At 53.4% G+C, this 69,059-nt stretch overlaps 3 protein-coding genes and 2 long non-coding RNA genes across 8 annotated transcripts; 2 read left to right on the top strand and 3 right to left on the bottom strand.

The window, feature by feature from the left end:
- Positions 1-3,550: 3,550 nt before the first annotated feature.
- On the top strand, positions 3,551-18,470 carry RTN4RL2 (reticulon 4 receptor like 2). The gene is made up of 3 exons (XM_066361540.1): positions 3,551-3,808; positions 9,409-9,890; positions 17,156-18,470. The coding sequence occupies exons 1-3, from the start codon at positions 3,778-3,780 to the stop codon at positions 17,903-17,905; spliced, it is 1,263 nt and encodes a 420-aa protein (XP_066217637.1). The 5' UTR covers positions 3,551-3,777; the 3' UTR covers positions 17,906-18,470.
- LOC136390065 (uncharacterized) lies at positions 16,650-17,305 on the bottom strand. Its single transcript, XR_010748580.1, has 2 exons — positions 17,174-17,305; positions 16,650-16,947 (listed from the first exon to the last, which is right to left on the bottom strand). It is a non-coding gene; the product is annotated as an uncharacterized lncRNA (long non-coding RNA).
- Positions 18,471-24,832: 6,362 nt separating the features above from the next.
- On the bottom strand, positions 24,833-47,207 carry SLC43A1 (solute carrier family 43 member 1). Of its 4 annotated transcripts, none has more exons than XM_066361539.1 (15): positions 46,915-47,207; positions 45,416-45,582; positions 38,666-38,843; positions 38,495-38,550; positions 38,287-38,363; positions 35,823-35,915; positions 34,028-34,161; positions 32,852-33,027; positions 31,564-31,710; positions 31,437-31,472; positions 31,071-31,209; positions 28,967-29,108; positions 28,624-28,697; positions 26,664-26,787; positions 24,833-25,566 (listed from the first exon to the last, which is right to left on the bottom strand). In XM_066361539.1, exons 2-15 carry the CDS (start codon positions 45,567-45,569, stop codon positions 25,414-25,416), a joined length of 1,683 nt encoding a protein of 560 aa, XP_066217636.1. In that variant the 5' UTR covers positions 45,570-45,582; positions 46,915-47,207; the 3' UTR covers positions 24,833-25,413. The 4 variants fall into 4 exon arrangements, with proteins under 4 accessions (XP_066217636.1, XP_066217632.1, XP_066217634.1 ...); XM_066361535.1 differs by lacking the exon at positions 46,915-47,207 and adding an exon at positions 46,253-46,349; XM_066361537.1 differs by lacking the exon at positions 46,915-47,207 and adding an exon at positions 46,128-46,148.
- LOC136390076 (uncharacterized) lies at positions 46,622-56,931 on the top strand. The gene is made up of 4 exons (XR_010748585.1): positions 46,622-46,811; positions 48,323-48,389; positions 52,096-52,270; positions 55,700-56,931. It is a non-coding gene; the product is annotated as an uncharacterized lncRNA (long non-coding RNA).
- A 1,981-nt stretch (positions 56,932-58,912) lies between these two features.
- Positions 58,913-61,217, bottom strand: TIMM10 (translocase of inner mitochondrial membrane 10). The gene is made up of 3 exons (XM_066360433.1): positions 61,081-61,217; positions 60,536-60,642; positions 58,913-59,335 (listed from the first exon to the last, which is right to left on the bottom strand). The coding sequence occupies exons 2-3, from the start codon at positions 60,604-60,606 to the stop codon at positions 59,134-59,136; spliced, it is 273 nt and encodes a 90-aa protein (XP_066216530.1). The 5' UTR covers positions 60,607-60,642; positions 61,081-61,217; the 3' UTR covers positions 58,913-59,133.
- Between the last annotated feature and the right edge of the window lie 7,842 nt (positions 61,218-69,059).

Genomic DNA, 69,059 nt, shown 5'->3' with positions numbered 1-69,059 from the left:
TAGAAACTAGTGTTGCCTGCCTCCCATTTTCTAAATGCGAAAATTGGGCCCCAGAAAAGTTAAACACTTTGGTCAAGGTCATCAAAAGCCTGTGCTCTTGACCATTGAGCCACCCCACCTTGTGCACTAACTGCCAAGTGTCCTACGCAGTGAGGTCGCCAAATAGGTGGAGAAAAGGACCCGAGTTCTGTGGACTCACTAGAGGGGCCTCGGTGTCACACTGACAGTAGAGGTGTTGTTAATAAGTGGAAACTCACGGTAAGCTGAGACTCTTCCAGTTTGTGCTAATATCCTGCTTCTTCTATATGACTTCTTTTCTACTGTTCTTCACATAGCAGATCCTCCCATTTTCAGGAAAAATCTATCCATCAGTCATTTCTTGGAGATCCTTGGCTTCCCATGGGGCTGCAGGTCCATCTCTATCCACCAGAGGGCAGGCCAGCCCTGTGGCCAAGTCCTAAGGACCCAGTGCTCCCCAGGGCCTGGCCAAGTGACCAGCCAGGGATGGATCTAGACGCCCCATGGTGCAGCCCTCCGTTACACTTTGCCATCGGCTTACTCCCTCAGACCTCAAAACATCTAACTGCAGAAGTTCTACTCATGTTCAAACATGATGTCTGGATGGTTCTACAGTGATCAAGATCTTCCGAATCAAAACTGAAAAGTAACGAGAACAGTCACCATCACAGACACTGGTCACAACTTCATTTTACTAAGCGCTTCCTCCTACCTTGAATAATTGTAGGTTTGTCAAAGCTTTATGAGTGAGTGGCATATTCATACTGTAAAAATGAGGGAACTGAGGCACCAGGAAGCGGGGTCTGGTCTTCAGCCTCCAGGAAGAGCTGTTTCCAATTCCCTGCCTGTCTGGAGGTGGGGGCGGGGTGGGAGCCTGCAAAAGTGGGTAAGGACAGGAACAAGGGGTCAGAATGTTCTACCGGGAAGACCTAATGCATTGTGGTACTTCGTGTAGACAGATCAACCAGCCAGCCAGCCACCCATCACCAATGCACTGAGCACCTGCTGGGGACACAAAGGCAGGTGAGAGGAATCTCCTGCCCTCAAAAAGCCGGCAGTCTAGTGCGGGGAAAGTGGTGAGTCAGCAGATAACCAACGCTGGCACATGGGACATGATCAGAAGGGTTCCAAAAGTCAGGAGCATACCCAAGTCGGGGGTGTCCCCTGAGGCCCCCAGGCCTGAAGGAGAGGCCTAGAGCCAAAGACTATTGGCATGTGCAGCCCCTTCCCTGAAGCTCACCCCAGCTTGGGGGCTCCCCTCCCAGCTTCGGGTGCCCACCCCTCTCAGAAGAGCGCCTGCCCGGGAGCCGATGACAGCACACCTGAGTCAGCCCGCCGCCCACCCGCCCCTCAGCGTCTGTCTACGCATCTTGTGATATTTCGCTCCCCGGGAGCCAGCCCCACGGAGCTCCGGAGGCAGCTCGGCAAACAAACCCAGCGACAGATTGTGCCGCGGCTCATTCCGGGGAAGGACGCCAAATCCCACCCTGCTACCCCCAACACTCCCTCCCCGCCGCCCCCTCCAGGCCCGCCTCCCAGGCGCGGGCCCTCCGCAGGGTGGGTCCCGGGAAACGCAGGGTCTTGTTCCTTCTAGAGAGGAGAGGTGGACCGGGGCCCTAGAGACGCCCTTGTGCTCCTACTCGACCAGATCAAGAGGGGGTGGGAGAGGAAGTTAGGCGCGGAGAGGGCCTGGAAGCCCGGGAAGAGCAGAGGATGGAGCCAGTAGGGGGCGACCGAGCGTTAAGGTGCAAGTGGACCAGGCCTGCTAAGGAACTGGGGTAGGAAGGGAGATAGAGGCCGAGAAAGACACACCAGAGACACAGAGGGGCAGGGAGCCCCAAGGACCCGAGGGAAGAGACAGAGACAGTTATAAACAATGAGAGAGACAGAAAGAGACAGATGCCTAAAGGGAGGAAATGACAGAGAAGGAGACAAGGAGGGAACAGAGAGCCAGAGATCATAAAATATGAATAAGAGTGTGGGGGGGGGGGGGGGAGAAAATGAGAAAAATCGAATGAGAACGAGGGAAGAATGAGACTGTGGATGGAACACAGAATGAATGGGAAAATGAGACCAGCATTTATACAGCGCCGAGTGTATGCTGGGCGCTGCGTGGGACTTGGGCACAGACTGGAAAGGAGGAGCCAGAGCGAGGTGGAGGGCTTAGGGGTTCCTTTTCTTTGAGCGGGGAAGGACCGCCAGGTTTCCGCGCTCCCGCGGACCCGGCCGGGCTGGGCTGCGCGCAGATGGCTCTGGAACCTGCCGTGCGCGCCGCTCCGGCAGCCCCGGCCCGGCCCGCGCCGCTTGGCCACGTTCTTCGAAGCGACTCCCCCAAGGTCTCCGCGCCTATCCCGCACCCGGATGGCCTCCGAGCGCTGGATGGCAGGCCCGCTGGGCCGGGTCAAGGTCAAGATGAGCCGCATCGCCACCTTTGTTAGGAAACTGTTAGGTGACCGGCCGGCTGGTATCTCCCGGAACGCAGCCACGAAGGGCGCCAGGGGCCCCATGAGATCAGAACGCACCTCTCTAAGGAAGTAGAGCAGTTTGCGTGAAGCCAACGTTCTCCTCCCCACCCTGAGCCCTCTTCTTTACCCCGGCGAGAGATGAGATATCCCCTTCAGGACACATAACACATACACATAAAAATGCACACACTCACACGCGCATCCAAACTCGGACCCGCTAGCAAATTCATCAAGAGGCATACACACCTGGACAGGTGTACCCTAGCCACCCATCCCAAGTCCTCGCCGCCGAACTCGAGCACAGCCTTACATTTCCCACCAGCGCAGACACGCACGCGGGCAGGCACTCAGCAGCTCACCCGTTGGCACACTCACGTGCTCCCCGCTTCCCTGGGCCCACATAAAAGGCAGTGTGCAAGCATTCAGAGTCACACCTGCACAATCGTCCTTAAGCGTGCGCGCACGCTCCTGTGCACTCGATCTTGCATACACGAACTTTTGACTGCACTGTTCTCCTATAGTCGCACTCTCTCAGGGCTTGGGGTCCAGGAAAGGAGGGAAAGTGGAGCCTTGGAGCGCTCCCCAGGGAGAGACATGTTAGCGGTCTGGACCTTGGCACGAGGGACGCCGCAAGAAGACGGAGGTGACCCGTGAACGCATCTTCTCGGGGGAAATTGGGAGGGGAAACTGGACAGGTCCCGGGGTTCCCATTCACCACTGCACCCCCTCCGTAAGGGATTTCCCTAGAAGCGTGGCGCCGCCAAGGCGATCGAACACAGTCCTCTGAGTTCACCAAGGAGGGGAGGGGTCCGGGATGGAGGGGGCTGGAGAGCCGCTCCTGCCTCCTAGTGGCCAGGAAAGGGTTAAGTCGGCAAGCTAGGGATCGAGGGAGGAGCCAGCGAGTGCGGGAAGGAGTGGGGGTGGTTGGGAAGAGCATCCTCGCTGTCCCCACTCTCCCTCCGCTCGGCTCGCAGCCGGGGCGCACGGACTCCCAGACTGACGGGCTCGCGCGCCGCCTGCGCTGCTGGGGGGCGCCGGCCCCGGGCGTCGACCGCCGGCTCCAGCCCTCCCCGCCCCGTCGCGCCCCGCCCCGTCCCGTCGGGGCCGATGGCTCCTCCCGAGGCCCGCAGCCCGGGGGGCGCAGGGTAGAGCGCCGCGGCCGGCCTCGCCGCCCGGGGACTCCCGGGCCCTGCAGGAGCCCCGCGGAGTCCCCGCCGTCCGTCTGGCGGGCTCGGGGAGCGAGTGGGAGCGCCCCCCGCCGCGCGCCGCCCCCTCCCCCGAGCGTGAAGACAAGATGCTGCCCGGGCTCCGGCGTTTGCTGCAAGGTAGGAACCCCAGGCGGGCGGAGGGCGGAGGGCACGCCGAGGAGGGGCGCGGGCGCCCCCGCCCCCGGGTCCGAGGGTGGGGCAGCTGCCGGAGGCGGGGGTGGCCCCGCGAGGGGACAGGCTCGGCCCGGGGACCCCGCCCCGCCCCCAGGGCCGCCGGGCCGGGCGGAGGAGCGCACCGACTCGGAGCCTGCGGGGACGTGTGGGGAGCTCGTGACCGTGAGGGGACGCAGGGGCCGGGCGGGCCGGGCCCGGAGGGGGCAGGGAGGCTCGGGTTCCGCTGTCCCGGCTCCACCTGCTCCTGGGGACGCGGAGGACTCGGGCCGGCTGGAGAAGCGCCGACTCAGCAACTCCTCGTGCCGGTGCCTCAGCACTTTCCAGTCACCTGAGAGGGCGAGGGCTGTGGGCAGGGGGCTGTCTGGGAGGGAGGGGCAGAGGGAAATCCAAATGCCGCCCCCCCCCCCGGAACAGATGGAGGGCGCCGGGAAGGGGAGACTTGCGCGGGTTGAGTGACAGCCGAGGGTGTGAGCCAGGGGCTGGGGGCGGGGCGGGGCAGGGGTCGGAGGGAGGAGGGCGGGAGGGGGCACGCAGAGCGAGAAAGTGCGAGGGGAGGAGTGAGTTCGGGGGCAGGAAGAAGAGGAGGAAGAATGAAGGTTAGACGGGAAGAGCGTGCCGGGAAGTGGGACCCGGGTGAGGGCCCAGGAAGAGGGAAGGAGCAGGGAGACCCGATTAGGGGAGCGGTGAGGACAAGCCTGAGAATCGGCGGGTGGGGGTCGTGGGAAAGACCCTGGGACCCTGGGACCCTGGAAGGAAAGGGGAACGGGAAGATCAGAAACCGAAGGCCGGGGGTGGTGGGTAGAGAGGGAGCCTCAGGAACGGGGAAGAGGGTCAGGGTGAGCGTTAGCGTTGGGGATAGGAGCCTTGGGTCGGAGAGGGGCTGGCAGTTGGTGCCAGGGTGGGACGAGGGCTGGAAAGGAAGGCAGGGAGGAGGAAAGGAAAGGGATGGAGGAGAGGGATGGGGTGGGGGTGGAGGGGTGTTGCCAGGGATGAGACAAAGAGGCTTCTGGTAACCACTTCCACGTGGGAAGCCCTCCGTTCCCAAAGCGCCTGCCTGCCTGCCATATCCCTTCTCTCAGGGAGTGGTCGGTGGGCCAGAGCCGGGGCTCAGAGCTCAGGACTTTGCAGGGGTGGCTGTGAGGGAGAGAGGGGAGGACATTCAAGTGGACCGGCAGCCTCGGAGGGTGGGCACCCTGGCTGGCTCCTTGCTGCCATATATATCTGGGGGCCTCACGTCGGATCCTGTCACCGCCGCTGCCACCACCACGGCGACTGCTTATTTTGGGATGTTACATTCTGGCAGAGTGAGAAGCTGCTTGCAGCAGTCCAAACCACCAGCACGGGCACCGGCACCGCGTCGCTGCCTCCCCAGCCCCTTGTGTCTTGCCTCCTGGCTCCCACCTCTCAGCCCCTGCCCCCTCAGCATCTGCCCGCAGGCCCTCGGCCCTCCCCAGCCTTTTGGGTGTAGAGCTGTGGTTTCTCATCTGGGAGCCTCCTTCAGAGCCAGAGGTCTGGGCCCTCTCTCCAGGGAACACCTCTCCTGGGGCCTCCTGCCCTGTGGGTTGGCACCCTGGCTCCTGCCCTCTGCTCTGGGTCCATCCACCTCCTCTTCAACGGGGTCCTTTCACTGGGGCCTCTGAACCCAAGTGTGGCTGGGGGGGGGGGGCTTTGTTTCTGAGCCTTGGTAGTCCAGGGTGATAGCTCAGAGTCCTTGACAGTTGTCCCTCAATCAATGGATTCTTTTTGGCTCTGAACACCTCAGCCTTCCGGGATCAATACCATGTTCTAGCCTGTCTCTGTCCCTCCCCTGGTCAGTTCTGGCCGTATCTTCTGGACACTGGTCATCTCTGCTTGACTCCCAATAGCCTTCCCTCTAGAGTAGCCCCAATCTGGAGCCCAGGAGAGGAAAGTTGCAGAGAGAGCCTTGATTCCTTCTTTGCCTTGACCCTGAACAGCCAAACAGACCCAGTGTCATGGCTGGCCCAGCCCTGTGCACTTGGGTGCAACTTCTGTCTTCCCTTCACCTCGAGGACAGCGTCTCGCACTCTGGGGCAATTTCCTTGGGGTGATGTGAGGTCTCCCAAAGAAAAACCAAAAGTGCCTTTGGACATGCACTTGTCCATTCTGGGTCCCACCTGTCCTGACTGCATGACCTGAGGCAACTCTTTTCATGTCTCCCACCTCTCCTCTGCAAGCTGGGGGCCATAATATTGCTCTCACGGGGGTTAGGTTGTATTCTATGTCTATAAAGACATGTACAAACACAGTACCTGGCACACATAGGTGCTTAATAACAGATGGTTTCTGCCCCATCCCTACTCTCCACTCCCTTGCAACTCCAGCCCTTACCTGCTGACCTGAGGAAAGAGGATAGAGTTCGCGGAGAGGGTGGGGACACTGTTAGAAAGGGCTTTCCTGGGAGATGACATGAAGCTTCGAGAAAGGCACTGAAGGCAGACTGTCAGAGACTCAGGCCAGCAGACCAGGGCTGCTCACTCAGAAAGTGAGCCTTCAGTGGTGTTTCCCGGGCAGTGAGGGGCTTGCTCGGAGGGCCGCTGAGGTGCCCCCTCCAGCTCTGACACCCTGCACGTCTCGCCCCAGTCTCTGCCAGGGATTCACAAAACGAGGGCTGGGAGTGGGTCTGTGGTCCTGGACAGAGAGGAGGCCTGGAGGGAGGCAGCGATGTGAAGAGCCAGCCAGGAGAGGCAGGGGCGGAGGTGGGCCGTGGTGAGAAGGAGAAGGGCACACTCTGGGCAGGGACCGGAGGGGGAGGGACAGAAAGGCACAGCTGCGGGGGGGCGCTGCCTCAGCCCAGGAGCACTCCAGCCGGCCTGGGGGAAGAGAGACCCAGTGCCCCTACCTTCCCCTCCTCCTCGCCTCCAGTGAGAGCTGCAGCCTGAATTATGGATGAGGCTCCTTGGGTTACAGCTGCTTTGCATGGCGGCGAGGGCCAGAAATGGCAACAGAGTCACTGTTACGCAGCAGCTGTCATGGAGGGGCCCCGCTCAACGCCCCTCCTTGAAGAGCCTGCCAGGACCACGCCTCAGGCTTGGGGAGATGGGCCATGATGGGGGATATATGGGAACAAGAGGGAGGGGTGTGGGGCAAGAATGAGGAGCCCCTTCTGTGGGGAAGTAGGAGCCAGAGGGTGGTGGGTAGAGGGATGCTGGCTCCTGCAGGGCTGTGGAGCTCAGCCTCCAGGCCGGAAGAGACCCTGCTCCCTGGCGCAAGAGCGCCCCCAACTGCGGCGTGCCCTGGGATGGCAACCTTCCCTCTGTCTCTCCTGGGGTGCCAGGCAGCCCTAGGGCCTGGGGGAAGAGCGCTGGGCCTCCCTAGGGCCGGTGGCTTGTGGATAAGAGGTAGGATTAAGGGATCAGAGAAGGATTTGGCTTTCTCTGGTGTCAAGTCCTTGGGGAAGCGAGCTCAGAGGGTGACTCTGCCAGGAAGGGAAGTGCCCTGGCCAGGCATCGAGAGATTCCTTTCTGGTCCTTTCCCTGCCAACTACTCTGCTGTGTGACCTTGGACAAGTCACTTGCCTTCTCTGAACCCCAGTGATGACCTCCATAGAATAAGAGCTTGGATCAGAGGAACCTGGAGAGCCTTTCCAGTTCTGAAATCTCCTGCTCTCAGCCTCAGACCTCAGCCCTGCTGAAAGCCACCCAAGGTTCCCTACCCGCTCCCCCCCTACCCCTGCCAGGTTCGGATGAGGGCTGAGAGACATGCTCCTCCACCCCACGTGGCTCTGAGAAACTCGGGAGAAAGTGATCGTGAAACGCCACACGGGGGAGGGGTGAGAAAGGCCGAGAAGCGCGGAGGTGGTGTGAACGAATGGCACAGCAGCGCTGTGTCACTGCGTATTACATCACACCAGCCCACACACGCACGGGGCGGCATTCACACACACGCTGGGCCAGCCAGCACACACTCTCACACGCTCACCCTGCACGGTGGCCACGGGGCGGGAGGGGCTGCTCGTGCTGGGGGCTCAAGAACCCAAACTGAGGAGCAGGAGCACCACACACATCAGGCCTGGGGTCCCCCACCCTCGCCTGTGTGTTCCCCCATGGGAGGAGCACAGAGCGTCCACAGCGTCTACACCGTATTGGGGCCCATGGGTGTCACACGAACACCAGGGCTCAGCAGCAATTCTTGTGGTGTGCATTCAGCTCAGACATAGGCAACACACACAGCACTCACGGGGGACCACGCATCGCATCACAAACAGTCACGGACCCCTCAATTTCTCCTGGGTCCCTGAACCCCAGGGAGTCCTGGAGATGGTCCTTGGGCCCGAGGTTCGGTCTTCCACCCCTCAGCCTCTGTCGGCCCAGCGCGCTGCTTGGGAAGAAGGTGCTCTGTGGATGTGTGCCCAGGGAATGGTTGCCTGGCTCTTGGGGTGCAACTCCCCTCCTCCCCAGGCAAACGTGCCAGCAGAAAATCCCAGGAGTCATATGGAAGTCGAGATAGAGAGTAGAGGTCAAGTTAGTTCTGACCCGACCTCTACCAGCTACACTGAGGGCCAGAAAGCCAGGGCACAGGGATGGATGACCTCCCCTCCCCAGTACAGAAATACAGGGGCTTAGGCACACCCTCTAGCCCCCTGCCCTTGAGTCTCCCTAGAACTGCTTCTCCATCTGCATTGTAAGAAGGATGAACCTTCAAAAGCTACTTTGAAAACAAAAACTTTTAAGTGACTTTAAAAGAAAAGAGCCCGGGGTGTGAAATGCAGATTCCCTGGCTCTCGCCCAGGAATTCTGGTTCTGCGCCGGCAAGGCCTAGGAAGCTGCATTCTTCCCCAACCTCCGGCTGATTCTGTTGCAGGTGGCTGGTGGCCCCAGTTAGAGACCCATTGCCCCCTGGACCCTAAGGCCTTTCCTAGTGCAGAGACTCGGGTTCTTCCAAGGTGAAAGCCACAAGAAGGTGGGGGCTGTCTCCACCACGGGGCTCAGCGAGGCTGGGCCCCCAGGGCAGCCAGAGGGCCATTCTGCACTGACCTTAAATTCACAAAAGATCTCAATTTAGTCTCAGCCAGTCTCAAATGGGGGCGATTTTGCTCTCCAGAGGACATTTGGTAATGTCTGGAGACATTTTGGTTGTCATAATCAGGGGGAAGGTGTTACTGGCATCTAGTGGGTAGAGGACAAGGATGCTGCTAAACACCCTAAATAGGACATCATAGAGGGCTGTCCCCCCCCCCCCCAACAAAGAGCAGTCACTGGACTCTCAAAACTCCAAGTCTCGATGCCAAGGTAGAGAAGCCTGGCAGTTAACATGGTCAAACCGCTGCAGTGGAAATGAATGAAAATGATGACCACTCCAACACAGCACAGTGCTTTCCACAGTGTCCTCTGGGCATTTCTTTATCATCTTTTCAATATACCAGAGGTCTCAAAGAGTAGAAGCGGCCAGGGCTGCTTGCGCTCGGAGCCCTCGCACCCACCAGCGTCAGACTCCTCCTGGCCCTTAGGGGTGGGCAGGCAGGCCCCTGGCGGCAGTCCTGCCCTGGCAGCCTTCCCAGAAGGCCTGTCCCACTCTCCCCGCAGGTCCCGCCTCCGCCTGCCTCCTGCTGCTGCTCCTGGCCCTGCCCCCAGCGGCCCCCAGCTGCCCTATGCTCTGTACCTGCTACTCGTCCCCGCCCACCGTGAGCTGCCAGGCCAACAACTTCTCCTCGGTGCCGCTGTCCTTGCCGCCCAGCACCCAGCGACTCTTCCTCCAGAACAACCTCATCCGCACGCTGCGGCCCGGCACCTTCGGGCCCAACCTGCTCACTCTGTGGCTCTTCTCCAACAACCTCTCCACCATCTACCCGGGCACCTTCCGCCACCTGCAGGCCCTGGAGGAGCTGGACCTCGGGGACAACCGGCACCTGCGCTCTCTGGAGCCCGACACCTTCCAGGGCCTGGAGCGGCTGCAGTCGCTGCACCTGTACCGCTGCCAGCTCAGCAGCCTGCCCGGCAACATCTTCCGCGGCCTGGTCAGCCTGCAGTACCTCTACCTCCAGGAGAACAGCCTGCTCCACCTCCAGGTGAGCCGCCCGCCCCGCAGCGTGCGCGCCCCCGCCGCCTCCGCGCCTCTGTCCCTGTGTGTGCCCTTCCTCTCTCCCCAGGACACCCTTCTTGCCTCAGCTTCTCAGCACCTCTGTGCATGTCGGACCCTTTTCCAAGTGTGCCCCTCTCACTTTCTCCAGGGCCTTTCTCCATTTGGTCTCCTCGGTGATCCTCGGTTGGTCTGTCTGTGCACGGCTATTTGGTTCCCTTGCTGTCTCTCTCTCTCTCTCTCTCTCTCTCTCTCTCTCTCTCTTTCTCTCCCCCCCCCCAACCCCTTCCTGGATGCCCCTCTCTGCTCTCTCACTAGCCTTCCTCCCCCGTCTGTCTGAGTCTTCTGACTGTCTCCCTTCACACGCCCACTGCACACGCACCCCCATGTCTGTCTAGGTGATGTCTGTATTTCCGTGCTCTCTCCGTGCCCCCTTGTTTGCCCGCTGGGGGGACGGGGGCTCTGCCTTTGCCCAGGCAGCCAGGCCTGAAGCCTGCATGGCTGCTTTCTCTCCAGCCCCCGCCCCCTCCCACAGCCTCGTGTCCCTCAGAAGGTTCCACCTCCCTCCAACCCACTGGGTCATGGGACAAGGGGAAACCCTAGCCTTTCCGATTCCCATCCCCAAACCTGTTGTCTCACTGAAAGGGAAGAAGGAGGAGAAAAAGGGTAAAGGGCCGTTCAGTGGGTGGAAGATAGATGCTCTGAACACGGAAGGAATAACAGTAATTGCTATTTATTGTTATTGTTATTGATCTAAATAGTGTTTATTGTTGTTGTGAAGCTAACTGTTTGACAGTCAAAGCCTCCTGGTCTATTTCCCCAGGAAGCAATAACACACCGTCCAAACCACTCCGGGAGGAAACCCTCCTGGGCTCCACAGCCCTTGTCTGGATGGGCGAGAATATCCAAATTCTCCCTTCTCCTCACGCAGACCTGGGACGCACATCCTCATCCCACCCGGATGGGAGCCTGACTGGCCACCAGTGTCCTGATCTGAACATCAGGTCAGGGCCGATGCTGATAAAGATAATAACAATGGCAAGAATCATTTAACAGACGTGTATTGTGCACCCACTATGTGCAAGGTGCTGTGAATACAGCAGTTAACACAACCCCCGTCTTCGCAGAGATAGCATTCTAGGTGCAGGAGAGAGACAGAGGTAGAAATATGGTAGCCCCCTCTCTTGTCTGGGGGAGAGACGGTCCCAGAACCCCAGAGGATCCCTGAAACTGCCAACAGGACCGAACTTTATATGTACTTTTTGCCTAAGGTTAATTTTTAAAGTAGGCACAAGAAGAGATTAACAATAACTAATAATAAAGTAGAACAATGATGACAATCTACTATAATAGAAGTCACATAAATGGCCTTGGGGCCATAATTAAGTAAAATAAGGGTGACCTAAACACAAGCACTGTGGTACCACAACGCTTGCGCTGATAAGCAAGGCGGCAACGAGGTGACTAACAGGCAGGAAGCGTGTGCAGCATGGAGACGTGGACCAAGGGATGACTCACGGCTAGGTGGGATGGCTTGGGATTTGACCACGCTAATTAGAACAGCATGCAATTTAAAACATGAATTGTTTATTTCTGAAATTTTCTATTTAATATTTTGGGGCCATGGTTGACCATGGGTAACTGAAGTCATGAAAAGCAAAACCGTGACTCAGGGGTTCAGGGGTACTGCTATCCATGGTATTCTGGAAAAATATGCTGTGGTTATTATGATTGCATCCATAATGATAATAACACCCACTACCACTTACAAGACGTGCTATGTATTGGGTGCTGGGCTAAGGATTTTATGGGTGTCAACTCTGGCATTTACAAGTGTGTGACATTTTTTAATCCCCCCGAGCCTCAGTTTTTCTATCTGTAAAATGGCATAGCACCAGCACCCATCTCCTAGGGATTTCATAAATTTAAGTGCATGAATAATTTGTAGAGCACTTAGAATAGTGTTTGGCATACGATAAGCTCTAGATAAATGCTTGTTAAAATACTATTTAAAAGAGAGACAAGCCTCACTTAACATTGATCTCAGTGAAATGGCCCATCTTGGACCTCATTCATTCTGGAGATTTGGGTCAACTTGGAGGATGATACAGGGGCCACAGGTGGGTCCCAGGACACTCCCTCCCTTGTGCTCAGCCATCTCATCTCATTTCTACAGCCTTGTCAGGAGAGGCCTGCACCTCCTCACAGATGAGTCAGCTGAGGCCGAGGGTCCCATGGCTTTGTAGATGGGGGTCTCCACACAGGAAGTCTCTCGAACCGTTGCCCTCATGGGGGTTCGTGCATTCTCACCAGCACGTTTAACCTCACAACTGTCTGGCGGTAGGAACAGTTAGGGGCAGTCAGGACATGGAACGAAGTTCCTGAGGCGACCCAGCCAGGCAGAGCTGGTGGTACATGAGCCTGCGTGGGCTGATGACATTTCAGGCATTTTCATCACTCGGAGAGTGGAACTCTCCGCTCGGGCCTGTCTGGGCAGAGGGCGGTGGTTCCCTGCAGCGCAGCCGCGCAGCATGGGCTTGATTTTGAAGGCACTCACTTTGGAGTCTACCAGACCAAGGTTCAAATCCTGGCTCCTATAGGACTTTAGATAAATTACTAAACCTCTTTCAATCCCCACTTCCTCATCTATAAAATGGCCATCATAATAGATTCGTTCAGCACAGGGCCACATTCAGGGACCACCCCTGAAACCCTGACCTCCTTCTCAATAGTTACTCGTGGTTCACAGTGAGAACTCTGGGGTCAGAGTGTGAGTCCCTGCTCCCCTATTTTCTGACTTATTTAGCTGTAGGCCTGATGCCTCTCCTCTCTGAACCTCCGTCTCCTCATCGTTAATGAGGAAATAATAAAAAGAATACCTTCCACAAAGAATGGCTATAAAGAGTAAACTGGTTTGTGTATACACAGGGTGAGGCAAAAGCCGGTTTACAGTGGGGCGTACATGAAACAGAGTTGTTCTTGTATTATTATTTATTAATGACTGCATTATTTTCCACGTGAACAACTGTAGACCTACTTTGCCCGACCCTGTACAGCACATGGTTCAGTGCAGATTAATCACGTCATTAGAACCTGATCCTACAGTGACTCCCAGGCCAGGACCTGGAGACAGGAAAGGCCTGTGCAAAGGGGATCTTGAGTGGTTTTAGGGATCTCCTGAAGTGGGAAGGGTGTGTTCTGCACGCCCCCGACCCTTGGCCTGAATGTCACCGGCAGCGGCAGCGTGGGAAGGAGGCATCTTCACACCTGGTCCTTTAGAGAGGAGGAAGGCTGTGAGCTGCCTGAGGGAACTAGGCTGGGAGATGCCACGGGCAGGGGAGGAAATGTGCTGGGGTGACGTCTAGGGAGTGCAGGTGTGACCCAGGCTAGGGCTGGCCCTGCCTGGAGCGGGGAGCACTGGAGGAGGCAAGAGGCCCACAGCGTTTAAGAATAAAGGAGGTGGAAACGGCAATGGAGTGGACTAGAGGTAACAGACTGTCTTCTGTATGCCAGGCACTGAGCCAGGTGGGTTCACTGATCAGCGGACATGTATTGAGCACCTACTACATGTCAGGCAGTGTTCTGGGTGCCAGAGACCCGGGAGTGAACAAGACAGTGTCTCTGCTCTCCTGGAGTGTACCTCCTACTTGAATGGAACCAGGTGACAAGGACACCATTCTCTTTTCATCGTTATGGCAGCCTGCATGGGGTACAAAGAGCAGTCTTGGTAGTCAGGCATATTTGAGTTTGAACGTGGCTTTGGGCAAGTTACTTAACCACATTAAGCCTGAATGGCCCCATCTGTAACATGGGGAAAATGACCTGTACCTCAGGGGTCCACAGGATGAAAGGAGATGGCACTTAAAGAGCCATAGCTCAGCACTAGGTCTGGTTCGGAGTAAGCATCATTTCTCCCATTTAACAGCTAAGGACACAGAGGCTGTGACACAGTCCAGGGTCACCCAACTAGTAAAGGGCACAGCCTAGAACGGGCCCATGTCTGTCTGACTCAGAGCCCTGTCTACTGAGTCCACATCCACATTCTACTACATATTAGCTGTTGAACCTTAGGCAAGTCTCTTGCCTTCTCTGAACCTCCCTTTCCTACTCTCCGAAAGGGGGAATAACAACATTATCTGCTTCATAGGGTCGTGACAGTCAGGTTACTCACATGGGACATGCATAGCACAGAGCGTGGCCCACGGTTTAAAGCTCAGTAAGTCAGCTGCTTGCTGATGCTGACACAGACCGTGACAATGACACCAGATGCAGACCGTGACAATGACACCAGACGCAGACCGTGACAATGACACCAGACGCAGACCGTGACAATGACACCAGACGCAGACCGTGACAATGACACCAGCCGTAGATGGGTGAGCCCTCTGAGTGGGGGGCCCTGGCACAGCGTAGCCGCTCAGTACAGCTTTGCTGAATGAATGAGGTACATTCTAGGACTCACTCACTCACTCATAAATATCAGATGAGGATGGATCTTAATGATCAACTCTCTCAAATCCCTTGTTTCACAGAGAAAAAGCTGAGACTCAGAGAGGTAACTGGAGCTGCCCAAGGTCACACAGCTCAGCCACTGGTGCCAAAGACTGGAGCACGGGAGGTGGGAAGGAGACAAGGTTAAGAACAGGATGCTGTCCGGAGGGGGGGGGGCAGAGGCAGGGATGCTGCGTTGAGATTCCATATGGACGCAGAGAGCTGTGAACTGGCTGGGGGAGGTGAGGGAAATGTGGTTTTGGAAATGGAAGAAGATGACTTTAGCAGAGCTCTCAGCCCAAAGGGAGGGGGTGATAGGGAGGGGGGTGGGGGAGGGCGAGGCTGTGAAAGTCAAGAGCTTATTAATGCACAGAGAATGGTTTTAAACGGTGGAGAGAGGAGGACCGGATTTGAGAGCTGCAGCGGAAGTGGCAGCGGGATTTGGCAACAGCTTGGATGGGGGGAGGGGAAACGGACCCCGCCCAGGCTGAGGCTCAAAGAGGAAAGGGGCAGGACTTTGGCTGAGGGAGAAAAGAAAAGGAGAGGAGGTTGAAATCAAGGAACTTTGTAGCCCCAAAATACTGGGGCTGTGGGCCAAAAGCACCTGAATTCCCTAAGGGCTCTGAACCGTCGTTCTTCCCTCCCTAACCTCCCCGGGCCCCAAGCTCCTTCACCAGTGCCCTCTCTCATACCCCGCCAACGCTGGTGGTCTCACCAGGTGTCTCTGGTGGGTCCCACTCTTACTGGCACTCCATAAAAAAGAGCAACCCTAACTGGGCGTCTCAGTGGAAGGGACTCAGCCCACTCCTTGGGTGAGCAGGAAAGAGGGAAGGGGTTCCAGGCCAAGCTGGGCCAGCCCAAGGCCACAGCAGCTCAGGGAGCCTGCCGGCTACCTGAGCTGAGAATGGGGAGCGGCGAAGGGGGTGGAGAATCCTGGTGTCAGAGGCAGCTGAGAAGGTTGAGGGGGACGGATCTCAATGTGGCCAAGAGGAGGGTTCTTGGCAGACTCAGTTCCTGTAGCAGAGAGGGCGGAAGCCAGATGGGAGGGGGCGAGAACACGCAGGAGCACAGGAAGGTGGAGGCTGTGGGTGTGGGCTGGGAGTCAGTGCCCTCCCCCAACCTGAGGGCCTTCGACCTACCGGGCTCCTGGGTGGAGTGGGGGATCATCGCCCCAGACAGGGAAGGGTAGACGAGCCACAGCCAGGAAACAGGCCCCCAGGGTGCACTGGCTTGAGCATAGAGGATGCTTGTGTCCCTGAGAATCAGACTTCCTGGGTTTCCTGACCACAGTGATGTCCTGCATCCCCAAGCGAGGACCTCGGTCCTGGTGCTCTGGTCGCCTCTCTGGCAAGCCCTCCATCTCTCTGGGTCTCAGTGCTCTTCTCTGTAAAAAGTGGGCTGGACTGGTAAACCCTGGAGCTGATCACCAGCGACACCCTAGTGAGCTGGTTGAAATGCAGAATCCAGCCCCTGCCCCTCCCATCGTGGAGCTCCCCACACCCCCTACACACCCCCATACATTCTGAACCACAATCCAAGACCCTTCCAACACAAACATGGCCTGATTTGGGCACACACACACACCCAGCCCCAGACAAGTGGGACTACCCCTCTAAGGGTGGCAGTGGTGCAGGACATCAGGCGACAGCCTTCCTTCCCTCCCCTGCTACCTTTGGATGGGGGAGAGCTGGCACCTGGTCCCCTTGATATCGTAGCCTAGTAGCAGAGCTGTTGGGCCCCAGGGAGTTCCTCTGTTAGAGGCAAAGGGTGTCAGTTATCTAAATGAGCCCCTATGGTCATAATAACCATTATTTCTCAGTGGTGGTCTGTATGCCTACCAGGTATTGTACCCTTAGAGCATGATCTTATCTAACCTTCCCTGGGCAGGGGCGGGGGTGGGGCAGTCTCCACGTTAAACAGACTGAGGAAACGGAGGCTCCAGGAGGCTCAATAACTTGCCCCATGTAAGCAGCTGGGAAGAGGACAAGCAGGATTGGCACCAGGGGCTGTGACTCCTGAGCCTGTGGGCATCATCACTGGGCGGCATACCAGCGTGCCAGGCACTGTGCCCAGCACTTCACCCTCACTCTTTATGTGGATCAGCTTTTTTAATCCTCAGAACAAACCCAGGAGGAGGTACACGTTCATCTCCATTTTATAGATGAGGCAACAGGTTTAGAGAGATTACTGGCTCGGCCAAGTTAACAGTAATGGCGAACTCGGACGCCATACGGAAACCTTGTTTTAAGCACCTTGATACATGTTGCTTCACTTAATCTCCAATCTTACAGATGAAGACACTGAGGCATAGAGGTCCTGTGACTTGCTCAAGGTGGCGCAGTCAGTTAATGAGAGAAAACTGAAGTCAGGATGTCAGGCTCCTCTGTCTGTATACTTAGCCAGAGCTTCTCATCCTCCTAGTGTGGTCCTCTGACCAGGAAAGTCACCATCACCGCTGGGCAACTTGTGAAGACAGGCAGATTCTTTGGCCACACCTGCTAAATCACAAACTCTTGAGTGCAGTGCTTCGGGATCCGCGGGGATTCTGATGCACCCTAAAGTTTAAGAAACACTGGCCACAACTAGATCACTTGTTCCACATTAACCCCTAACTAGGTTAGGGGAGGCAGCATTCAAACCCGGGGCTCTGAAGGGAACGGTTCAGTTCTCCCCACGCGCTCCCTCCATTCCCCTCCTCCAGGCCCCGCGGGAGACATCCCGACCTGTCTCAGGCCCACTCTCTTCTCCACCCCTACCCCCCAGGATGACCTGTTCGCGGACCTGGCCAACTTGAGCCACCTCTTCCTGCACGGGAACCGCCTGCGGCTGCTGACGGAGCACGTCTTCCGCGGCCTGGGCGGCCTGGACCGGCTGCTGCTGCACGGGAACCGGCTGCAGGGCGTGCACCGCGCGGCCTTCCGCGGCCTGAGCCGCCTCACCATCCTCTACCTGTTCAACAACAGCCTGGCCTCGCTGCCCGGCGAGGCGCTGGCCGACCTACCGGCGCTCGAGTTCCTGCGGCTCAACGCCAACCCCTGGGCGTGCGACTGCCGCGCACGGCCGCTCTGGGCCTGGTTCCAGCGCGCGCGGGTGTCCAGCTCCGACGTGCCCTGCGCCACCCCCCCGGAGCGCCAGGGCCGGGACCTGCGCGCGCTGCGCGAGGCCGACTTCCAGGCCTGCCCGCCGGCTGCGCCCACACGGCCCGGCAGCCGCGCCCGCGGCAACAGCTCCTCCAACCACCTGTACGGGGTGGCCGAGGCCGGGGCGCCCCCGGCCGACCCCTCCACCCTCTACCGAGACCTGCCCGCCGAAGACCCGCGGGAGCGCCAGGGCGGGGACGCGCCCACCGAGGACGACTACTGGGGGGGGTACGGGGGCGAGGACCAGAGGGGGGAGCAGACGTGCCCCGGCGCAGCCTGCCAGGCGCCCCCGGACTCCAGCGGCCCCGCGCTCTCGGCCGGGCTCCCCACGCGTCTGCTTGGCCTCCTGCTCCTGGCGCCCCACCTCCTCTGACTGCGGCGCTGAGACTGCAGGGGTGGGGTGGCCCCCGGCCCCCAGCTGCGGCTCTGGCCCAATCCCCGCCCCTGGCCTTGCTGCCTCCCTTTCCACTCCCTGCTCCTCTCTCAGCTGGGACCAGGCCACCTCTCCCTGCCTCCTGGGATGCTGGTTTAAGGCAGCCCCAAGAGGCTGTGTCCGGTGGTTTCGACAGATTATCCCCAACTCTAGCCATTAACTCGTTCCCAGCCCAAGGCTGGGGCGGGGCATCCCAGGTAGGCTCCGACCCCTTCTCCCAGGGCCCACCGTGGACTCAGAGGAGCTTTTGTCTGCAAAGAATCTTCCACCAGCAGAACCTTGGGAAGGAAGCGCCGGGAAGGGAGCCCACCCCCGAGCCCTGCAGAGGGATGCCTCGGTCAGGCCAGGCTGACCCTGGGCCCCTGCTTCTCTTCGCCCCCCTCAGCCTCCTGACCCTGGAGGAATACTTTTCTCCTCAGTCTACCCTGGACACTTTATAGGGGGCCTGGAAAGAACTTTCCTCTCCACAGTGGCCCCTGTGTGGTGAAGATCAACGGAAGTTGTTTGGGAAAAAAAAAATTTATTAAAAAATTCTATTATTTTATCTTCTTCTGTATAAGCTTTGTTGGCTCAAGACCCCAAAGGTGGGAGGGGGGGGGGCTTAGAGCCATCAGGACGTCAAGGCCGGGAGGGTGAGAGAAAGGGGAGCAGATTCTACCACCTCAGGCCTTCTAGCTCCTCCTAGGTTAAGAAGCTGCAGCCTGAGGGACATCAGTGTGACCCTGGGGTCCCAGGCAGGCCGAGGTGGCTGGTGACAGCCCCTCGCCTCCTCATCTGTCCAGGAGAAGCAGCAGCTACAGCCCGCCCTGAGTTGTCTGGTCCCAGCCTGGCTGACCCCCCCCCCCCCCATCCCACCTTCCTCTGCAGGGAGGAGCCACATAACCATCCATGGTCACAGTCAGCCCAAACCGGGCTTTGGGCAAATCAGAAAAAAGGCAGCTCTTCCTCAGGGGAACCCAGTCCCACACCAGAGCAACCACTCAGCAAGCAGAGCCTAAGGCTGGATGTCGGTTCCCGCTTGTCCTCTCCGCTGAGTGCCCTGTGTAGCGCACAGCCTGCACCGTGTACACTGCAACCCTGTAGACCAGCGGGCTCTTGCCCTTGGCTCCTGTGAGGTAGAATCAGGGATGGACCAGGCCAGAGAACCTGTTCTTCAAGTTAGAGGAGAGCCCAAGGGGCTTAGAGAGAATCCATGTTGGGGTGCCTTGCTAGCTTGAAGTATAATCAGAAACTTCATCTCTTCTATGTATGGGGGACAGGCCAGGGACGGGGCTGAGCCTGGGCTAAGGAAGACCTGGGATGGAGGTTAGAGGTGAGTCTCAGACAGAAGCAATTGGGGAGATGTTTGATGGCTTCAATTTAGGGTTAAGATTTTAACTTAGGCCTGACCAGGTGGTGGTGCAGTGGATAGAGCATCGGACTGGGATGTGGAGGACCCAGGTTCGAGACCCTGAGGTCGCCAGCTTGAGCGTGGACTCATCTGGTTTGAGCAAAGCTCACCAGCTTGGACCCAAGGTTGCTGGCTCGAGCAAGGGGTCAGTCACTTGGTCTGCTGTAGCCCCTGGTCAAGGCACATACGAGAAAGCAATCAATGAACAACTAAGGTGCCACTACGAAGAATTGATGGTTCTCATCTCTCTCCCTTCCTGTCTGTCTGTCTCTATCTGTCCGTCTCTCTGACTGTCTCTATCTCTGACACACACACACACACACACACACACACACACACACACACACACACACACAAGATTTTAACCTGGGAGGTGGGAATAAAGAGAGAGAAGACCTGGACGCCAGGGTTCATGGAGGAGGGGCGCTGAGATTCTGTGACTTTGGCCAGACGAGTCAGAAGGATGGTGAGAAGAGGAGACAGAATGGGAAGGCATCAACACATAAGGCCTGAGGCAGGTGGACTTTGGGAAGCGTACGGGGTGGGTGTGGGGATAATGAAAGCAGCCAGCTAGTCAGAAAGCATGGGGTCTCCAAGGCTGGGGTCTCACAGGGGCCTGTGTCAGGTTGGCTTTGCAGGTTGGCTAATGGGAGGGACTAGGGGGCGGGCCAGGCAAGAGCTCTGATGGAGGAGGGGCTGCTAGGGCCTGGGCAGGGGGAGGAAGGATGCTGGTAAATCAGCAGCAGGCTGTCCAGGTCACAGAATTATCGTTGTGAAATATTCATGGGCCCTCGGTCCAGATGCTATTTCAGAACAGCGAAAGCAAGAGGAGTATTGTGAGTCTCAGGAAGAAGCCTACCGCGATGGCTCTTCCCCCACCCCATGCCCACCCCCCAGCCCAGACAGACCCACAGACGCCCGTCACGTGCACACCCACACGTGCACGCTCTCACACACACATTCCCACAAAGCGGAGCCACAGAGCACATGCAGGCATGCCAACACCCACGGGATCCACAAATGGGCAGATGCACCCCCAATACTGACATCCACAAATGGGCAGATGCACCCCCAGTACTGACATCCACACGCAGCCGCTCTAACAGGACCCCACACAGAGACCACCCACAGAGAGCTCACACACACAGACCTCCAGCCTCTCCAAACCGCCCAGATTCACCACCTTCAGCCACACATCCTGGCACAGGAGGGACTTTCTAGGCCATCCAGGCCAATGCTCTGATGGGGAAACCGAGGCCCAGAGAGGGGAAGGGACTTGTCCAAGACTCCCCCACCCCACCCATGAAAGAAACAAAACTCGTTCATCTCCCACATTCTGTGGGTGTACCCCACATTCTGCATCCTCCTGCCTGCCTGATACCCTGCCTAAATGTGGTCAACCCCTCCCTTCTCTCATGTCCTGCATCTACTCACGTACGGGGCCCCTCTCCAGCCCCAATCCAACCCTTCCCTTCCATTCCTGCTGCCACCTCCCTGTTCCATCTCTTCATTACCTCATGCCTAGAATGCAGGAGAAAATAGCACTAACCTCCTCGCCAGCTCTCCTACACTCAGTCTCTGTCTCCCTGCCACCCAGCCTGCCCAGAGCGGCCAGATTCAGGCTCTCCAAAATCTGCATTTTGTCACGATGTCACTCAGGAACCTACGATGACTTCCTGTTGCCGACAGGTTAAAGATAAAACACCTTAGCAAAGCATCAAGAATCTGGTACCAATGGCCTTTTAATTTTTTCTCTCATGGCCATGTCTCAAATCTCCACTTCAACTGGAATGAGTACATCATGCTAGCCATCCGTTATGTACTCGAAACCTATAACTTACCTTGAACTCTCCTTAAAGTTCCTCAATCTCCCCGAAACTAGGAACCCTCTCCCACTCTCCTCAGATAACAGACACCAAAGCCTTTCCCCCAAACTGCGCCTCCCTAACCTTATCACTAGGGATTCTCTTGCTGTCCTTCAAAGCTGCAGGTAGAGGCTCAGGCTCAGGCTGCCTCCAAGCAGATGGCTGCCTCCCACTGGCCACCTTGGGAATCACAACCAGGCTTCAGTCATCCTAAACTGAGAGTGAGCATCTATCTATCTGGGGAGATGAATAAAGGGACGCCAGATGACAAGGTTTGTATAAGCCCTTAAGCCTCTAAGGTTCTTACACTGGGCATGGGAGGACGGTTCTCCGCGCTGCTTTCTGAGCTGCTGGCTCGTGACTTTTGCTCCCTAATCCATGAGAGAACCCTTCTCCTATAGAACGTAAAGACTTGGGGCTCCCAGGACACTGCTGAAGGGAAATTTTCCCATCAGGCTCTGCGAGGTCACAAGGCCAGGGACAGTCCAGGTGGCAGGCCCAAGGTCCAGCGGGGGTCAAGTTTCAACATGAATTTTTCACGCTTCCAGCCAGACCTGTCAGATGTTCCGAAACCTGAGCATCTCCTTTCATCTCTGTATTTGATGCCCTTCCTTATCCATTGCCCCTAGGGGAGGGGCAGAGAGGGCAGGCTTGGGACAGCTACCCACTGGCGTCTGGAGAAATGCTTCTCGGGAAGCAGGAGGGTGAATGGCCTAGTTACTCTCCCACTGACTGTGTGATCTTGGGCAAATTACTTAACCTCTCTGAACATCTCCCTTGTGTTTTCTTTTTCTTTTCTTTTTTTTAAATGTGTAACCTGGGGCAATAGTTCCTGTATAAATTGAGTTGCTGTATTAAGTAAGTGTCTAACCCCCGGGAAGGTGACCTACCTGTTTGCTGTTGTTATCTTCCCCTCCTGCCTCCCTCCTTCCATTTTCTTCCAACCCTAAGGGTGCTTCTGCTCTTCCTTTTTGGAGGTGGGGACTTTGGTTGGCTCTGCCATTCTTGCTAAGATTCAAACTGCCCACTCCAAGATCCTTGGGCTTTGCTAGAAACGGTGTATGGGGAGAAGGAAGGGAAGCAGCAGAGTGAGGTAAGGCTGAAGAGGACAGAGAGGAAGGTGGACAAGTGGAGGCCGAGGGGGGCAGGAAGCAGGCAGTAGACAGACAGGGTAGGACCCTGCTCAGAGAAACAGGAGCAGGTGCATTCTCTCTCTCCCCCCGCCCCCTCTCCTCCCTTCCTTGCTTCCCTCCTTCTGGCGCCTTCTCCACTCCTGGTCCTATGGTAGCAGAAGCAGAGATGGCCACACTGAGCAGAGGTGAAGTGGGGAGCTTGGAGGAAGGACTGGGACTGGGAGGCTGTGGACACGACTGTGCCCAGCCTTTGCAGCCCACCAGCTCCCTGCCCCCCTGTTCCTAAACCTGAGAGCCTTTTCCATCTAACTTAGGTGGGAGCTGCTAAATGGGAATTCCTGAGCTCTTCAGACCTGCTGAATCTGATCTCTAAGGGGCCCTGGAACCTGCATTTTTACAAGTGGGGTAGTACAAAGCACCCTAAAGGCTGAGAAACATCTCTTAAATGTGGACTGTCTATGGGGTGGGGGGTAGACAGGAGAAAGCAAAAGAAGAAATGTTAGATTTCCCTTTCACACACACACACACACACACACACACACACACGCAGACTTGATGGAAGTTACAGACAATCCTCTCTCCGCGTGGAGAGGGTGATAGCTGAGACGGGGAACAGACACGGAGATAGATAGGGGATGGGTGACACCCAGAGTAAGCAGCCACATAAGAAATGGACTCGCAGGGTGCACCCCCCACCCCCCTCGACGATCTGAGACACTGAACTCCTGGCCCGGGAAGAGCTCCCCACTGCGTTTCTGGGGCGGAGTGTCAGGGAGGAACCCTCCCAGCCCCGAGGACTGGCGGTCCTCCCCGGAGCTTCAGCGCACGGATAAATGGATACACACCTGGCTCGGGTCCAGCACCCATCTGACCTCCCTCCCGCTAACCCCAACCCCGGTCCCAGCTCATCTGCATAAAGTTCCAATTAACACTTTTTCCTACAGCTATTTACGATCTCTGAACACGCTCCAAGCTCAGGCGCCCGCTCCCCGCCGCCCCCTCGCCCCCCGGAGTGCGCCCGGGTATTAACCCACGAGACTCGCGCCGCTCCCCGCGGCCCTGACCCCGCCGGTTTGGCCAGCGCCGGGGGTGGGGAGTGGGGGGACTCAGGGGGTCCGGGGCGCGCTCCGGGCCAGCGACGGTGCGGCGGGGTCTGTCGCAGGCCAGGGGCCAAGGCTCTCCGGGAAAAAGACCGGCGCAGCCCTCCTCCCTCTTTCTGGGAAGAGACGGGGAGGGGGGCTTCTCCCGGGAGACTCGGGGCGTCGAAATCCTTGGTTCCTCATCCGCAAGCCCCCGCACCCCTCCTCCTCCCGCCACGTACCCTCTCCCCTCCCCAGCCATCTGTTCCGCTCCGCAGCGTAGCGACAAACGCGGCTCCAGCTCGCTTCCGCCCCTGCCCAGCCCCCTCCCCAAGCGCCCCACCCCGTTTGGGAGCGTGAGAAGACGCCCTTCCCCAGGGGGCCGAGGTTTCTGCCTGCATCGCCCACCCGGTCCGAAGCCCCAGCCCGGCAGGAACCGGCGCTGCGACCCCCTCGCGTTCCGAGGGTCGGGGGGGCTGGAGGTACCGCTTGAAAGGGTGGGGTCGGATAGGGCGTGAGGAGATCGCAACAGAGGGCAGAGCACACCAGGGGTGGGGGTGGGGGTGGCTGGAGATGAAACCCGGGGAAGCAGACCCGTGGGCAGGGTGTGCGTGTGCAGGGTTGCGTGCGGGGGAGGGGGGTGGTTCCTTCCTGGCTCGCCACCCCCTTTCACCCGTCCCCACCCTCCCCTACGGTGTCCCAGCTGCAGCCACGCAGCGCCGCCTGCTGGGCACACCGCGTACCCCGTGCACACGCGGGATTTCCTTGGCCCACCCTTACCGGGAATCCGGTAGGATTCCACTGCCATTCATCACTCCTGATCAACCTCCACCAGACTTCAGAGAGTCATGGCCCGGGACAGAAAGTGTAGCGAGACCCGGGCAGGCCCTCTGGGAACCCGCCCAATCCGTTGGTGGGTGCTGTCCAATTCTGACTTGGTATTTTACAAAAAGGGCAGTGTTGACATCTAGGAGACGGCTCAGAAATGCTATGTGACTTTGCCAAGTCTCCAGATCCCGCTGGACATGTTTTTTCATCTGTAAAATGGGTGGGTGAGTCTTTTTCATTAACAGTGTAAACAGAGTTCAAGACAAAGGGAGGGCTTATCTGTAATACTGTCTTATAGGTTCTAACATCTTGGGGTTCTCCAGAGTTTTTTGAGGTGTGGGCAAAGGTGGGTAAAGACTTAGAGGCCACTCTCGGGCCTGACAGCGTAGCCTAAGAAGTGGGGCCGGGAGCAGGGGGCAGACTTTAAGGACAGGGCATGGCTGGGAACAGGGAGGTGGACCAGCCAGCCAGCAGTGGGCAGGCTGGCACTTCAGGTGTCCTACTTAATGCCCAGCTGAACCTGGTGAGGAAGACGGTTGGGGTATGGGAAGACACAGACACATACCAGCCAGTCTCTCACTTCTCTTTTTATTTCCTCTGAGATCTGCAAGAAGCACCAGGGAGGGAACCCGCCCTCCGGGCGCTGGAAGGGGCTTTCCCCCCACACCCCATCCAGGACACAGCCAGCACCGCAGGCCCCTTTCCTCTAAGGGAAAGTGGCTTCAAACACACACATACACACACGCTCGCACATGCACGTGTCCACACACGCGTGCACGTGCTGGGTATTGCACAGCTGGAACCTTAGGGGTAGCCTGTTTGCTGATCCCACAAGCCCCCAGGAGACACCCGGAGGATGGAGGCCCGCCCTGCATCCTGGTCTCCTCCAGTCCGGGAGGAAGAGGCCCCATCCTGCTAGCACAGAGGCTGTCTTCAGTCGAGGGCGCATTGCTTTGGGGGATTTTTTAAGGGATTTTTTTTTTTCCTTTTAGCAAGTCCCTACAAAAATAGAACTTCTCTTGGTATTTATAAATCCACGGCCCCTGGCTCTGTGTGTATGTTACAGGTAGAAAAGCCACATGAGGCATTCCCTTTAGTTGCTCAGGCCTTGGCTGCCTGTCCCCTAGGTCCTTTGGCCTCAGAGTGCAGAGTTCTACGCAGTGGCTTCGGAGCCGCGCAGCGCCTTGAGCGGGGCCGCCCCGTCGGCGTGGGCGGTGAGCTCCCTCTGGAGCTGGGCTCGGTAGTAGAAGAGGTAGGAAGGTAGCAGGAACCCCAGGAGTGAGCAGAGCAGGAGGCCCAGGTTCACCTTGGGAGAGACAGAGTCCGGTAAGTTCCGATTCTCCCTCATCTTCCTCAGGAACTCATCACAACCTCCCACAAGGAGTAGAAGACAGCCAGCCAGTTTGCTCCAGGTCATGGACCAGAGTGAGAAATACAACTAGAACTTACTACACCCCATCACTGTTCCAACAGTATCTCATTTAACGTTGAGCGGGCTTCTAAAGTGGCAGAGCCTGGTGTGAACCCCGGCCAATGCCAGTGCCCACACGACCTGATGATGCCCTTTGGGTAGATCTGAGGAAGGGCAGCACCTGGCCAGGCTGCTCCTGAAATGGGACCTCCTGGGCTCTGAGGACACTAGCGGTGGGATGACTAGGGCAGTGGGAGGTGCTGGGGCACAGCCTGGAGGGCGGAAACCTCAGGAGGCCCCGCCCAGCAGCCTCACGGCCTCATGCAGGCTGGGTGGGACTCGGGCAAACAGTATGGGCTTGCGTTACTCTGGGCGTTGCTTTGGGACTCGGGGCAAGTCATCCGGACTCTTAAGTGCCTCCTTTTCAGCGCCTTTGTGGCAAAGACTAAGCGATCAGTCTGTGAGTGGTAGCTGTCACTTCACCGTTCTTATGGGGGACAGGTTTATGGGAAGGAGCAGCGCACAGGGCAGAGACCAGCTTCCAGAGACGGATGGCAGTTCAATGCATGGAAAAGCCTCTCCAACAGTCCCAGTGGCTGCTGCCTTGTGCAGGAGTGACTGCAGTCACTGAGGGGGCCTGGGGAGACCCCTTTGTCAGGGCTGCTGCAGGGGATCCCTGCACTGGGGGAAACTGGATCGGAGCAGGACTGGGCCATTTCTCACATTCCCGGGGAGCTCTTTAAAAACAGACTCCTGGGCCCAGGCCAAGAGCCACTGATTCAGTAGGCTGGGGAACGTGTGTTCTTAACACTCTGCAAGGGGTTCTGATGGGCAGCCAGCTCGGGAACCCCCAGACTAGAGACTTCCAAGGCACCTCCTGGCTGAGATGAGCAGAGGGAGGGATTCGACCGCATACAAGCCTCCCTGCCCCAACTGCTGGGCTGCACCCAGGAAGGGAGCTCCTGCACCCCCAGGTCACCCCCAGCTCTTACCCAGAAGGGGTCTCCTTTCAAGGGGCCCACCATGGCCATGAAGAGCAGCTGCTGGAGCAGGGCAAACACGGCACTGATGAGAGACTGCAGGCCTATCAGCTTCCCAAAGTGGTTGGACGGGAACCTGTCAAGGAGAGGGGGCCAAGGATGAAGGGGGCGTGGCCCTCGCCTGCCCAGCACCCCTCGGTCCCCTTCCCCAGACACCACTCTCCGCTAGCCAGGCAGGGCAGAGCTTCAGAGCTCAGGCTCTTTGCACGGGCTCTTTGATTCCTGGCTTGGAGGGTGTACGCTGGGACTTCAGGGCCACCACACCAGCTCTGACATCTGCTGTCCATGTGACAACAGCAAGGAACTCAACCTCTCTGAGCCTCACTTCCTCCAGTAAAAACAGGGCTAGCCCTCACATCACTGAGCTGTCCCTTTATTCTTTTGACAAATATTTATTGAGCTTCTACTGCAGGGGTCGGGAACCTTTTTGGCTGAGAGAGCCATGAACGCCACGTATTTTAAAATGTAATTCCGTGAGAGCCATACAACGACCCGTGTATGTTACACATTATCCAATAAAAATTTGATGTTGTCCCGGAGGACAGCTGTGATTGGCTCCAGCCACCCGCAACCATGAACATGAGCGGTAGGAAATGAATGGATTGTAATACCGGAAAATGTTTTATATTTTTAACGTTATTATTATTTTTTTTTATTAAAGATTTGTCTGCGAGCCAGCTGCAGCCATCAAAAGAGCCACATCTGGCTCACCAGCTATAGGTTCCTGACCCCTGTTCTACTGTATGCCAGGTTAAGTCCCACTGCGTGGAGATTCAGCCATGAACCAAACCAACCAAGATTCCTGCCCTCGTGGGGGTGGCATTCTGGCGGGGTGGAGGGTAGTCACCCAGTGAGCAAGGGAAAGGCAGAGTGTGTCAGCCTGCGATCAGTGCCACGGGGGTGGCCGGGGGAGCTGTCACTGAGAAGAGGACAGCCAGGTAAAGACCCGGAGAAGGTGAGCCAAGCTGGGAGCCTCGGAGGAAGAACGTGCCGGGGAGAGGGGGCAGGTATGGGGTTCTCTGAGAGAGGACGGGAAGCCACGGAGTGCCATGAGAAGACTTATGTCCTGACAGGTGTCTCTCCAGCTTGGGTTAAAAATAGCCCAGAGGAAGGCACGGGAGGGCAGCCAGGGCCGGCGGCAGCGGCGGGGATCGTCAGAAGGGCTGGATGTGGAGCAGGCAGGGCTGTGGCTGGATCGGATGAGGGGTGTGAGGAAGGGAAGATTCCAGAGTGAGCCCACAGTCTGAGCCAGTGAAGGAAACGGAGCTGAGGTGCCTGCAGGGAGGTGTCGGTCGGGGAGTGCAGGTCAGGCGTCCCGCCGTGTGCCCCCCACCCTCCGCAATAACGGCTAGGATTTTGTCACCGCTGTGGTAACATCCTATATGACCACGTCGCAGCCACAAGGCAGAGTCACTCGGCAGTGCCTGGCAGTGGCAATCAGAAGAGAAAGAAGGGGGACTGGGGGCCGTTCAACACGAAGCAGGAAAATTATAAGGCAGGCAAGGCTGTGGTCTGAAACTTTCTACAGAGCTGACACGGGGAGAGAGGCCACCTGGGGCAGGGGGCATTCTAGAGAACAGACATAGGACCCAAGTGTCATAAAAGCAAGTGTGTCAGCTTCTAAGAGAGACTTTCTGACAGTGGACTTGTCCTGCAGTGGGGAATGCTGTCTGAGGACGTGGGCTCCCCGTCATTACAGGGGCTCGGAGGGCAGCGGACCGGACAATGTCCCAGATCCCCACCAACTCTTTCCATCTTTCCACCCCCCCGTCCTTGTCCTCGGGCATGTCAGCGTTCCAGGGAAGCTGGGGGGGTGCAGTAAGGGGTGTCTAGGGCCCTTTCGTCTCTGCCCTGGGCTCCTCTGGTTATGGGGGGAAAGCGCAGGAAGGCAGTCCAGCCTGGCCTGACTCACACAGCAGCGTAGAGGCCACCACAGGCCGAGTGGAAGAAGCCTCGAACCATGGTGTGCAGGACAAAGGTCACAAACTGCAACCAAAAAGGAGAGGGAAGAGGTTAGGAGCGGGATGCAGGCAGGATGGAGGATGGGCGGTGGGAAGAGGGGGAAGCGGAGCCCCTGAGCCCCGCCTCCACGGGCCAACCCTGTTTACACCCCAACCTGGGAAACCCAGAAGCCAGACCCAGAGGACATCAGGCACCACAGTTCCTGGAAGGCAGGCACCAGAGGAGCCGTCTGGAAGGAATGGCTCCTTCGGAGGAGTCCTGAGAGGCAGGGAGGGGGAGAGTGAGGTAGGCACCTGCAGGTGCAAGCTGTTGATGAGGCAGGTTATGCCAAAAGCCACAAGCAGAAAGTTGGTCAGGGTAAAGGCGCTGATGGCATTGGTGAGCGACTGGATCTTGCGGTAGCGCGGTCTGGCGGACTTGGTGGCAACCCCGTCCCTGAGGAAAACATAGCGTCTCTGGTCACTGCCGCTGTCTCTACCTCCCCCGAAGCCCCCTGGTGCTTAGCCTGGCCCCGCCCCTTCCGCTGTGCCTTTGCCACGGGGAAGCAGAGAAAGGAGAGCTGCATTTCTCCAAGTGTGGCTCCCCCACCAACTGCGCCAGCGTCAATCACCAGGGGACTTCCTAAATATGCAGATTCCAGAGCCTCTGCCCCGACCTCACACTCTCAAGAGTGGGGCCCAGGAATCTGCATGTAGACAGGGATCCCAAGTATTTCACATGCACACTGAAGTCTGAGGCTCAAGGATGGGAAGGGACGTGGAGAATGGGGAGCTCTCACATCGTCTCTCCTCAGGAAAGTATCTCTGCCCACCAGCCTGGACATGACTGTCCAGCAAGCCCCTCTCTGCGGCAGGGCCAGGGCTCCAGGGCTGGCCCAGGGCCGAGGTCAGTGGGCTGAGACAAGGCAGGCCTGCATCAGTCCCAGACAATGCCCTCTGTCCCTGCTAAAGGACCCTGGCCACTGGGGACGGGGGGGGGGGGTTGCTAGGGTCAGGGTACCACTGGTGGGGAGGGAAGCCACTGGATTGCTCCTTAAATACCTTCTCTCCTCACCTCCCTCTTCCAGCCTCACAGGACAAACAGGAGCTATCAGCTTAACACAAGGGGCCTAGCAGTCCGAAGACCTCAGTTCAAGACCCAATGGTGGTCTCCAGCCAACAAGATGGTCCCAATGACCCCTGCCACCTGGTTGTCACCCCCTGTGGAGTCCCCTCCCACACTGTACCAGAGTTACTCTGTGGGACCAATAGAACATGATGGGAATGGTGGTGTGTCACCTCTGAGAGTATGTTAAAAAAGACACTGAAGCTTCTGTCTTGGTCTGCCTCCCTTAGACCTTGCTCTGAGGAAGCCAGTGGCCCCATCGTGAGCATCCCTGTGGAGAGGCCCGGGTGGGGAGGCCCGGGTGGGGAGGCCCCGACCTCCTCCAAGAGCATGTGAATAAGTGTAGGAGCGGATTCTCCAGTGCCACTCAACACTCCAGATGACTGCCGGCCTAGCCAACAGTGTGACAACCTTATGAGAGACCCTGTTATGATCTGAATGTCTGTGTCCCCCCCAAATTCACATGTGGAAATCCTAGTGCCCAATGTGATGGTATTAGGAGGTGGGGCCTCTGGGAGGTGATTAGGTCATGAGGGCAGAGTCCACATCATAGGATTAGTGCCCTCAGAAAAGAGGCCTTCAGAGCTCACTAGTTCCCCGTGCCGTGTGAGGACACAGCGTGAAGTCCGTGGCCCGGACAGGGGTGCCTCACTCAGCCTCACTGGCACCCTGATCTCGGGCTTCCAGCTTCCAGAACTATGAGGAATAAATTTCTGGTTTTTATAAGCTGCCTAGTCTGTGGGATTTTGTTTTAGCTGCCTGAACCAACTCAGACAGACTCTGAGCAGCACTCAGCTAAGTCATTCCTAGATTCCTGACTCTCAGAAACTCTATGAGATAAATGTTCATTGCTTAAAAATGCCAAGTTTGGGGATAATTTGTTACACAGCAATAGGTAACTAATACATCCACTCTATTTCTTCTTAGCCATAAGAAGACGCACAGTGCACGTAGGTTCTGGAGCCTGCTATTAAAAGCCATATGGTTTGGGGTAAGTTACTTAACCTCTTGTCTCTCAGCTTCCTCAGCTGTGAAATGAGGATAATGAACCTACCTCAGAGAGCTGTTGCAGGACTAAATAAGACAACGCAAGGTGCCTCGTGCACAGTCAGCACTCGATCACTGTGCAGGCCATGGCCCATCTTAGCCTCAGTTTTCTCATCTGTAAAACGGGGAGGTACCTGTGCTCTCTCAGGGATCTTGGGAAAGTGAAATGAGATGCTGATGTGAAAGCACACAGCAAGCGGAAAGCACCGTCTGACCACTTGCTGTCACCATCCCTGTGCAGGTCACCTGGCGTCTCCGAGGGCAGCGCCCACAGCGGGAGCGTCCACGCAGTCCTTGATCCGCCAGTCCATGATATAGCCAATGAGAGGGCAGGTGAGAAGACACAGCAGCTGCATGGCCCCAAAGATGGAGGAGTAGAACCCAACTGGGCAGGGCAGGAAGGAAGAGGGCTCAGGAACTGGCATGAGGAACGCCAGCAGCCCAGTGGGCACCACCACCCACTTGCAGCGGAGAAGAGGGAAGCCAACATAGCCTTCCTCTGACCCCACACATTTCCCAAATGTCCAGGGTGACAGGATGGGTCCAGGCTCCCTGCTAAGAGGCCAGTGGAGGGGTGGGTGCAGGCCAGGGTCCCAGCTTTTGTCCTCCTACCTCTCTCTGCTGCTCTTTGTCTCAGTTCGGCTGTCTCTGTTTGGAGTAGCAGGAGGAAAAGCCAGGGTGAGAGAGGCTCAGCCAGGGCCACCCTCCTGTGTCCCCAGTGGGCTCAGCAGCGCCTCACCATTCTCCTGGCCCCCAGTCACGAGGTACTCCAGCATCTTGTTCATGGCCGCCATGTAGAACATGACCCGCAGCTGGGTTATGCCCATGGTGAGGAGGCTCCACAGGAAAATGGGGGAGCAGAGGCTCTTGCGGAAGGGGACAGACTCTGGGGAGACAGCAGGGGGCACCCCTGAGCCGCAGACCCGCCATTTCCCTCCGAATGCCCCAACCCATGCAGTTTTAGTAAAGGCTCTGTCACTTCTGTGACTCTGAAGAGAAACTAGTTTCTTCAAACACAAGGGTTCAGTCTCACTGACCTTCGGGTTCTTGCCCAGCTCTGTAACAATCTCAACAGAACGCTTTCAGATGACCTCTGGATGGAAAACCGTATGCTTGGAGTGGTAATCACTCTAAACACTGTTTAGTAAACACTCGCTATGTGCTGCATCCTCGACATGTATTATCCCGTTTAATCCCATTACGCAACATCTCTATCTTTGCCACATATTACAGCTGGGGAGACTGCGGCTCGGGGAAGCCAATGACTTACCCAAGTTCACAGAGCTGGGAGCTGCAGGTCAGCCAATCTCAGCTCACAACCATAACTCAGTCATGGGAGGACCAGTGGGGTGCCACCCTCCTAACTGCACGGCATTCTGCATTTTACAAAGGGCTTCATTCAATCCTCACAACTAACTTCCCTATGAGATGGGTGTTATTAGCCCTAGTTTAAGAGATGAGGAAAGCGAGAGCAGGATTAACGGATCTACCCAAGTGACAGGACGTGTAACTGGGAAGCAAGACTCAAACTCCCATCTCCTGAATCCAAAGGATCTCAGAGCTGACACCTTGGGAAGTGGCCCAGGCAGAAAGCGGGGTTGCGACTCCTCCTGCAGCCAGCAGGGGGAACCAGCCAGACAGGTGTTAGCGGGCCCAGTGCACCTGATGCAAGAGGCTCAGAGGTTGCAGGGGAGCCCTGATGAAACCAGTTTCCCCACAGGAGCAGGTGGAGACGCTGCCCCATCCTCTCTCCCTCATCCTCTCTCCCTCATCCCAGGACTCCAGCAGAGTAGCCCTGAATCCGAACTTCCCAGAGTCCTCTGAGTTCTGATTCTCGCCCCCCGCCCCCATTCTATAAATGGAGATTGCCCACCTACATCAGGTGCTGTGAGAACTGAAGAGAGGAAAGATGAGCCCTTGGGAGTGAGTGCTCACTAAGCGTGAGGACCCGCCTTCCCCGGTCGCCAAGGATGGTACCCCTTTGGCCAGCACGGGCATGCCCCCGATGAGCTTGACCAGACACTCACTCTCACGAGGCTTTTCTGTGGTGCCACGAATGTCCTGGGAGGAGATGTACATGTCATCCGCCTCCACACTGGGGGCCCTCTGGCTCAGCCGCTGGCCCACGACGGTCACATGGGTGTAGAAGCGGTCACCTGTCACCTTGTGATCCAGGGCCAGCCCAGTGAGCTTGATCTTCTTCCTGCCGGCAGCCAGGCCGGAGCCAGTGGGAAACAGCCCCACAGAGCCCACCCTCAACAGCTCGCCTCTAGGGGGCTGTCCCCGTCATCCCCATGGTGCTGAGCACCCCTTTGGCCAGCACGGGCATGCCCCCGACGAGCTGCCTCGCACAGGGTTCCCATCTGACTCCCTCAGAGCCCAGCCCAGGGACCGGCTTAGTGCCCAGTAAATGAAGGGTGGATGAGTCGTTCTCCACTGGAACTATTGCCATGAAGGGTGCACTAAGAACTCAGACTGGAGCCAGAGAGCCAGGTTCACGCCCCCTTTCAAAGGCATGACCTTAGGAAAGTCACTTTGTTCCCTGTGACTTTGCTTTAATGGAGTTATTGACAATCCACGTCATAGGGCTGTCTGAGGATGGTATGAGGGCTAAGTACAGTACTGGGCACACAGGAGACATCCAGTAAATACCAGCTGTTTGACAGGCATCCTCTGTGCTTGCTTGTGGAGCATCTGTCTCTCTCTCTCTCTCTCTATATATATATATATATATATATCACACACACACACACACACACACACACACACACACACACACCTGTTCCCTGCTGAACTGACAGGGAGTTTGGAAAAAGCTGGGTATTCAAGCTGTCCCACATAGGGTGATGTGTTCAATTCCTTTGTATCCCCCTTCTGGGTCCACATGGCTATTGGCTATTGCTGGGGTCCCTCCTACTCTGACCCTGTCCTCCAAACCCAGAAAGGACAGTAATAATAATAATAACAGCCACCATGTTTCAACCAGCTGTTACGTGCCAGGCTTATTCCAAACACCCACAAGTGTGCAGGATCAGGCCCATGGTAAAGAGGAAGAGGCAGAGCTCAGAGAGCGCAGGTGATTTGCAAATCCAGTCTCCCTGACCCAGAAGCTCATTCAAATCCATCACACCACCACCCCTCCGATGCCCCCGCTGCAGGGGAGTGGCCCCCCTGTCCCCTGCACCCGCCACAAAGCCACTCACGTGTAACGGCCTTCCTCAGGAGCGGGAAAGGCTTCGCTCGGCCAGTTGAGAGCACAGTTCAGAAAGATGAGGCAAGCCAGGCCCGACCAGGTGAACATGATGACCATGAAGGGAACCCCGGCATCGTAGATCAGCTGTGGGAGCGGGGGGGCAGACCCATGAGGACGCCGCGCAGCCCACGGCCCCCTCTCCCAGCACGAGGGAGCACCCAGGCCTCGGAGAAGGGCTCTTCTCCCCCGTTCTTCGTGTCCAGTTTGGAGAGGAGGAAACCAGGCCGAGAAGGTAAGAGTCAGCCCTAGGAGCACCCCCCTCTTTCGCTGTTTCCCCCCAGAGTGGGGTGAAGTAGTTCCCACAAGGCGCTGAGGTCGCTGGCCGCAGCTCAGAATGTCTTTGAAATTGCAATGATTATCTTAAAGAGACACACAACTTTTGCCTATGACTCCATACATGTTTGTTTTGCACAAAAATGTCATTATTTTATGTACAAAAGAGGAGAATTAAGGCTCTAGGTTTCCCAGGCCTACCCGTGTTTACCTGGACCCCTCCTGGCCTGCTCCCCAGGGGAAAGACAAACCCAAGCTGACAAGCCTTATCTCACCTTTCACAGGCTCCCAGGTGCTGAGACTCAGGGCAGAGGGAAGTGCAGAAAGCGCTCCGCCCAAGCTCTCCTAACCCAGGACAAGGCGGTTCTGAACTGATTGGGACTCTGTGCCCACACGTCCGCCCCTCTACTGGGGAAGCCAAGTATGTGGGACGGTGTCACTCCTCTTGTCCTCCCAGCCACATTCTGCCTGGGGTGACGGACGTCCACGCTCCCCTCAGGGTCCTGCTCAGAGCTCCAGGGCTGCCCAGGAAAACTGCTCGTGCTGGGGCTTCCTTGGGCCCTGGGGCCCTTTATTCCCCGAGGACAGGACAGTGCTTCAAAGAGCCACATCCCAAATGAGTGGCAGTAAGATCTGGCTCCTCAAACCCCACTCCCTCAGTTGAAGGGAAGGAGAAACACCACCTTTTGTGCTTGCTGCTACCTGACCCACTGGCTGCCACCCCACCAACTGCACACTCCTCTGGGGACACTGGGCAAGTGCCTTCTAAACTAACAAATTAACTGCCCAGGGTGGAATGGGAGAGGCAAATTGTGGCCCACTTGAAAGGGCATTTTGTTACCATTTGATATCAGAGGAAGAAGCGAGGACTTAAGCTTACCCAGAACTAGAACTCAGGCCTTGTGGCTCTAGGTCCACCTCGCTGGCCTGTCTAGGATCTGGCCTGGCATGGACTTGCTTTGTGTCCTTGAACCTAAGTCACCCAGCCTCTCCAGGGCAGGGGAAGGAGATGTGGTTGGGAAGATTGGGTGAGCCCAGAGAACCAGGAGCCTTCAATGCATGTTGACAGGTTAAACTTGATTCTGAAGGCAAAGAAAAGTCGGTGTATGAGTGAGTTCTCCATCTAAGATCATACTGTAAATCATGTGAATAACAGATGGGAGAGGAGAATGATCAGAGGCAAGGAGGCCAGCTGAGAAAGCTTGTCCTGGCCCAGGAGAGAGGAGGGAAGTCTGGACCTGGACAGCGGTAAAGGGAAAAAAGAGAGAAATCAGACCCACTGGGCAGCAACAGTGCCGGGGCTCCTCCCATGATGCCTCAGTGCTTTTCCCAGAAGTGGTGGGAACTGACCTCTGACTGGCTGGAACTGGGCCACCAGACACTAGCTGCTGCATGCCTAGCCCCACCCAATTCTTGTGTCAAGGGAAAAAGAAAACACAGTGACCACCTGTCCCCCCCGGGCAGTTCCAAACCTTGATTCCTGGGAATGTGATGGCAGAAGAGGCATAGGAACCAATCATGAGGGCCATGACAGTGGAGCGCAGATTCCCAAACATGTTGGGCAGCTGAGGGAAGAGGACAGTGCCAGTGAGCGGGGAAGGGGGTGGGACCCTGACACCCGCCCAGGCCTCCCCATTCCCAGCACCATTCCCAGCACCGCCTGAGAACCTTGAAAGCATCCAACCCAGCATCCTCACAATGGACTCCAAGAACACTAGCCCCATGAGATGCCACAGGAGAGTTCTAAGGCAAATCAATGTTGGAAACTACTCTCACCCTCTCGTACAGACTCCCAAGGCACGTCAGCATCTCCAAGGCTCCCAAAAGCACTCTCAAAGAGAAATGTGGTCAATTTTATTTAGCCCCAGGTTTTCCCAAGTTAGTTGCTTGTGGCGCCCCTTTATCTTGTGATGCCTCTTAATAACCCATGAAATGTGTAGGGAACACTGATCTACCTTATAAGGTATAGAAATGTCAAATCATTATGTTGTACACCTGAAACTATATAATACAATATTGTATGTCAACTGTAAGTAGAAAATAATTAAAAAAAAAAAAAAAAAAGAAACACTGATCTAGTCCAACTCCTTTGACAGATGAGAAAATTGAGGCCCAAGAAGGGAAAGAAATATACTCAAGTTCACAGAGCACATTAATGACTTTCTCCCGCAGTCAGCTATTCTCGTCCTCTTCATTCCAGACTCCAACCAAGGCTGTGACCATGGCTGGTTCTGTAACAAGATGATGCCCCTTAACCTTCCCGGTAGCCCCAAAGGCCCCAGTCCAGTTTCTGCTGAGCCAGGGCAAGTCATGGGACCGGCTACGGGGGTGAGGGTGGCACTGAGGGAGGCCAGGTGCCCAGGAGAGGTGGCTCTCACGTGCACAGCACTCCCACCAGTGGAGAATTAACTGATTGTATGTTCTGCTCACTGGCCTGAGCCAGGCCCTCAGGGCAGGGGAAAGCAAAGTCATGCCGCCCTCTGTGTACACCCCACCACCTCTGGCTCCACCATCCTCCCCAAGTCAATAGATCCCTTAGCCAGAAAGGGTCTTCAGAGGCTTGAACCCTCTCTACTGAGGGGAAAACCAAAGTCCAGAAGAGAACTTCAAACAGCTCTGGAAAGGAAGGTGGATAAACACAGAGAATTGAGTCTCCCACCAATCTTCACGTAGCTAGGAAAAGGGTGTGGGTTCAGGCTGACCCCAAGTCGAGGCAGGTTTCCCTGGCACCTGTATCTGCAAGGCACGCTGCCAAGTCCGCCAGGCAAAGTGCCAGGACCGAGAAGGGCCAGGTCCCGAGCGGCGCCCCTCTACCCCGCCCCCAATGCAAGGATCCCAGGGCGCAGTCTCCACCCAGCACCGCGTAAGGCCAGCCCCTGCTAACCCTGGGAGGACAGGCTGGGCAGCACTGGACTGGATGTCCTAGCTGGGATCCATCCTGGCGGGATCCGAGCTAGCGCAGAGCCCGGGGGCGGGGCCAGGTGGGGCGGGGTCGGCGCCGGGCCCTGCTATTGGCTGGAGATTACTGGGGCGGGGCGCTGGGCTGTCCGCAGACAGAGCCCCCTGGACCTGTCCCCTAGGCAAGGACAGGGTCCAAGGTTAGGTTCCCCGCCACCCCGAGGTGCGCGGGACAGGGGAGAAAGGATTTAGGGTTCTGAGCCAAGATGCACAGCGTGGAGAAGGGGCTGCGGAGCAGGGAGTGGAGGAAGGGATTTGCTCCCTTAGAGAGTTGTGAAATGTCCCGAGCTGGAATGAAGGCCTGGGGTGACGTTAGGCCAAAAACACCCAGTTTGGTGGTCAGGCAGCCTTCATCTGAGATAAACAGCCAGTTCCAGCCAGAAACCACTTCCCTGCCACACACTCATAAGCCTTGAACCCTTATACATAAACATGTACACTTAAAGTAGCACGCAAAACATGCACACGCGTCAGAGGTCAAGCCATGTGATAAAGCCGTTTTTGTTGGTCAAGTATGATCAAGTGTTGGCAGATTCATACATTTCAATCAAATACACGCACAAATACGTGTGCCTTCTCATGGCCTTTCCCGTGAACAGCACAAGTACATAATGAAGCAAACACATACTGTCCCCAGCTGTCCCCTCCCTGTCACTATCACATTACCCAGTGTTATTTTCTTTCCAGCACTTAGAACTACAGACATAATTTATTACTTTACTTGTGTTGGGGCTTGCCTGTCCCCCCCCCCCCCCACACACACACACACACCCAGTGCAAACTCCAGGAAGGTGAGTTCAGTTCTGTTTGTGGTGTGGTCCCAGAGCCTAGAACAGAGCTCAACAGACAGTTGGGCTTGGGACACATGCGTCCATTTGATCGGCACCCATTGGCCCCCTCTCCACTCTCACCTTCACTCACTCCTACCCCCACCCACTCTGGGTGCCCTGCTGCCAAGCCAGAGCCTGTCATACTCACTGTGAGTGAAGAGAACGTTAGGCAGATGCCACCAAAGCCATTCAGGGACAGCGCCAGGAATATCAATGGAGACAGAACTGGGAAGGGGAGAGGGGTGAATGAGGGCATTTGGGAGCTGTGGGAGGTCAAGGGCAGAAGCCGGGGTAAACATCCACCTTCATCCCACTCATTCTTTTCTCATGGGGGCAGGAGAGGCCAGACCTCTCACCTTTGGTGTCCCAAGAGGCCAGGGCCATGAGGGTGCAGGATGCAGCAAAGCTGGCACTGTGGAGATTGGGGAGCAGGTGGGGGGTTTGACTGTGAACACTGGGAGCTCCCCTCCCCCTGCAGCACCAGTCCCTGCCCTCCAGCTCCCCAGGGACTGGCCAGGCCAGCTCACCTGCCAACCAGCCGTGTGGGCCGGGGACCAAAGCGGTCCATGAGGATCCCCAGAGGCAGGGTGGTGGCGCTGAGCACAAAGGAGCCGATGGTGAAGCCCAGGTTGAGCATCTTTTCCTGATGTTCACAGCGGGGCCACCAGAGCTGTCCATCCTGGGTGGTGTTAGTGGTGTTCTCAGCTGAGGAGGGGGAAGGGAGGGCTCAGCACAGAACAGCAGGAGCAGCTGGGTGTAGGAGAGAGCAGCCTGGAGTCAGGGGTTCTGGGCTCAAATCCCGTGCCTCTTATTTACCACCAGCCAGGTGACTTTGGGGGTGGCCTAGAGTCATATCCGCTCTGGTGGGGAAGGTGCTCGATAAATGGCAGCCACTAGTATCTTACCCAGGGGGAGCCATACACCTGATCAGAGGCCTCAACTAGCTCAAACACGGTCATGGACATCAAAGAATTTACCCAGTTGTAAGATGCACTCAATGTCCAAGCTTAGGGTGTACAGACCCCCAACAGGAAGCACCCTTGAATCTGGGGACAAAGTCAGATTTAGCAGATGTATAAAGCTTAGCTGATGTAACAAGAATGCTCTTAAAAGTTAGAGGAACTTTTCCTCATAAATGCTATTCTGAGAAAAATAATCGCTATTAGTTATAGAATACTCAACTATGTTCTAGGCATTGTTCTCAACAGTCACCCAATTAGCTCACAACAGACCCAAGAGTCAGATAAAAAAGTACCTTCATTCTCCAGATGATAAAATTTAGGTGCAGAATTAGAACCATGGCACTGCCCTCCAATACCCTTTAGAAGTTCATCTAAAGGACTTGACCTCCAGGTAAACTACCAATTTGGAGCTGTGACAAGTTAATGAAAAAGGCTTGTGGTGGGGGAAGGAGGGTGATTTCACTTCACTCAGTGCTCAGTGAGCCATGAGGAGGCGGCTCCCCTACTTGTTACTTAGGCATCGTTACCAAGGGCAAACTCAGGGTGCACCTTGGTGGAGGCCAGACAGACCAGGGTCTGAACTCCCACCACCACCCTTACTAGCTGTGCAGCCTGAGACAAGTAACTCTCTCTATTTGAGCCTCAGGCCCCTGGCCTGTAAAAGGGAGTAGAAAATGCATAACCCACAGGCTCCTTGGGACATTCAGTTGGATAAGGTGAACAGAGACCGATGCACGGGGCTGGCCCCGAGAGGATGCTCCTGAAATAGCTGATGGAGGGGAGATGATGCCCGCCCCTACCCCCGGGAGGGTCACGATGTGGTCACCCTCTTCTCTGGGTGCTGAGGATCCCAAAGCAAATAAGACAGGAAGCTCTCAGCTCCCATGGGGCTTATATTAGCTAATAGCCAAGCAGATGCTGATCTAAAGAGTGACAGGTGCGTGCCTGACCAGGCGGTGGCGCAGTGGATAGAGTGTCGGACTGGGATGAGGAGAAGAGTGACAGGTGCTGTGGCAGGAGGATGTGACACTGCCTGGGTGACGGGGGCAGGGGTGGGGGGAGTACCTGCTCTCAGTGCTGACAATGACCCCTGACTTCAGATATTTGAAGGGCTTGCAGGTGGCAGAAAAGTGAAGTGATCTGCGTGTTAAAATAAGAAAGAACATAAAGAATTTTCAGGTCACCTGACCGGGCAGTGATGCAGTGGATAGTGTGTCAGCCTGGGATGCTGAAGACCCAGGTTCGAAACCCCGAGATTGCCAGCTTGAGAGCAGGCTCATCTGACTTGAGGGGAGCATTGCCAGCTTGAGTACGGGATCGTAGACAGGACCCCACATTGGCTTGAAGCCCAAGGTCGCTGGCTTGAGTCCAAAGTTGCTGGCTTGAGCAAGGGGTCACTGCCTCGGCTGTAGCCCCCACACCCCAAGACACGGCACGTATGAGAAGGCAATTGATGAACAAGTAAGGTGCTGCAACTGTGAGTTGATGCTTCTCATCTCTTTCCTTTCCTGTCTTTCTGTCCCTGTCTGTTTCTCTCTCACATGTGCTAAAAAACAAACAAACAAACAAAAATTTCCGATCATGAGTGCTGGCCAACCAGGTGAGGAAGCCCTTGGACTATGGGGGTTTCCCACTGGTAGGTGCCAGCTGCTGAAGAAGCTAGGGAGGGTGCCCCTGAAGAAGCTAGGGAGGGTGCCCCTGAAGAAGCTAGGGAGGGTGCCCCTGAAGAAGCAGCTGAGAGTTTTGACCACAGCCTTTGGGGTTCAGGCTGAACTCAGAATTTAGTGATCTGTATAACTGCTGCTCATTTCTCCAGCAAGTTTGTCTGGGCCTGTTTATTCAATCTACACTCACTTATTGGACATCTACTGTAGGACAGGCACTCCACTGAGACAGTGGGTAAGGCAGGAAGACATGCAAAGGTAAGATAGGCTAGAAACAGCAAATGGCCTCGCATAAGGTTTGCTTGGCCTGGAAATTTTAATTGGCTGCCAGTTTAAAATTGGGAGTTGTCATATAAAAATCCAGAAGTCTGGTTTCTCTGTAAGAAGTCAGAAGATCTGGCCACTGCAGGGGCTGAGTGAGGCCACCCCTTTTCACCAGGGTTTGTCCTCTCTAAGTCACCCAAATCTTCACTTTATCTTTAGCTTTCAGACATTAGCCATCTTACACCTGCCCGGATATGCCAATTATTTTTTTAAAATTTTATTTATTCATTTTAAGAATAAATAGAAGAGAGAGAAGGGAGGAGGAGTAGAAAGCATCAGTTCCAACACGTGCCTTGACCAGGCAAGCCCAGGGTTTCGAACCGGCGACCTCAGTGTTCCAGAGTGACGCTTTATCCACTGCGCCACCACAGGCCAGGCTGATTTGCCAATTATTAACTGGCTGGCCTCTGTTGGCATTTTAGTTTGCAGCTTCTGAACTGTACACTGTCCTGCTCCTAAGTCTTTGATGATCAAAAGACACTCCCCTCTCAGGAACAGTCCCATCAGCTCTAAATTAACACTGACTTTGTGCCAGGCTTTTCCTGTAGCATCTCACTTAATCCTCACAACAACTGGAAGAAGTGAATACATGTGAGTATATGATCCTCGTTTTATAGATAATGAGGCTCCGAGAAGTCAGGCAGCTCCAGCCTCACAGCTTCTTACAGGCAGGCTCAGGTTCAAAGTCAAGACAACCTCCAGAGCCAAAGCCGCGCACCACAGGACCTCTCTCTCCAGAGGACGGCAGCTTAGCTGGTTTGCCAGGCTGAAGCGCCTGCTGCCAACTAAGCCGTCCTTCTGCTGGTGCAGAATTCCAGCCCTGCAGCTTGCAAATAGCTCCAGGTCAATTAATGCATTTGTTTCTCTGGTTTATCGATAAGCCTCTGTGAGTCTGACTAACAGGAGCTAGTTCCTGAGACCTGATCACTCTGAGAGGTTGGAGAAAGCCCGACTTCTGAAGCAAGAGGGAAGCAGGCCAAGATGCAAAGACCTCTGAGACCTCTATCCATGTCAAGACAACAGAAGAGGTCTTTGAAATCCAACCCAACTGCCCCACTTTTTCTAGACAAGTCAAGTGAGGCAGGGAGCCGGAGAGGGAAAACATACTTGTTCAGTTAGTGATGGAGATTGGCTTAGAAGCCAGGGGAAACAGTGTTTCCCGAAGGGGAAGGAAAGCACACATCCACACAAAACCTTACACACGAACGGGAGCATTCTTTAGAAAAAGCCAAACGGTGAAAACAACCCACGTGACCATCAACTGATAAAGAGATAAACAGAACGTGGTAGATCCATACAGTGGAGCATTAGTCACAAGAGGAAGAAACCAAGTCCTGACACCTGCTACAACATAGGTGAACCCTGAAAAGACTGTGCCCAGGGAAGAAAAGCCTGTCACCAAAGACCCCAGACCCATAGTATAAGATGCCATTTATACGAAATGCTCAAAATAGGCAAATCATTTCTGTGGCATAGGAAGTATGACCTATGACAGACCGATGACAGGAAGTAGAGGAGCGAGGGACTACTGCCTGGGGGCGGAGTGGGAGGAGGACAGCGGTACCGCTACTGGGCACAGGGTTACCTTCCGGGGTAAAGGAAGTGGTCTAAAACTGATGGTGGCGATGCTTGCGCAAACCACTCAATTGTATACTTTATGTTTGCTTGTTGTTTTTCCTTTCTTTGCAAGCAGTAAGGACGTTTGTTCAACTGCAACTATTTTTTCAAAGACCATTTCTTTATTTTTAATAGGTTTTTTTAAACTTTACTTTTCCATTTTTCAATTACAGTTGACACAATATGATACTAGTTTCAGGTGTACACCATAGTAGTAATTAGACATTTCTTTTTTTTTTTTTTTTTTTTTTTTTTATTCATTTTAGAGAGGATAGGGAGAGACAGACAGAGAGAGAGAAGAGAGACAGAGAGAGAAGGGGGGAGGAGCTGGAAGCATCAACTCCCATATGTGCCTTGACCAGGCAAGCCCAGGGTTTCAAACCGGCGACCTCAGCATTTCCAGGTAACGCTTTATCCACTGCGCCACCACAGGTCAGGCTAGACATTTCTATACCTTACGAAGCGACCACCTGCTAAGTCTAGCACCCTATAACACCATGCACAGTTATTACAATAATAGTGACTATAGTTCCTGGGCTGTACTTTCCATCCCCACAGCTCTTATTAAATTGTATACTTTAAATGAGTGGAGTGTAAGATATTTGATGTATATCTTACTAAAGTTCTTATCCATATTTTTAAAAAACTCAGGTAGAAGGACAGGCAGCAAAAGAGAAGCAGGAGTTTTAAGGCTGATGGGAATATTCTATTTTAAATATTGATTATGGTGATGGTTCCTGAGGTATAAAACTTTGTCAAACCTGGAAACGCTGAGGTTGCCGGTTCAAAATCCTGGGCTGGCCTGGTCAAGGCACATATGGGAGTTGATGCTTTCTGCTCCTCCCCTCTTCTCTCTCTCTCTCTCTCTCTCCCCCCCCTATAATGAATAAATAAAATCTTTAAAAAAAAATTTAAAAAAAAACTTTGTCAAATCTCATCAAAATATGTGATGTGAAATCATCTTCACTAAAGTTGATTTATATAAAAAGGTGGAGAGGGCAGGAAGAATTACTGGATTGGCAGCGGCCGTCAAGGCCACAAGGACAAGTCCTCTCCTCTCCAGGGTAAACAACTCCGGGGGGACCTGGCTCCCCATCTCTGTTTGCAAAAAAAACAAAACAAAAACAAAAACAAAAACCCAGCTCCCTGCCTGGTTCTCTCAGCCCGCTCTTCCTGACCCAACTGGCCTCCCCAGGCAGGAGGCCAACTCTAATCTCCACCTCCTCCAGCCCCCTGGCCCTGTAACTGGGGCCACCCCTTGATGCCACCTGCTGCTTCCTCTGATAACCATGAGAGTGGCAGAACGGGTGCTGCCCAGAGCAGAGATCAAGACCTCCCCAGCACCACCGCCGAGGCCTCAGCTTTCTCCCACAGCCGAGGCAGGTGCCCAAACTGACTGGAGTTGAGAGGCCACGGAAAGCCAAAAAGAAACCAACACGTATCAAGACCATCGACTCTCTCAGCACCCCATAGGATAAATATTATTATTCTTCCCATTGTGCAGACCAGGCAGTTAAAGTTGGATGTTTTAAGGAATTCACAGATGTTACTCAGATGGTAAAAGTGGTAGAAGCTGGAATTCAAACCCAAACTGGTCTTCCTCCAAGAGCCTGTTCTACAATATGGAGGCTGGAGGAAGAGAACGAGGGGAAGGGCCAGACCCCACATCCACCCAGGTCCTTAGGCAGAGCTTGTTGGCACAGTTCTACTCAGAAAAGGAACATGATGCCTGACTGGTGGTGGCACAGTGGGCAGAGCATCAACTGGGTATGTTAAGGTCCCTGGTTCAAAACCCCAAGGTCACCAACTTGAACGACCTTTGAGCAACCCTTGAGCATGGAATCATCAAAGTGATCCCAAGGTTGCTGGCTGAGCCCCAGGTCGCTGGCTTGAGCAAGCGGTCACTGGCTCTGGCTGGAGCCCCCTGGTAAAGACATGTATGAAAAGCAACCAATGAACATCTAAGGTAAAGCAACTACGAGTTGATGCTTCTCATTTCATCTCTCTCTCTAAAAAAAAAAAAAAAAGAAAAGGAAGATGCCCTTGGGGGGGGGCCAGATGGACACAATTACACGTTATTGGTTAAATACAGGTTAGATTATGTATTATCTTAGAAACGGAATGTTAGAATTCCCACTCTCTCACTGGGGATCAAACAAAGTCAAGGTTATTCAAATGGAAAATGGGAACCATTTACAATGGCTGGCCTAGAGGAAATAAGGCTATTATTAACTTTGTACAAATGGACAATTTGAAGACCTAGGGGCTCAAAGGTCCTGAAAAAGGAGTGCAGGCCCTTTCCTGTCAATCCACTCTACAGTCTTTCCTGTGCCTTACTTAGCCTTACAATAGCCCTAGTCAGAAATCCCTGACCAGTTGCTGTAGCACTTCCCCTTCTGGAAGTCTCCATCTTGCCCTAGACCTGAGGCTGCTAGAGGCTTAGAACTCTGTCAGTCAGTCCGAGGGTCTGGATGCCCAAGCGGATACCAGCACTCAGTGAGAACCGGATTAAATAAACCAGGTAGGGTGAGCAGAGTGCTGCTCATTCTGAAGAGGTCAAGAAGTGGGTTGTCCAACTTCCTGCCCAGTGCTCCAATTTAAGCAGCCCTGCTTTCTCTCCACTCAGCCACCTGTGTGGACACTTCTCCAGTGTCCACCATCCCTCTCTGCTGCCCCTCTCCCAGCGTGAATGGCCCCTTCTCGGGCATACCTGGGCACAGGCTGGAATAGAAGCCCTCGCTCTGGAGCATGATCAGCAGGGAGGCCCAGCCCAGGAGCACCGCAGAGAAGAAGAGATTCTCCAGCACAGCCGTGCTGGCCATCCACCAGCGCCTCTGGTACGCCTGCTGCAGCGTGGGGGCCATGCTGGCCGCGAGCCTACACAGGAACAGAGCACTGAGTGAAGGGCCCCCAAGCGGCCCCTGGCAAGGGTCCTGCATCATCGTGGTGCCTCCTGAGACCGCCCCTAGAACCAGCCCACGAGGGGGCTTTCATGAAGGTCCCACAGATCCCTGAGCTTTCCAGAGGGTGCCGCCGAGCTGGCTCTGGGCGCGCCAGCAGTGCCAGGGGCGCACGCGGAACTGCGCACCCGCCACAGCACTATCAAGAAAGGTCCTGTCAGCCCGCAATAGCTTGCTGGCGCACTGCCAGGCTCTTCCACGTAGAACAGGACGCGCAGAGCCCGGCTTCTAGGGGCCAAACCCATACTTTTCCCAAGTCCCCAAAGGTCAGCAAGGGGCACAGGCGCACTTTGAAGCCACTGCTGGCCAGTATCCGGCCTCTCGTGCTAGGCAAGACCCCCAGAAGCAAGCGGGAGGAGGAAGGGGAAGTCTAAAGCTGACCTAAGACACCCCCCTTCCTGTATCCCCTATAAGACCGCTCCTCTCTCCTCTGGGGCCGAGAGACAGCTAGCCTTCCCTTACTCCGCACGCGGAGAGGCGACCCGTGTCTCTACAGTCTCTCGATCCAAGGCAACAGCTGCCACGTGGACCAAGACCTAGGGCAGGCCCACTTGTGCCCCCGGCGTTTCGGGGCGCCCCTCACTCACTCCCTCGGGTGCGGAGCACCACGGAGCGCGCCTTGAAGCCCGACCTCCCGCTCCAGCCCAGGGAGGGGGCTCGGCTCCGGCAGGAAGTCCGGCGGCTGCTGACTTTATAAGGGCAGTGGTGGCTGATGGGCTGGCGGGCGGGCGGGTGTGTTTACCAGAGGGAGGGAAAGAGCCCGGGCTCCCCCCGCGCGGTCGCGGCTGCCACCGCGGGAGGAGATGGGACTCGCGCGGCGCGGGGGTGGGGAACGACCGGGGCGAAAGGGGGGGAGTGAGACCAATGAAAGCGGAGAGAAGCGGGACACGGAAGGGCAAGGGGACGGGGTGGGGGGGAGAAAGGACGAGGCGCTCCTCCGGGGATCAGTACTCTGATCCGAGAAATAGGACTCCGGGTTCAGGGGCTCCCGCAGGTCCGTCCAACCCCCAAGAGAGTTGCTCTGAACCAAGGAAGCGCGGCCAGAGGGGCCCAGAGGAAGAGGGGAGTAGGAGGGGGCAGAGTAAAGGGGAAGGCGGGACGCGCTTGGAGAGACAGGACAGGGCGTCACGGGACCCAAGGGCTCAGGTAACGGGTTTTCTTGGAGAGCCTGGGAGTGTCGGTGGCAGCCGGCCCCGATGGCTCTCAGCGGACGCGCAGCCAGGGACCCCGACTCCCACCAGCTGCTCACCTCGGGTCAGGGGTAGACGCCCCTCCTGCAGCCGCGGATGCCTCCGGAAACGCAGAACCTCGGCGGCGTGTCCGCACTCTCAGCGTCCGTGTCCGCCGGGCCCTGCCCTGCCCAGCGCCGGCGCCCGGCACTTTGCGCGCGAGGTCCTCGCGGCTCCGGAGGTTCAGCCTGACAACTTGTTGTGTTAGCCTCCGCTGCCGTATCGGAACAAGTCCCCAGGGAACCCTCGGAGCGAAACCGGTCCACGAAGCAGGACAAGGACCAGCAGATCTACGGAGTTGATACTTGTATTTAAACCGTCCGGGGCTGCACCCTGGGGTAGGGGCGGGGGCTCCCTTCCCTTCCCCTCCTCCGAGGTCGAGTTTCAAACACACGTGACTCGCGCTCTGGTTCCCGGCACACGCGCCAGCACCTAAAATTTCCACCGTCACCTCCTCCTCTCTTCCTCGGCCCCCTCCCCTCCAGACCAATCAGGCAGCGCCCTCTCTATCCTTGGTCAAAACAACTAGAGATTTGGCTGCCGCCGACAGATCGCGATGCAGGGCAGGGTTGGGTGAGGTTTACAATGGTGCAGTTGAAAGTATTGTTTTTCAAGAGGCAGATTGACACAGGTTTCTTAGAGTTAGATAGAGGTCTGATTTTGGAAACTGACTGGCCTGAGTTACCTTGGGCAACTTGCTTTACCTCACTGAGCCTCAGTTTCCTCCTCTGTAAATTCAAATAACAACATAGTAGTACTTGCCTACCTGTGGGGGGGCAAGTTATGGTACAGGTAAAATGCTCAGCACAGTGCTTGGTATCAATTAGTGTAAGAAATGTTCATTGTCACTGCTGCTGTCATAGTTTTTTCAGAAGGCCTTGTGACAGGATGCTTCCAGACATTTATCAACTGATGGATCCCTAATAAAGTTCTCAACTTCCTGGGCCTGTTGCCTCGCCTGTAAAAGGCGAGGTATCGCTATTTGCATAGGGGTGTGGATTGATGAGATGACAAAAGCAAATCAATAAAGAGGTGAGTTTAACAGTGTGATGAAAGCAATATTGGTGATAGCCACAAAGCTCTGTGGACAGGTGAGCAGCTGCCCAGGACATTCCAAGAAGACACCAGACAAGCGGGCATCTGTAAACAGCTGGCAAGGGTCCTGCATCATCGTGGTGCCTCCTGAGACTCCTCCTGGGCCACCAAGCCAAGAGAGTAACTGAGATAGGCTGAGTGGCTACTATACACTAGACACTTTCCAAACATAAAGTATTGGTAAATCCTGCAAACATCATGGTCTTGTTTAAACCTCGCAACTTTTCACAGATGGAGAAGACCAGCAGCTGGCAGGGGGAGCACAGTGGGTGGAAGCAGGATGCAAACTGAGACCTGTCTGGCTTTTACATGTGGCCCTTTCTATTCCTGCAGGCTGGAGGATGGCAAGAGCCAAGGCAGTGGAAAAGGCACAAGGAGTTCTCTCTGGCAAGAGCACATGGTCAGGCTCTGATGGTTTGACTTTTTTTTTTTTAATTGAGGGGCAGGGAGGCCAAGAGAGAGATTCTCACATGTACCCCCAGACCAGAATCCACCCAGCAAGCCCCCTACAGTGGGATGCTCTGCCCATCTGCCCCACCCCCACCCCACCCCTGCTCATTGCTCAGCTATTTCAGTTCAGCACCGGGGCCAACTTGCTCCAACCATTGGAGCCATGGCTGCAGGAGAAGAAGAGAGGAAGAAAAGGGGGAGGGGTGGAGAAGCAAATAGTCACTTCTCCTATGTGCTCTGACTAGGAATTGAACCCGGGACTTCCACATGCCAGGCCAACACTCTACCGTTGAGCCAACCAGCCAGAGCCCTAATGGTTTCACTTCTTAAAATTCATTACTAGCTCCCAGAACTTCCAGATCAAGGTCCAACTCAGCTTAGCACTTAGAATAAGAGTTCTAACCCAAGATGGTCACAGATCCCTTTGTGAATACCATGAGATACTATGCATCCACTCCCTATGAAAAGGCATGTGTGAACCTGAGCACACGCACACACATACACATCTCCCTTCAGATATCAGGGTGATTGTGGACACTTACCATGGGCTCCGGGGGTCCATGGATCCCCAGGGCTGTAGTGCTTGACTTTCTTCAACTCCCATTTCAGTGTTTCCCCCTTGTGGAATGCCAGCCCCTTGAGGGCAAAGGCCTGGCCGGTTGTGTTCACTGCTGTATCTCTAGCACCTACAACAGCACTTGGCCACTAAGAGGCACTCAGTAAGCACCTATGGCATGAAGTGTGAAGCCACCCGGTTTCACACCTCCTTGCCTTTGCACCTGTTCCTTCTTGTGAGGATGACAGAGTCCCTCCATTTCTAAGGTACTCATCCTTCACAACTCACCTCAGGTTTGACCTCTTTCTGGAATCTGTCTGATCTCTTAGACTGGCTTAGAGACCCTGTCCTCTTACTCCTCCCAAACATTAATCTCCACTGAAGCCCTCACACTGATCTAGAATGATCAATCAATTTACTTGCCTGCCTCCTTCCCCATGAGATGTAAATCTCTTGGGGGTAGGAACCACATCGTAGGTGGTTTATAAAGCTATCTGAGGACATTATATGTCACAAGCCCATGCTAAACATTTGTTGAATAAATAAAACGGAGTGGCAGGGAGTGGGGCTGAAGAGGCAGGCTAAAGTCAGTTTGGAATGACCTCTGCGAGGCCAAGGACTTCCAATATTGTGAGATAGGTGACCGGCAAATCTTGGGTTTTGTTTTCTTTGGGCTTTGTTTTTTTGTTGTTGTTGTTTTTTTTGTTTTGTTTTGTTTTGTATTTTTCTGAAGCTGGAAATGGGGAGAGACAGTCAGACAGACTCCCGCATGCGCCCGACGGGGATCCACCCGGCACGCCCACCAGGGGGCGACGCTCTGCCCACCAGGGGGTGACGCTCTGCCCACCAGGGGGCGATGCTCTGCCCCTCCGGGGCATCGCTCTGCTGTGACCAGAGCCACTCTAGCGCCTGGGGCAGAGGCCAAGGAGCCATCCCCAGCGCCCGGGCCATCTTTGCTCCAATGGAGCCTCGGCTGCGGGAGGGGAAGAGAGAGACAGAGAGGAAGGAGAGGGGGAGGGGTGGAGAAGCAGATGGGCGCTTCTCCTGTGTGCCCTGGTCGGGAATCGAACCCGGGACTTCTACACGCCAGGCCGACACTCTACCACTGAGCCAACCGGCCAGGGCCTTGGCTTTGTTTTTTTAAGGAAAGGGGTAGATACGGTCAGGTTTGTGTATTTAATGAACAGCAGAGGATACATTGGAAAGGGGAGACTCTGATCCTGACACCACCCAGAGTTAGAGTAGGACAGTGTTATCACACTGGATCTCCTGCAGGCTCCTGGCTCAAAGCCGCCTCCCAGCTGAGTGGACAGGAGTACTGCCTCAGGAGTGACACTGGCAGGGCCCTGGTCCTGCTCTGCAGCTGACTAGGCAAGCAATTCTTCCCAAGTCACTGATTCCAGAGCCTCACTCATCTTGTCTGTAAAGTGCCAAAAATAATATTAAATTGGGTTCCTGGACCTAATTCCAATGTTGGGGAGGGGGGGAGTGGCAGGGAGTTCCCACACCAACAGACAGTTCTGACACCAGCAGCGTATCTGAGCATTCAACTCAATTCTGACATTATCTACCCAGAGATAACATCAGACTTCACAGGTTAAGGGTTCAGTCCTACAAGACTGCACCTCACTCCAAACACACAGATGTGGCTATAAGCCCAGGCTCTCTGTTTCTGACCAACCTGCTACGGATTGGAGGCTCCAATAGTCCCCTCCAACTCCGAATGCCAATCACAGGTCCAGGTTTTCACCTGCACTTCTAACCCGACTGGCTATAAATCAGAGGTTTCCCCCCACCCCTTGGGTTCGATTAATTGCTAGAATGGTCTACAGAATTTAGAGAAATGTGTTACACTGTGGATCACTAGTTTATTGTAAAAGCATATAACTCAGGAGCAGCCAGATGGAAGAGATGCCTCGGGTAAGGTAGAGAGAAAAGGGCATGGAACTTCCACGCCTCTCCAGGCCCGCTTCTTCCCCAAACCCCGTCCACTTGAGGCTTTATGGAGGTCTCATTACATAGAAATGCTTGATTAGATCACTGGCCATAGGCAATTGATTCCACCACCCCCACCCCCACCCCCACCCCGCTCCCCTTGAAGTCACAGGTCAGAGCAGGAAGGGGGATGGGACTGAAGACTCCAACCCTCTAACCACTTGGTTGGTTCTCCTGATAACCAGTCCCCATCCTTCGGTGCTTCCAAAAGTCACCTCCTTCACATAACAGGAAACTTACCATTCTCAACACTTAGGAAATTCTTAGGATTTGGGGAGCTGTGAGCCAGGAACTGGGAGTGAAGACCAACTATATCTGAGAAATATATTTTGATCCTCTGAATGACCACATATATATTTCTTACAATATCTCAAAAAGTAGCCAGTTTACTATGTAAGAAATTATTTATTCAGTCTAACAAATAGTTATTATATATCTCAGCATGAGGAAGATAAATAGAATGGACACACTGCTTTGAAAACATCTGGCAGTTCCTCGGATAAACATTGAGCTACCATTCTGACCCAGCAATGCCACTCCTTTGTAAATACTGGGGAGAATGGAGAGCATACAGCAACACAAAAAACGTTGACATAGGCCCTGGCCAGTTGGCTCAGGGGTAGAGTGTTGGCCCAGCATGTGGAAGTCCCAGGTTCGATTCCTAGTCAGGGCACACAGGAGAAGCGCCCATCTGCTTCTCCACCCTTCCCTCTCTCTCCTCTCTCTCTCTCTCTCTCTCTCTCTATCTCTCTCTCTCTCTCTTCCCCTCCTGCAGCCATGGCTCCATTGGAGCAAAGTTGGCCTGGGTGCTGAGGATGGCTCCATGGCCTCCGCCTCAGGTGCTAGAATGGCTCCAGTTGCAGTGGAGCAACGCCCCAGATGGGCAGAGCATTGCCTTAGGTGGGCATGCTGGGTGGATCCCGGTCAGGCACATGCGGGAGTCTGTCTGCCGCCCCCCTCTTCTCACTTCAGAAAAATACAAAAAAAAAAACAACAAAAAAAAATCGACATAAATATTCATAGCTGCATTATTCAGTCCATTAACTGATGGATAAATACAATGTGTGTACGCTAATACACAATATATCATTTGTTCATAAAAAAGAGTGAAGTACCGATACAAGTTACCGATTCAAAGATGAACCTTGAAAACATTATGCTCGGTGAAAAAAGCTGGACACAAAAACTCCACACACTGCACGTTGGTACTACGTGAAATGCCCAGAATATACAGGTACATTAGACCAGCAGTTGCCAGGAACTGGGGAAGGAGAAAATGGGTAAGTGTTGTTAGTGGGTATGGGGGTTTTTCTAGGGGTAATGAGATATTGTGCAATTGGATGGTGGTGATGGTTAAACAACTTGGTGAATATACTAAAATCCATTGACTTTTACACTTTGAAAGAGTGAGTTTTATGATATGTGAATTATATCTCAATTTTAAAAAATGTTCAATACTTTTGCATGTGTTCGGCACTAGGGATTCGATGGTGAATAAGACATAGATGCATGAGAGTCTGTCTCTCTGTCTCCCTGCTTCTCACTTCAGAAAAATACAAAAAGAAAAATAACAAAAAAAAAAAAAAATCAAAAGATGGCCTTGATTGGTTGGTTTAGTGGTAGAGCATCAGCCCAGCATGTGGAAGTCCCGGGTTCAATTCCCAGTCATGGCACACAGGAGAAGCACCCATCTGTTTCTCCACCCTTCCCCCTCTCCTTCCTCTCTCTCTCTTCCCCTCCCGCAGCCAAGGCTCTATTGGAGCAAAGTTGGCCTGGGCGCTGAGGGCGGCTCCATGGCCTCCGCCTCAGGCACTACAATGGCTCTGGCCACAACAGAGCAACGCCCCAGATGGGCAGAGCATCGCCCCCTGGTGGGCATGCCAGGTGGATCTTGGTCGGTCGGGCACATGCAGGAGTCTGTCTCTTTGCCTCCCCGCTTCTCACTTCAGGAATAAAAAAGGTAAATAAAGACATAGACGCTACCCTCAGAGAACATGAAGTCCATGGGAGAGAGGCTTAGATGAGTCAAGCAGTCCCCTATGAAGTGTGGCTGCACCTAGAGGAAGTGCCATGGAGGAGACGGGTACAGCGCCATGAGAACTACCATGGAGAGGGGCGACCTAGCCTGAAGGTCCGGGAGGAGTCCGTACGGGTGCTGCTTGCACTAAGATCTGGAGAGAGTTCATCAGTCAGATTTATCAACCCCCCGTGGCACGTGTAGAGGTCCTCCCACAGGAGAATGCCCGAGACATCAGGAAACCAGCACACAGAATGGGGGCTGGGGGACTGTGAGTTTGCAGCTCAAAAAGCAGATACAGCCCCATCATGTTGGATCTTCTGAGGCAATAAGAAGTGCTCAGTAATGGCCAAAATGACCTTTCTCCTTCCTGACTCGCTCCTCCTCCATTGGTGCCTATGCCGGTAAAAGCACCACCCTCCACCCAGTTGCTGAAACCACAAAGCTGGAGTTATTCCAGGCTTTACTCGCAGCCTCACCTTTCACATCCAACCTGCGTCTCCTATTGTTAAAGACCTCTGTCTCCATCTACTGCTGCTCCCCAAGCCCAGGTCGTAATCAGCTCCCATCTGGATTCCTGCAACCTTTTCCACCTGCCCTTCCCACCTGTGCACACAATCGCCTCCCACCCCATCCAGCATCCAGGCTGACCCATCCTGGGAAGCCAGATGATCAGGCCACCCCCCTTGAAAGCTTCCAGTGACCGTTGGGAAAATGTACAAACTCCCAACAATGCCCAAGTCTGTCAGGGCTTCACCTACTGTCCCCAGCCTCCCTCTGGCCTCTGGCCTCTCTGTGACTTTGCCGTGGTGACCCCCTTTTGCCCACTAGTACTCCATGTTCTCTCCTACCTGCATTTCCTCCTGGGCATGGAACATTCCGTTGCACTGGCCTATCTGACCTTTCAGATTTGGCTTAATGGTTACTTCCTTAGGGAAAGCTCCCTGCCTGGCTCCAGCAACATAGTATTCCTTGCAGTGTGACCTATGTGACGTCTGAATTTCTCTTCGATAAACCGCATCACATGTGTCTCCTCTGATGGCCGGTATGGCTCGGAGGGCTGGGACCTGTACCTACCTTCCTCATCACTGTCCTCCTGCAACTCGACACAGACCCCGCCACTCTCCACGCCCACTGCCCAGCAAACTCCTACTCACCCTTCCAAGTCCCACTCCCCCGGGACGTTCGGGGGGACAGCCTTTGCTGAGCACCCGCACCTGGGGCACATCCCTTCACAGCCCCAGCTTCCCGGATATCCCTATTGCACTTAGCACAGCTGTACACGCCACTGACTTTAAACCCTCTCCCCCTGTAGACCTACTATCTTGTTCCTCCTCGCCCAGCACCGAACACAATGCCCATCGCAAGACTCCTGTCAGACCACAGGCATTCTTATAAAAATCCCTAAAATTACACACAAAATCCTATGTGCATATATATATATATTTTTTTTTATTATTATTCATTTTAGAGAGGAGAGAGAAAGGGAGAGAGAGAGAGAGAGAGGGAGAGAGAGAGAGAAGGTGGGGAGGAGCTGGAAGCATCAACTTCCATATGTGCCTTGACCAGGCAAGCCCAGGGTTTCGAACCGGCGACCTCAGCATTTCCAGGTCGACGCTTTATCCACTGCGCCACCACAGGTCAGGCCTCTTTTTTTTTTTTTTTTTTTTTTAACTTTTTTTTGTGTGTGACAGAGACAGAGAGAGGCAGACAGGGACAGACAGGCAGGCAGAGAGATGAGAAGCATCAACTCTTCATTGCAGCACCTTAGTTGTTCATTGATTGCTTTGTCATATGTGCCTTGACTGGGGGGCTACAGCAGACCAAGTGACCCCTTGCTCAAGCCAGCGACCTTGAGCTTGAACTAGTGAGCCCTGCTCAAACCAGATGAGCCCACACTCAAACTGGCAACCTCGGGTTTTGAGCCTGGATCCTCTGCATCCCAGTCCGATGCTCTATCCACTGCGCCACCACCTGCTCAGGCCATATACATTTTTCTAAAAAACAGTCCATAGCTTTTGTTGAAGTTTCAAGTGTCTAAGACCTGAACGAAGTTAAGAACCTCTCCCTAGGAGCGGAGGCAGCCCACCCTTCCTTCAAAACAGCACGGCCAATCTAGACTTCTACTAGAATATCATCCCCACTAGAATATGAGTTCCCAGAGGGCAAGGATCTTTATCTGTTTTGTGCATTCATGTGTCCCAAATGCCTGGAATTGTGCCTGGTCCATTTTTGGTGTAGGTGTAGAATGACCCGTCTCGGACAACTGTAACATCTGTGAGAACCTTGCGTGTATTGGTTACTTATTGCTGCATAACAAATTACCCCAAAAATGTCATTGTTTAACACTTATTATCTTAGATTCTCTAGTCAGGAGTCAGGATGCAGCTTCGGTGGGTTCCCTGCTTCAGGGTCTCTCACAAGGCTGCAGGTGTCCGCCCGGGCTGTGGTCGCCTGAAAGCTGGACTGGAGGACGGTCAGCTTCTGAGCTCACTCGTGTGGCTGTGGGCAGGGTTCCGTTCCTCGCTGGCTGGAGCCTGCCCTCCGCGCCTGTCCATGTGGGCCTCTTCACGGGGCAGCTCTCCAGACGGTAGCTTGCTCCATCAAAGCAAGCGAGAGAGAGAGAGAGAGACAGAGAGAGAGAGAGAGCGCTAACAAGGCAGCCATCACAACCTCTGTGCTTTAACCTCAGAAGTGGCACCCACCACCTTTGCTGTGCTGTGAGCAGCAGGCGGGATGCGAAGGGCGTCCTAGAGGAGGCCTACAACACGTTTTCTCAGAGAGCACCCAGCCCATCCGAGCACCCAGAGCCGGAGGCGCAGACCAGACGCCTGCGGGTCGAGCCGACGACGTGGGAAGAACTTGGCAGTGGGTGGTCTGGGGCAGCCAAGCCTCTGCCCATCCGCCAGCGGACTGCAACCAAGGAGGAATGTAGGCTGACTTGGCAGGTCTACATTTTCAGAAGAAGCCGAAGTTCAGATTTGTGTGCGACGTGTCCAGATTTTTAAAGCTGTGATAATCTGGCATAAAACACATCTGCGAACTAGATTTTGACTCTTCTCTACGGCACAAAGAACCTAAGCCACTCGAATGCCCTCAGCCTGTGTCCCGTCTCCCCTACAGCACCCGCTCCGACCCCTCACACTCACTCACTGAGGGCAGGGGTCTCGCTAGTTCACTTTGAGCACTTTCTATACTCCTCTGTATGTAACTGGCCAACAATAGATACTGTCGAGTGAAACAGGAAATCGCTGTTTCTTCGAGGGGGTCTCCCCCCCAATCCTAGAGGGCTGGTTAACAGTGAGCTCTGGTGTCTGAATAAGTTGTAAGGCAAGCTCTGCTACTTGCTTGCTGTGTAACCTTCAGCAAGTTACCAACTTTTCAGCCTCGGCTGCTTCTATAAAATAATAATAATCGGACCTGCATCACAGCTGTCATAAGGATTAACTGTAATAAATACAGTGATTAGCACACTGCAGCAACTCAGTAGCTGTTCTTACGCCCATCATCCCCCTCTTCTCGCTGGCTCCCTGGCCCAGCTCCCGATTCCATAAAACCATTTCCACCGCTATCCCCCTGGCTGGCCGCTAGAGGGAGCCTCTGAAGTGTTCACTGCCTGGCTTTACATCCTTCAACAGTTTGCTGATCCACTTAGTAGGAGAAAATCCGAACTCTTTCACAGCTCACCGGGCTCTCCTGGACCTGCGCCTGCCCAGCCTTGGAGTCTCGTCTCTCACCACCACCTCCCTGCACACTCAGCACCCCAGGAGGAACACCCAAGCTTTGTTTCCCAAGCCCTGCGTGCGTTCTGCCACTTCAAAGCGAATGTGAGCCTCTCCCCAACTACTGCCCCTTCTAGATGTTCCAACTACGCGCTGGGGGAATTTCTGAGGTTCCTCGCTAAACCTGAAGGCAGGTCCGATACCCATTTTCTTCACCTCTCCCCTCTTCCTAGCACAGCACTGACAGAGAATAGGCAAATAATACACAAATGTAAAATTGTCCACAGCAGCGCTGCTCCCGTGAGCAGACAGCGCCACCTGTTGACCCAAACGTGCACTTCAGTACCTGGAACAGAGCCTTAGCTCTCTGCCCACCACTAACAGATGGACACTGACATTTCCAGGCGTATCCAGTTTCTCCTCACACAAAATTTAGTAATTTCACAATAAGAGCTAACATTACTGAGTACCTAATATGAGAGCACTCTCCTAAATGCTTTTTAATTATGAACACATTTCATTTTACTACTGCTCAATGAGCTCAGTATTTTTCTTACCATTTACGTAGATGGGTAACTGAGGCAACAGGGCAGTAGAACGCCTCGCCCCACACACACTGCTAGAAAATGTCACTTCAGGCCGTCTGGCTTGGTCCTGCACCCGGAAGCCTGAGACTCACTGCCGTTTCCTTCACTCCGTGCCCAGTGACCTGGAGATGTCGCGTTCCAGACTCCTCCCCGACTGGGAAGGCCCACCGCAAAGGTACCGCTATCAGTGACATGGGTGCCAACCGATAGCCCACGTGGCGCGATGGCCCACAGCTGCTGAGGGCTGCCCAGCTCTCCAAGGGCACTCCTCAGGAGGCAGTAGCTGTGGCGGCAGCCTCGCCTCAGTGGACAGCGCCACGCTCCTACTGCTCTGCTCACGACCTCCAGGAAGCAGCAGCTCCTCTGAGCTCCAGCTCCTAGGACCTCAGCCACCTGGGTGCAGCAAAGGGGTGGGTAGTGTGTGAAGAGGAGCGCAGTCAGCCCTGGCCGGTTTGCTCAGTGGTAGAGCGTCGGCCTGGCGTGCGGGGGACCCGGGTTCGATTCCCGGCCAGGGCACATAGGAGAAGCGCCCATTTGCTTCTCCACACACACACCCCCCCCCCCCCCCCCCCCCCGCCTCCTACCTCTCTGTCTCTCTCTCTTCCCCTCCCGCAGCCAAGGCTCCATTGGAGCAAAGATGGCCCGGGCGCTGGGGATGGCTCCTTGGCCTCTGCCCCAGGCGCTAGAGTGGCTCTGGTCTCAGCAGAGCGACGCCCCGGAGGGGCAGAGCATCGCCCCCTGGTGGGCAGAGCGTCGCCCCTGGTGGGCGTGCCGGGTGGATCCCGGTTGGGCGCGCATACGGGAGTCTGTCTGTCTCTCCCCGTATCCAGCTTCAGAAAAATACAAAAAAAAAAAAAAAAAAGAGGAGCGCAGTCTCCAACTCAGGCAGGTGCTGACTGGCAGTGGTGATCGCTCAGTCCCCTTCCGCACCACATAGGGTCCCTTCACATGTTCTGTATTTCCATATAATCAAAACACTGCTGCTTCCTTCTTAAATCCAATCTGCTTGCCACTGGCTCTTCTAGATGTTTTTTATATCATCTGTGAAAACACCTGCCTCCACTAAGTTTTGTTCTTTAAATATATATTTATGCTATTAATACTTATTTTACTATTTTACAATTATTTTTATTAATCACTAATTTATAATTATATACTTAATATAAATATAAATGCATATTTTACAAATTATATAATTTATAATATAAATATTAAATCTATTGATACATAATATATAACAGTATATATTGTTATTTAAGTATGTGCATTTAAGAATATAATATATACAGCCATATATATATACATATATGGCTAATATTTACTGAGTACTTCCTATCCCCAGTCATTATTCTAAATACATCACACAGATGAAGCCATTTAATCTTCGCACTAGCCCTGTGAATAGCCCCATTCTACAATGAGGAATCTGAAGCACAGCGACATGATGTGTTCAGGGTCCTACATCAAGCAGCTGACCGGAAGTGCAAACCTGTACCAGTCTAGACTCTTCAAACACTATATTAGACTCCCTCTGCTGGTACAGGCTGCGTCTGCTTCCTTTCCTCCAATGTGCCACGCACACTGCTTTGCACATAGTAGGTGTCAACAAACATTTTTAATATCTATCTATATATACACACACACATACAAACACAGTCGGATACCCATTCTTCGCCTGGCAGACAACCCCAGGCTCCAGGCTCCCAGAGACTCTCCAGAGACAGCCTAGGCCTGGCAGTCTTCACAGATGACACCCAATAGGGACAAGTGGGAAGGGGCAGGGTGCACCTCGGGGGGCAAGGGTCCTGTCCAGGGCCTCACGCAGGCCCAGAGCTCTGCTGCATCCTCTTCATCAGCTCTTCGTCCTGCATGGACAGCTCTGTCAACTTTTTGCCCATCCGCTCATGGATATCCAGGTACTTGGAGACACACCGGTCCAGGCACACAGACTCGCCCTTGGACAGTTCTGCTTCCTTGTAGTGGGGAGGCACGCACTTCCGGTGGCAAGCACTTGTCATTCTGGGGGAAGGAAGGGCAAGGTCAGGTCGGCAGCACTTTGTGGCATTCCTGACCTGCTATACTGATCTCACCTCCCAAGCAGGCAGTGCAAATCCTCAGTCTGCACCTCAACTATCTTGAACGGTCCTCTAGAGTAGGAACTTCGCCTGAGTCCTTGTTTATAACTAATTAAATAGAAACCATTAGTTGAGTAATGGCTATGTTCAAGGAATCATGCTAAGTACTTGATAAGATTTTTATGCAATTCTTATGATAACCATATCGGTTAGTCATGATTATTATCCCCATTTTCCAGATGAGGAGAATAAGGCACAAGGAGCCTCAGGACCACACAACTGGGATGTGAACCCAGGTAGTCTGACTTCACAGCCTACATTTTATAATTACGCTAACATATAGCCTCCAAGGTAAAACAACCAAGCAAGAGAGGATACCAGAGAACTTAAGGCAATAAAAATAGCAAACACTTATTGACTGCTTACTATATGTTGGGCTTGATGCTAAGAGCGTGTCATACATTTTAATATTTAATAATTATAATGTCTCTGTGGGGCAGGCAGTAGTATTATACCTCCACTTGATACATGGTGAAACCACCGGTTCAATACTCCAAGTAACTTGCCCAAGGCCTCAGTAGTAGTGATTGGTGGAGCTTTTAATTGTTCCCAAATTTGGCAAAGTACTGGACCTGACATTGCTATTGCCAGCTGTGGACCCCCAGAAAGTTATTTAATATCTGGAAGCCTCACTGTCCTCCCAGTAAAGTGAACTCAGGTGGATTATTTTAGAAACTAAAAAAGATAACACATGTAAAATGCTTAGTAAGTGCCTGAGGTCGGGTAAGAGTTTAGGAAATGTTAATTAAGTGGGATATGTGCTATTTGTCAAAAGACAAATGCTCAACTGTTCTTGGAACCTAATCAGAGCCTGAACCCGTGCTTCTCTCCTGCTCCGCTCCTTCTTCGACAATTCTATCCCAATCTAAATGCCCAACTCCTAGTGTCCCCATACTGGGTCTGCGTTAGCCTTTAACCATGAGGACTGGGGGGGGGGGGGTCGGGGGGGGGTGTAAAGCTAAGCACCTGCCTCAGACTCCCCTAAACTGAGCAAAGCATTTTTCACAAATTGGCCACCTCTACCCTCCTTAACGGTGACCTTGGATTATTCCCTAAGACAAAGTAGCACAGAGTCGGCTCTTACCTGTTGTACATATCAGCCATCATTTCTACCTCCAGCTCCGCCGCCAGCTGCTGGGCCCTGAGCGGATCCATTTCAGTCCTGCACCGTGAAGGTCTTCTTCCCGCCTCCTAGTTCCGGGGGAGCAGACATCACCATCAACACCCACTTCCCCCGTTCACTTTTCCAATCCAGGGGTTAAAGAATGCGGGGGCATCATAGGGCATATAAGACCGAAAGGGGCCACTGACCTGAGTTCAACCATCCCATTTCACCTATGTGGAAACTGAGGCCCGGAAGGGGAACACTGCCTAGCCGAAGGTCACACAGCACGTCAAAAGCGGGACTGGAAATTGAGCCCCGGGGCCCCGACACCCAGTTTCTCTAGGTCACCTCTATTCGGAAGGCGGAAATACCAGACCGACCAGAAAACCGCGGGCCTGTACCTCCCGGGCCCTGGGAATTCGGCTGTACGCGGAATTAACGCGCCCGAGACCTGGGCCCAGGGGCTGCACCTCTGAAATGGTGGCGCCTTCATCAGGGTCATCTTGAGGTCAGAGGTCACTCACCACAGCCTGCAGCGGTCACAATGCCTCTGGTGTCCCCAACTTCAGGCAAACGCTAGATATCCAGTATCCAGGTAGGCAAAGGCGGAAGCACGTGGGGTAACGTCCAGCAGGAAGTCCCGCCTCCTCTTTGATCCGGGCTCGCTTCCGGAATGAAGTACCCAAGGAGGCGCTGGGAAAATTGGCTACCATAGAGAGGGAGCTGCCCGCCCCGGCTGAAGGCAAAGGCGACTTGGAAATGCTAGAGAGGACTCCCAAATACCATAGAGGCTTGGGCGGAGTGCAGAGCGACTGCACTGCAACCTGATTGTCAAGTCTCTGGAGTTGTCACGGAGAAGTTTGAATTTATTGGTTCTGTAGGAAGGGGCCGGACGACGGAGCTCAATGAACCTCGCCTGCACCCACCCAAAAGATGACGCCTGGGCACGAATCAGGCGTGGAGGAAGAAGAACGCCCCCAATCAATAGTTTTCAGTTTGTGCTGCACGTTAAGGTCACCTAGGACGCTTTAAAAAAAAACCGATGCCCAGGCCTCACTTTATATCACTTATAGAAGAATTTCTAGGAGTAAACTTAAATTTCCCAGGTGTATTAGATGTGCATTAATGTGCATTAGATAACATTCAAAAATTACAATACTATAATCTTGAGGATGTGAAAATGGCACTCTGAAAAAAGACTGTTAAAGATAAAAATAAAGAAAATATGGCTCAATATTAATAATTGTTAAATCTTGGTGGAACTTCAATATACTGTGCTTTCCACTTTTCTGTATGTTTTAAATTTGCCGTAATATAAGTACAAAAATTAAAAAACATAAAGAACAATTATTTTGTTTTTTGTTGCTGAGCATCTTCCCTGGACTAGGTGCTTTAATTACATTATCTATTTTGTTTGTTTTTCTTTTTGGTAATGATTTTTTTTTTTGTATTTTTCCGAAGCTGAACGGGGATAGACAGTCAGACAGACTCCCGCATGCACCCGACCGGGATCCACCCAGCATGCCCACCAGGGGACGACGCTCTGCCCACCAGGGGGCGATGCTCTGCCCCTCCGGGGCATCGCTCTGTCGCGACCAGAGCCACTCTAGCGCCTGGGGCAGAGGCCAAGGAGCCATCCCCAGCGCCCGGGCCATCCTTGCTCCAATGGAGCCTCGCTGCGGGAGGGGAAGAGAGAGACAGAGAGGAAGGAGAGGAGGAGGGGTGGAGAAGCAGATGGGCGCTTCTCCTGTGTGCCCTGGCCAGGAATCCAACCGGGACTTCTGCACGCCAGGCCGACGCTCTACCACTGAGCCAATCGGCCAGGGCCTGGTAATGGTTTTTAAAACGTTTGACTTCGAAATAAGTATAGGTTTACAGGAAGTTTCATAAATTGTACATAAAGTCCTACAAGCAACCAAGTGCTCCAAGGAACTGTGTGACTACAGCTGCATGCCTACAGGTCACTAAGCTTTCTCTGGGATTACAAAGATAAAGGAGGCATGGTTCCCACAGAAAGACGAGACATTTAAGCTTATGTTTTACTCAACTTCTGTTAGACACACTGGGCGGTAAGAGCAATTTTGACTGCTACTAGAACTAATCTAATGCATTTAATCATGGAAGAGAAAGGGTACTTGTAAACTCTTTATCTTTCAAGACTTAATTGTTTCTGCCACCCCCCAACAACAAAACCCACCTCAGCCTGACCCGCAGTGGCACAGTAGGTAAAGCATCGACCTGGAACACTGAGGTTGCCAGTTCAAAACCCTGGGCTTCCCTGGTCAAGGCACATATGGGAGTTGATGCTTCCTCCTCCTCTCTCTCTCTCTCTCTCTCTCTCTATCTATCTATCTCTGTCCCCTCTCTCTAAAATGAATAAATAAAATTTTAAAAATTAAAATAAAAAAGACCCCCACCCAAAAAACAAAAACCACCTCAATCCCTGTATTTTTTAAAGCACTTCCCAGTAAATAAAATTTAGAAGATAAAATTAATGCTACAAGGGTACACTTCTCATTAGAGAAAGTGGGCTGGGCACTTTATATGGTTGGTCACTAAACACTTCCTTAATTGTCCAGGAAAGTTCAGATTTTCAACACTGGGCCTCAATATTGCTCTAAGTACTCACCTTTGTCAAACCTTGTGCCTGATATATTTTAACTGAGGTATAACATTCATACAGTAACGTATATAAAATACACAACTTTCAAGCTTAACTTTAAATTATATATTCATTTCTTATAACCACCACTCAGTTCAAGATACAAAATACTTCCAGCACCCTAAAAAGTTATCTCATGTTCCTTCCCAGCCAATACCCCCTCTCCTGCAGTTAATCACTATTCTGACTTCTGTCACCATCAGTTTTGCCTGTTTTTGAACTTCATGCAAATGAAATTCCACATTACTGTATTTTCTGTTTTGTGCCTGACTCTTGAGCTCAACATAGTGTCTGTAAGATTACATCCATATTGTTGTGTGTATGTTATTCATTCGTTTTATTGCTGTCTAGCATTTAATTGTATAAATATGCCACAATTCATTTATTCATTCTCTTGTTAATGGACTTTGAGGTTGTTTCCAAGTTTGGGCTATTATAAATAATACTGCATGAATATTACTATCCGTATGTTTTAGTGGGCATATGTTGCCCTAGCTTTTGATTTTGAAAATGTAGTCAACATATAATGGAATATTAAGAAATTATATGGAAAAAGGAGATGTGTTCTTACAAGAGGAATCTCTTTCCTAGATGGGGTGTTTATTAAGTGTGATGAAACATTAAGCACTGTATGATTCCATTTAAATAACACCCTCAAAATTACGAAATTATAGAAACGGAGAAGAGATGAGTGGTTGCCTGGGGTTAAAGTCGGTGGGGTAAGGAGGGAGGTGTGCCTATAAAGACTCAACACAAAGGAGGTCTTTGTGGTGATGGAATGGTTCTGTGTGCTGATTGTGGAGGTGGTTATGTGAACCTACCAGGTGATAAGATGTCACAGAACTGGGCACACCATTGTGCCAATGTCAGTTTCCTGGCTTTCACATTGCATATACTTATGTAAGATTTAACCTTTAGTGGAAGCTAGGTGAAGGATACACAAGGACCTTTCTGTACTATTTATGCAACTTTCTGTAAACATATAATTATTTCAAAATAAAAAGATTTTTCGAATCATTACAAAAAAAGAAAACGAACTGAAACAATAATGTAATTAAAGTGTCTAGTCCATGGCAGATGTTTGTTCAGTAAAAAGAAGTCATTGTTTGTATTTTTTTTTTTTTTAGATTTTATTTATTGATTTTACAGAGAGAAGGGTGGGGGGAATGAGAAGTTTCAACTCATAGGTGCTTCACTTTAGTTGTTCATTGCTTGCTGATTTTGTGTGCCTTGATCGGGCAAGCCCATGGTCTCGAACCAGCGCCTTCAGCGTTTCAGGTGAACTTTCTATCCGCTGCACCACCATGGGCCAGGCTGTTTGTATGTTTCTTTTTTATTTTTAGACTGTTATTAGGCAAATTTAAAATATACAGGAAAGTGGAGAGCACAGTATATTGAACTTCCATATACCCAACACCAGGATTTAACAATTGTTCATATTTAACCATATTTTCTTTATCTATTTTAACCTGTAACAGATAAAGTCTTTTTTCATGGTGCCATTTTCATAACTTAAAATTATATTTCTTAATGTCACTTAATGCATATATTCAATGTCCCCCAATTTCTCAAAAATAACTTTTTCTGGTGGCAAAATCATTTAACATGAGATATACCCTCAACAATTTTAAGTGCACAATATAGAATTAATTATACTGTATGTACAACGTTGTACAGAGCTTATCCAGATTGTATTCATCTTGAATAACTGAAACTCTGTACCCACTGAACAGCAACTTCATATTTTCTCCTCCCCACCGTACCTGGGAAATCATTGCTCTTATTGATGATGCTGTATTGTTATTATCTACTATGAGACTGCACCTTTTTCTTTCTACACTTATACAGTTGGAGAATTGAGGTCCTATAAGTAGAAATCTCAAATCATCCCTGTTAAGCACTGTCTTATAAAAGTTTAAATAGCCCCAGCCTCTTAAGGTCTCTGGAATCCAGATACATCATCCAAAAGTTGCTGACGTCTGTCAGAACCTTGCTGAATCTCTGGTCTCTCACTCTTGGAGTCTACCACTTCCCAGCCTCCCAGCCTCCCAAAGGGGAGCTGGGTATTTGTTACTCACTATGATCAGTATTGTCCTCTTCGATGGAACTTCAGCCCCTGGGAAGGGGTGCAGGGTTGTCACCCAGAGTCTCCCCACATGGGCTCTGACCACTCATGAGAGATGTGGAGAGTACAAAGACAGCCTGGTTGACTTCCCTTGAAATGAGCAGGAAATGAGAGAATAAGAATGTCAAGGGCTTCAACAGGATGGCCATTGTATGAGCTTGAAGAGAAAGCCAACTCAGTGTAAATCGCTGTTATCCACTAGTACCTTCCTGAGCACTTCTCACCTCCGCTGCTGACAATGGTGTCCAAGCCAGCAACCACCATCTTGTGTTACTGTAGTAGTCTCCTCGCTGGTTTGCCCAGTTGGGCTCGTGCTTCTCCTTCAGGCTGTTCTCAAAACAGCAGCAGGGTAAGCTTATCAAAAACTAAAGTTAGATCGTGTCACTTAACCTAAAACACTGCAGTGGCTCCCAATCACAGAGTAAAAGCCAGACCTTACAGTGGCCTGTAAGGTCCCAAGCGACTCGGCACCCCACTGCCTTTAATCCTTTACTGTTCCCTGGCTCCATCACTGTTCCCTGACTCCATCACTCTGCCCAGCCATGCCGGCCCCCTTTCTATTACACACCAAGCGCACCCCAGCCTTTCCACTTGCTGTTCCCTCTACCTGGATAGTTTCTCCCCAGATAGATGCATGCCTCCTCTCCCTCTTGCTTCAGGTCTTTACTCCAGTATCATCACCTCAGTGATGCCTTCCTTGACCATGTTCAGTATATCACAGCCCCACCCCTAATAAAACACCTGCTCAGCCTCTTCGCTGTGACATTTTCCCCTGTAGAACCTATCAGCATCCAAGATAACATAGTCTATTTTTCTATTTGCTTATTGTCTCCTCACACTAATGTAAGCTCTAGGATCTGGTTCTGCTTTTGTTGTTGTTGTTGTGTTCACTGCTATAGCCTCAGCACTTACAAGGTGCTCAAAAACTATTTTCTTTTCTTTTTTTTGTGACAGAGAGACAGAGCCAGAGCCAGAGACAGAGACAGGGACAGACAGGCAGGAAAGGAGAGAGATGAGAAGCGTCAATTCTTCATGGCTCCTTTGTGGTTCATTGATTGCTTTCTCATATGTGCCTTGACTTGGGGGCTACAGCAGAATGAGTGACCCCTTATTCAAGCCAGCAACCTTGGGCTTCAAACCAGCAACCTTTGGGCTCAAGCCACTGACCATGGGGTCATGTCTATAATCCCACACTCAAGTCAGTGACTTCATGCTCAAGCCAGATGAGCCCACACTCAAGCTGTAAACCCGCACTCAAGCTGGATGAGCCCATGCTTAAGCTGGCGACCTTGGAGTTTAAAACTTGGGTCCTCTGCATCCCAGTCTGACGCAATATCCAGTGCGCCACCGCCTGGTCAGGCCTTCTTCTTCTTTCTTCTTTCTTTCTTTCTTCTTCTTCTTCTTCTTCTTCTTCTTCTTCTTCTTCTTATTCTTATTCTTATTCTTATTCTTCCTCCTCCTCCTCCTCCTCCTCCTCCTTCTTCTTCTTCTTCTTCTTCTTCTTCTTCTTCTCCTCTCCTCCTCCTTCTCCTCCTTCTTCTCCTTCTTCTTCTCCTTCTTCCCCTCCTCCTTCTTCTTCTTTTTTCTTCTTCTTCTCCTCCTTCTCCTTCTTCTTCTTCTTCTTCTTCCTTCTTCTTCTTCTCATTCTTCTTCTTCTCTTTCTACTTCTCCTTCACCTTCTCTTCTTCTCCTCCTCCTCCTCCTTCTTTTGAGAGAGAGAGAGAGAGAGAGAGAAGGATGGGGGGCAGGGAGACGGACAGACAAACAAACCAGAAGGGAGAGAGTGAGAAACATCAACTAGTTGTTCAGGCACTTTAATTGTTTATTGATTGCTTCTCATATGTGACTTGACTGGGGGAGGGGTTCCAGCTAAGCCAGTGACCTTGGGCTCAAGCCAGTGATCCTGGGGTCATGTTTCTGATCTCACACTCAAGCTGGCGACTTTGTGCTCAGGCCGCAGGAGCCCACACTCAAGCTGGCAATCTCAGGTTTTCCAACCTGGATCCTCGGTGTCCCATGTTGATGTTCTACCCACTGCACCACCATCTAGTCAGGCTCAAAAACTATTTCATCAATGAATACATGAACTTGTCTAAGAGAAGTTTTATTGGGTGATACAATTATCTTATATTTTGCTGTTTTCTTTTGTGTGTGTGTGTGTGTGTGACAGAGACAGAGAGAGTCAGAGAGAGGGACAGATAGGGACAGAGACAGGAACAGAGAGAGATGAGAAGCATCAATCATCAGTTTTTCGTTGCGACACCTTAGTTGTTCATTGATTGCTTTCTAATATGTGCTTTGACCGCAGGCCTTCAGCAGACCAAGTAACCCCTTGCTCGAGCCAGTGATCTTGGGTCCAAGCTGGTAAGCTTTTGCTCAAACCAGATGAGCCCGTGCTTAAGCTGGCAACCTCAGGGTCTCGAACCTGGGTCCTCCACATCCCAGTCCGACACTTTATCCACTGCGCCACTGCCTGGTCAGGCTATTTTGCTATTTTCAATACCTAATGACAGTAGGGCAAGAAGAGAAATGTATTTTAATTTTAAAAAAATGACAGCAGGTCAGTGGACGAGTAGATTAAAAAGCTTTGGTACATATATACTGTGGAATACTACTCAGCCGTAAGAAATGATGACATTGGATCATTTATGACAACACGGATGGACCTTGATAACATTATACTGAGTGAAATAAATAAATCAGAAAAAACTAAGAACTATATGATTCCATATATAAGTGGGACATAAAAATGAGACTCAGAGACATGGACAAGAGGGTGGTGGTTACCGTGGGGATGGGAGGAGAGGGGGGCACAAAGAAAACCAGATAGAAGGTGACGGAAGGCAATTTGACTTTGGGTGATGGGTACGCAACATAATCAAATGTCAAAATAACCTGGGGATGTTTTCTCTGAACATATGTACCCTGATTTATCAATGTCACCCCATTAAAATTAATAATAATAAAAAAATGAATTTTAAAAAAGGGGGAAAAATGACAGCAAGCCAGAGAGATGTATGAGAAAGCTCGCCAATCTTGAGCAGATAAACTCTAGACAGGTGAAGGAAACATCTTAATACTAGAGGTAACCAGCAACCATCAATATTGAACTGTTTGGCCCTGGCCAGTTGGCTCAGTGGTAGAGCATCGGCCCGGCATGTAGGTGTCCCAGGTTTGATTCCCGGCCAGAGCACACAGAAGAAGCAACCAGCTGCTTCTCCACCCCTCCCCTTTCTCTCCCTCTTGCTCTCTCTATCTATCTCTTCCCCTCCCACAGCCATGGTTCCAGTGGTTTGAGCAAAGTTGGCCCCAGGCACTGAGGATGGCTCCATGGCCTGCCTCAGGAGCAAAAATAGCTAGGTTCCCAAGCAATGGAGCAGCAGCCCACAGGGGCAGAGCATCACCTGGTAAGGGGCTTGCTAGTAGATCCCGGTTGGGGCACATGTGGGAGTCTGTCTCTGCCTCCCTGCCTCTCACTTAATAAATAAATAAATATTGAACTGTTCAACCATTGGTACCCAAACCTACTTCCAGATCATCGCAAGCATGGGCCCCCAAAAATCCAATTCCATATTTCTATTAACTAAGTAATTAATTCATATATTCAATATATATTTATTGAGCATCTCATATGAACCAGGCAATTTGCCAGTTCCTGGGCATATAGCCATAAGCAAAGTATTGTACATGAAGTCCCTGCCTCATGGAGCTTAAAG

Source organism: Saccopteryx leptura, chromosome 1 (assembly GCF_036850995.1).
Source record: "Saccopteryx leptura isolate mSacLep1 chromosome 1, mSacLep1_pri_phased_curated, whole genome shotgun sequence".
Classification (NCBI taxonomy): Eukaryota; Metazoa; Chordata; class Mammalia; order Chiroptera; family Emballonuridae; genus Saccopteryx; species Saccopteryx leptura.
This window is presented reverse-complemented; position numbering and strand designations above follow the sequence as displayed.

Bases quoted from the DNA above. Each gene is read 5' to 3' on its own strand.
- SLC43A1 (XM_066361539.1), bottom strand. From the start codon at position 45,569: ATGGCCCCCACGCTGCAGCAGGCGTACCAGAGGCGCTGGTGGATGGCC. The intron at 35,916-38,286 runs GTGAGTATGACA...CTCTTCCCTCAG, and splicing joins TAACGTTCTCTTCACTCACA to CTGCCCAACATGTTTGGGAA. The intron at 28,698-28,966 runs GTGCCTACCTCA...TTTTGGTTGCAG, and splicing joins TCAACAGCTTGCACCTGCAG to TTTGTGACCTTTGTCCTGCA.
- RTN4RL2 (XM_066361540.1), top strand. From the start codon at position 3,778: ATGCTGCCCGGGCTCCGGCGTTTGCTGCAAG. The intron at 3,809-9,408 runs GTAGGAACCCCA...CTCTCCCCGCAG, and splicing joins GCTCCGGCGTTTGCTGCAAG to GTCCCGCCTCCGCCTGCCTC. The intron at 9,891-17,155 runs GTGAGCCGCCCG...CCTACCCCCCAG, and splicing joins ACAGCCTGCTCCACCTCCAG to GATGACCTGTTCGCGGACCT.
- TIMM10 (XM_066360433.1), bottom strand. From the start codon at position 60,606: ATGGATCCGCTCAGGGCCCAGCAGCTGGCGGCGGAGCTGGAGGTAGAA. The intron at 59,336-60,535 runs GTAAGAGCCGAC...TCCTTCCCCCAG, and splicing joins ATGGCTGATATGTACAACAG to AATGACAAGTGCTTGCCACC.